The 52381-nt window shown below is 37.4% G+C and overlaps 1 long non-coding RNA gene across 3 annotated transcripts; it reads left to right on the top strand.

The window, feature by feature from the left end:
• The first annotated feature begins 950 nt into the window (after window positions 1–950).
• LOC102155831 lies at window positions 951–37870 on the top strand. Of its 3 annotated transcripts, none has more exons than XR_005378234.1 (6): window positions 951–1097; window positions 7677–7825; window positions 8058–8185; window positions 8438–8523; window positions 9901–10014; window positions 37388–37870. It is a non-coding gene; the product is annotated as an uncharacterized LOC102155831 (long non-coding RNA). The 3 variants fall into 3 exon arrangements; XR_005378233.1 differs by lacking the exon at window positions 37388–37870 and adding an exon at window positions 2329–2393 and having other exon boundaries at window positions 9901–10211; XR_005378232.1 differs by lacking the exon at window positions 37388–37870 and having other exon boundaries at window positions 9901–10211.
• Window positions 37871–52381: the final 14511 nt, after the last annotated feature.

Here is a 52381-nt window from a genome sequence, read left to right as displayed (position 1 = left end):
GGCAATATTAAAGAGAACCTGATAGACTGATCATCCATTCTGACATAGCTCTTGGGAACCTCAGAAGAGTCCTGGGCAGAAGCGCTGGTACAAAGAGAGGTAAAGGGAACCTCCAGTACATTCATTGGCCCCAATGGAGAATTTTCTGGTGGGTCTCTACTTTTTTGTACCCTGTCACGTCAAGAATTTTTTCATCCTGCTGGGAAAGTTTTCTAGCCCTGAGAGAGGACTTTGGAATCTTTAACTCAGATTTCCCAACAGTTACTTCATTCTTTAAAGCTGACTCACATTTTATTTAAACACCTTCTTTAGTTTTAGGCTAAGCAATAATATCCATGAAATCACAGTTTTCACTTCTAACGCACACTACAGTAAGTATATATGTGACTTAAAATTTTAAAAGAATCTTCATCCATGCCTTACTTTGAAACATCTTGTGCACCCCTAGTGGTGCACGGGGCCACATTTTGGGATAGTGGCTTTAGAAGCTGAGGGGAGCAAGGGGTATCTACCCACAGGGGGTGGTGAGAAGGGGGCATCTGCATAGAACAACGGATGTTCTCTCAGCACCAGCCCCCCGGGCGGCCTCCATCTTGGTTTAGGCGCTGCCATCTGCTCTGAGAGAGCAGCCTTTTGTGAAAAGCTGTGGGAGGATCAGCCTGGCTGATTGGCTGGAGCTGTGCCCAGAGTGCCCAGATGTACATGTGCCCCAAAAGAGGGGGCACAGCTGGGGTTCACTGCCTCCCTTGAGGTTTGGTTTTCTGGTGAAGCTCAACCCTGCCTCCCACTTTCCTGCGGTGCATTCTGCTCGAGTTGGCGGTGAGGGAGAAGGCCCACTGCGGCACTGTGAGCTCCCTTACCGCCGTCTGCCTGCCATTTGCTGCCACTGGGGACATGAGATTGCTTCCATGGAAACAGAACCATGGATTGTTTTTCCAGAAAACGTCTCAATCTAATTTGTGTGGAGCTGCACTGTGTGTGTGCGCGCGCACGTGTGTGTGGAGTGTTTTAGTCACAGAAGAGGGGTGAGAAGAGGAAGGGAGCATTTACATAGAACCCCCAATTTTCCTTGAATCCCAGGGAGTTAATTATTTCAGGTGAGTGTTGGAAGTCATGGAGACTGCGTCTAATTAAGGTGTGGTGTTAGGAAGACCTCACCATTATATTTGACTAGGGTACTCAGAAATTTTTGAATTCTGTTTGGTCTAGACAGTTCTTCTCAGGAGGTCTCCCTCAAAAGAGGGAGGCCCACAAGGGAGGCAAAGTAAGGCAATGGAACAGTATTTCTACTTAGCAGTTTCCTCTAAGCCCTAGTGCTGGACTTCAGTAATTGGGCTGAATCTCCTCTACAGGTCCTTTTTTTGAGATCAGGCAGGGCAACACTGCCTCAAAAATGAGAGTTTTTTGACCCCTGTTTTTCTTTCAACCTTCAAATAGGAGTCTTGGATTTTATGCAATGGAACAACAGGCCAGACTCCCAGCAAAAAAGAAGCCAAAGAGAGTTGGTACCTCAGTGATGAGAATGAAGTTGGCCTATGCTGCCCTCCTGAAGCCCCAACTGGTGATAGATAGATAGATAGATAGATAGATAGATAGATAGATAGAGGGTGGGGGGGGGAAGGAGACAGAGAATGAGAGAGAGAATCCAATGGGGAGAGAAAATAGAGGTGAGAGCTACTCAAAGCAGCTCAGACATTCTTACCAGTCTGGCTTAAAGGAAGGAAGTGAGAGAAGAGAAAAGTTGCAAGAGCCTTGAACCTGGAACACCTCATACCTGCTGCACTGATATTAAGATATCAATGCAGCAGGTGTGATTGATACTACACTGCTGCATTGATATTAAGATACAGCATTTATGTACCTTGTGAACTTTTGTTCCATTAGATGCTCCACCCTGTAGAATGGTGGTCCAATAGATTGTTCTAAAATTTAAACAGTTGAGATGAGAATTTCTCCTTCTTGGAAATAGATTGTCTTGCTTCCTCCAGAGAGAAGAGAGAGGTCTGAATCAGCCTAGCTCTTGAACTTCTACCATAAAGAGGTTTAGCTTCTGCCTAATGTCTCTTTCTTCTTTCCTCTTATGACAATGACTTTGGGTTTCACCAGTATGTCAAGATTAATAATGGTTCATCTCGGTACTAATAAAAATAACTCCAGTTAGCTAGTATGAGATGCCTGAAACCTTCCCCAAAGCCCTTGTTCTACATTTAGGAGAATAGCACCAGCACACAACTGTGCTCCAAAGTAGTTATAGTTGGGTGATTGTCTTAGTCTACAGTTCTATGTCATCTATTGAGAGACTGGAATTGGACACCATGTTTTCTGCAGATGGCTGAGCTCTTAGCAATGTGCCAAGCCAGTGGATATGCCTTCAGGAGCTTGACCCCAAGCAAGTAAGCAAATAATTGTTGAATGACCAAGTAGTTACATTTCCTTGCTATGTTGTGGGATTAGAACTCCTTTAGGAGTGAAAAAGATTTGAACAACAACTTTACAGTGGCCACTTTTAAAATTCTGGATTATCACAAAATCTTCAAGGAAAAAGAAATCATGTGGGGTCTTCATACCATCCGACAGATGGAGTCTACTGTCTCATTCTGTATGTTAGTTCCAGCTGCCCTCTTCACTTGAAATATCTTTCTTCCTCTTCACCCTTCAAATCATGTTGGTTGTTTTTTTTCAAGACCCGCTCAACATCAACTTGTGTGTGTCTTCCTGTCCACTGAAACTGAAGTCCTGATCTCTCTCTCTCTCTCTCTCTCTCTCTCTATTCGTATTGATATAGCTCTTCACTATCTGTTTAGCACTTGGCACTTGCCAGATTATGTCACCTTTTCTTTGTGAATTTTGCTTCCCTGACTTGATTATAAATCAGAACTGTGCCTTGTAATTCTCTAGATCTTTCTTCATGTATTAGAAGAGTGTTTGACATACCGTGAGGCCCAATGTATATTTTGGAATTGAAAATCAGTCCTGGGAAATTTCCTTCCAAGTAAAATGAAGTTAATGCTAAAATCTGTGTCAATGGTACTATGAGGACTAGAAGAGATGCTGTCATAAAGCATCTAGACCCAGGCACATACTAGCTCCTCAATAAACGTTATTCCTTTTCCTATCCTTCTGGGCAAGATGTCCAGCTTTGATTTATTAATAACTCGTATGTAAGCCATTTGTTAATACTCAGGAAATAAAAAGTGGTGTTCCTTTCCTAATCTTACTGTGGTTTTGGGGAAAATCAAAAGATCTGTGTTTTGTTTTATAATCTCTATACGTTGAATTTCCTGTCTTTCCAGAGCTGCAGTTCTTTATACTCTATTTTTTGCCTTCCCCGCCTCCCAATGCCACATGGCATGCATTTACTTTGAAAATGAAGCACATTTCAATTTTGTTTCAAGAATTTCAGCATACCCCTGCCCATCTCTGGAGATCTGTGGGATGGCTCCTAGCCCCAGATTGCAGGTACCACTGCGTAGCATCCATCAGCCATCATTCAATCCTGGCTGCCTGCTTATATTGCTTCTGTGCTCCCCATTGGCACTGCCCGCCTGGCACTCACCCAATCCGGTCTGACACTTGCTGCTGAGGATGGGGAGGGGACCCAGGCAGGCTTCCAGTTCTTTCATGAGCTGGGTGCTGCCTGCAACCGGCAAACTGTGAAGCCCTGTTCTAAGGCTTCAGAGGTCCCCAGCATGGTGGAGTGGGGCACTGAGCCATGGGAAGTGTATAAGCAGAGAGCACAGTGGAAAGTAAATTAGCTCTTGGCATTGAGTCCTGCTGATATAAGCTCTTGATTTTTTTTTCACCTCTCAAGTACCACTTAAGTCCCTGTGCTTGCTTCCTCACAAACAATGGAGCTGAATGTTCATTTATTTGCTTGGAAAGGGTTGGGCTTTTCCCCCTTCTCAGTTCCGAAGGCTTGAAGTGCTCAGCTGTCCTCTTTCCAGAAGCTTGCACCCACTTGGCTTCAGTGTCTTTTGCGCTTAATTGCAAATTATTGATTTAAAGGGAATACTTTTTAGCTCTTGCAAGATTCAGTTGCTCCTGGGTTGGACTCCCCAGCAGGACACTCTAGGGACTCCAGCTGGGAGGGGAGGGGAGGACCAAGGATATTAGGATTTTTTTCTGGGTGGGAGACCACACTCTTCCACTCGTAGACTTATTGGATGCCAGAGCTGAGACCTATTTTACTGAGAAGAAACTGAGGTCCAGAGATTGATAAAGCTTTTATACCCAGAGAGAGTGGAACTTGCAATTCCACTGATTAATCTTCACCGAAAACCTCAAGAGGTGGGGATCTTGTTCTAAGGCAGAATTGACTCAGCAGATCTGGGGTGATGCCCATGATTTTACATTTCTAACAAGTAGCTCCCAGGATATGCTGATGCTGCCTGTACCAGATCATACTTTGAGAAGCAAGGATCTAAACTATAGCATGGGCTCCTAACTTTGTCAGCACTTTGCAATTATGTGTGAGTTTTAAGAATTACTGATGTTTGGGGTCCTATCCCCAGGAATTCTGATTTAGTTGCGGAATGCCCTGGACAATGAGTGTTTTTAAAGCTTCCTAGGTGGCTTCTGTCCAACACAATAGTTTCCTTAGAGAATATCTTTCAGCTGAACTCCCCAAGCCTTCCAAAATTTTGTGCAAATACGCATCATCTGTATAGAGATGCCCTCGTACATGCATGTGTGCATGTACTTCATAACTTCAGAAATGTTGGAACCAAAAGAATAAAATAATAATTACAAGAATATAATATATTTTTCCTGAGCGCCTACTCTGTACTTTATATGCATTACTTCATTCATGTATCACTAAAACTCTACAAAAATGTGAACCTCTAATCCCAGAAAGGCCAGCCAGCATTCCCATTCTTCCATCAAGTTTGGCAGAGTTGTGACCACTCTATTCATAAGGCATCTCAGACTTAAAGAACATCAGTCCCATGTGTCATATGGGGTCATTGCCAACCCAGGCTGGGTGAGGAGGTGCGGGGTTCATTTTATGACTTGCAAAGGTGGGGCTTCCGGGGAGCGGCAGGGGCAGGAGCTGGCCACATTCAGAGGAAGCAGCTGTGGAAATAGAAAGCCGGAAAGCAGCAGCAAGCTAGCCCTGGATGATTTCATTGATCTGATTGGTGGGTATGAATTTCAGAGTCACAATCTCAGTTGTGCAAAACAGATTCTTTGTCTCTGAAATTGAATTGAATTTAGCTCTTAAGCTCTCTCTGGTGTCCATAGCAAAAAAATACCTAATTATTTTAAGAGAGATGCAGATCTTTCCACATTTTTTTCCCTCAGTGTCTTTGGTGTAAATACTCAGTTGATCTGGGCTCCATTTCTCCTTTCCTTCTACAAAGTGGGTTGGGTCATGGGTAGGTGGGCTTATTGTCTAGGCATCGTGTGTGTGTGTGTGTGTGTGTGTGTGCACCTCTGTGACTCGGTCCTGTCTTATGTCCCTTGCAGTCGCTCCCTTCCCACCCTTTACAGGTCCCCGCAAGTGTCTCTGCATCATCTTTCTCTCATCTGTGAGGTTGTATAAGACCTCCTTTGCCACTCCAAAACAAATATGCATTTAGGTAAAATTTCCCATGTGCCAGGCTCCATTTTAAGTGCTTTATATATGTGAACTTAGTTCTGATGAAAAGAGTATGTACATCACCCTCATTTTACTGCTGAGGACACTGACACATAGGGAGGTTAAGTAACTTTCCTAAGGTTACATGATGGAGTCATGATTCAGTGTCACTTGTCTCTAGAACCCACACTCTTACGAATCTTACTAATTGGAATCCTGAATGTCCAGGAGGACTATAGCACTGGTGAAGGAATTCGATTGGATGATTTTGTAATACTTCTCAACTCTGACTCTGTCTCCTAACACTGTATGGACCAATAACACCGTGGATAAATCTTCTACTCTGTGTGTGTGTTACAGACACTGTACAGTTGACCTTTGAACAACACAGGCTTGAACTGCATCTGTCCACTTACACGTGGATTTTGTGTAGTACAGTACTGTAAATGTATTTTCCTTAGGATTTTCTTAATAACATTTTCTTCTAATTCATTTTATTGTAAGTATATAGCATATAATATGTATAACATATAAAATATGTGTTAATTGACTGTTTATCTTATCAATAAGGCTTCTTGTCAAAAGTTGGCTATTAGTAACTACATTTTTGGGGACTCAAAAGTTATATGCAAATTTTTGACTGGAGGAGTTTGGTGCCCATTCACCTCCCTACTTGTTCAAGAGTCAACTGTACTTCCTTGTTTCTTGTGCTGTTGGAGCCATCGATCTGTTCACATTTGTGTCATATGCCTGTCTTCCCCTTCTTACATCTTCTACGAGAACAGAATATTGCATTCCCCTGTATAGAGTTTCAATGTCTTAAGGAACTGGAATGGCATTGAGTTAGCCCAAAGACTAAGTTTTCCTGATGGAAGGAAAGGGAGAGGAGAGAAATAGAAGGGACACGACAGGCTACACAGAAGACAATTCAAGTTCAGTGTTTCCCTTTAATTTGATTCATATTAACCTCCTGATCTGTAGTACTTTGGAAGAACATCACCAAAAGAGAGATTTTCAATTTCTCCAGTATAGCAATGGCTAATGATCCCAGAGACAAACTACCACCTTGTGTCTTGCTCTTTCCCTTTCAATTTCCCAAAGTGAGTATGAGGGTCTCTGGACCCCGCCAGTCCTGAGCGATGGAGCGATTCATTTTACATAGGATTTCGTCTCTACAGTCCCTCCCTGCCATAATTAACACCTCGGGGAGGGAATTTAAAATCAAGTGCTTCTTTTTCAATTACCACTTAGAAAACTGTGTAATAAAACACCACGGCAAGTCTGCTTGCTCTTTTTGAAAGTCTAATTAATTCATTTGCGGAGGTTGCATCTTGCCTGGCACTGTGTCACTTGCTCATTTAAAAAGGTGCTAAGGCTTGGAATCTGTGGGTCACCACTTGAACAAATCCATTTTCATGTCCCGTTTTTGGAGGCTGACAGAAGAGCAGTAGAAACTGAGACAGACAAGGGATAATAAGAATGTCCTATGACCCAACAAGAGAGCTTACTTTGGGCTTCTCAAAGAATTAATCACCAATCTCACCCTGTATCCTAGGAAGCAGGAGGCCTGGGTCTAGGCCTGGTTCAGCCACTAAAGGGCAGCATGACCTCCAGCAGGCACCACCCTTTGGTTTTTTAGCCTGTTTCATCCCCCCCGCCCCCCGAATCTCTCCCCCAGCTCTATTGTTTTAAGCAGATGTATCTCTGGCTATCACTTTGCTTACTAAATGCACTATTATCTTTCACTGATTAACCTGAAACCAATCGGATTCATTGCATTTCATTTATAATATGCTTGCTGGACAAATTTTTGGTGAAAAGACTTGAAGAGACAGAGATTCAAAGAAGTCAATTGGTTCACCGATTTTTGATCTCTCTCCCTCTCCTCAAGATAGTTTGTGCGTATCGACAGAACTCTAGCTACATGTTATCTGGGTGGGTTTCCTTGATAGGTTCCATTTCTCAAACTTGATCCTCATATTGCAATAAGAAACAAATGTACATTTAAGGGAATTGTTTAATTTCCTATAATATTATCTCATTAAAGTTTCCCTACATTACCAATCAAGTGCTTCTAAATATTTCTTTTCTACTTAAGGGTACAGGATACTGTGGCCACCTGCTGAGGCTTATTGAGCTGGCTTTCTGGGTCCCTGGAGTGGGCACATGGCATGAGAGTCCACATGTGAAGAAGAGAAACCAGAGACCTGAGTGACTCCATCTGAGCTGGAGAGAGCACAGATGAAGGTGAGTTTGGAGGCCAGCAAGAGGGAGTAAAGGTGAGACAAACTGCCATGGGCCCAGGTAGGCAAGGAGAGTAACCAGAAGTGAAGAGCAGGGCTCTGAGGATGAGGGAAAGTGTAAGATTGAACAACATAATTAAGAGGAGCACAAGAGTGTCCTCATTTACAAGTGGCCAAACTGCTGTTGAACAGATGAGTTCTGTATCAAAACTTTTACTTGTTTTTAATTGCTCTAGGCACACAAAGTATGGCTCCAGACACCTTCCCGTCAATATCTTCTGTCTGTCCCTTGAGAAGAGCAATTGATCTGAGGCTTTCAGTGTCTAAGTTACATCATAAGAGGACTTGAGGCAAAGCTTACGTGGTAATGTCTTCTTGGGGAAGGGGGTAGTGGGTGTGGGACACTAGAGTTTCAAGGGTGAGGGAAACAGGAAAGTTGGGAAAAGAAGGAAAGAAACCAACCGGTTACATAGTCATGTGGCCATCTTGGGACAGGCTATCCCGAACACTGTACCTGGGAACCTTTCGTTAGAGGCAGGAAGGGAGAAAAATTTACCTGCTGAGTCATAGTTTCATCTTGTCTCTTGTTGGTGAAAGTTTACGCTCCACATTTCAGGATTTTGTTACTTGGCCCCACTGAGTTAATGCTGGAGAAGTGGATCCCGTGCTCCGTAGTATGGAACTTTGGCTGAATCTCCAAAGGTGAGAGGAACCAGAGTCTGCATAGGTCGAGACACATTGAACCTGGGCACTGGAGCTTCTGTGGCTTCTGTCACACAGGCATGATGGAAACTCTGCTAGAGCCCACCACCTACATAGGGGAGGACGAGGCAGCCAATGGTACCATGTGGCTGAGACAACCAGTGATACCATGTGTCAAGGACTGGAGGATGGAAGAGGCTAAGTGAATATAGTGAGGTAGTAAATTAGGTCCTATGCTCTTATGCATAAGGAGTTTTAGGACTATAATGATAGGCTGGCTGGGGAGAGAAGAAATGTGGCTTTGACTAAGAGAACTGACCTGATATTAGAGATGGCTCTAGAGATATCCCCTTCTCCCAAATGACAATGGTCAAGGGACATTGGAATTCAAGGTACTGACTGGTCACTATGTCATCCGTGGGGTCTTTTAGACCCTCTACTGACACTAGTCTGACTCCCTGCCAAGTAGCTGGGAGTGGGCTGGGCCCAGTGAATCCCATTTTGCTTGAAGCAATATCCAAGCAGGGGCTTTAGCCCTCTCTTGGAGGATATTACAAATAGGTTTGCAACCCAGTTCCACATTCTATCTGCTATTAGGAATGTTGGGATCCTGGCCAGCTTGGTATTTACTGTCTTAGGAACTGAGTGGGCTGAACTGATTACTAACTAGGAGTGAACCAAGTTACCTTGGCCGAGAAAGTGGTAAGGCACTCTCCCACCACCACTACCACCACCCAAGAGGGTAGAAAGTTGGAATGCTACTAAGATTGGGTTATCTCAAAATTAAATTTGAGCAAGATTATTGGGGAAAGGAACATTAGTAGGAGGAATTTAAGCTTTACTAGGTCAAATGGTACCCCCTTCACTCTCCACCTCCTATCTTTGGTCATCTTTGTCTTGGAATCATCTTTGCTCTACAAGTCATGAGATGTAGATAGATCTTGGAATCATCTTTGCTCTACAAATCATGAAATGTAGATAGAAATGTGACTATTTCAGAAAATGTTTCAGCTGCTGTCTCACTGAGTTATATGGGTCATCCACATTTGTTTCTAGAGAGAATGGGGTCAAGTAAGAGGCTCTAGTACAGTCAAGAAGTCCTTGGCACATCATGTGGCCTAAGTCACTTCACAAGGGCTAGGGCTCTGTGTTGGAGTTTAAAGCTAACTCTCCAGTCAAAAGTGTTTATTTGTCTGGCTGTATTCTTCGTTCAGGTATCTTTTGACCATTTCAAAGTGCTAAGAGTGATAACAGAACAGGTTTTGGGTGTTCAAAATCATGAGTCCTAACCAAATATCCTCTTCTCACAACATGACTTATGCATATGTAAGAATTATATTCTAAACTACTAAGACACGATTTTTAATCCTCTCTAAGTCTTCCCTCAGCCTCTCTACCATTAAAAAGACATCATTAAGTAGAATGGACTGCAGAAAACAGACTCAAATTCCTGGCCTTTGTCATGCAAAATAGAACTTTTCATTGTAAGAGGTAAGTTTTTTTAGAGTGATAAAGAGTTTTATGTCTAAACAGGCTAAAATCCCAAGATTTAGCATACCATTTATCTATAACAGGATTTTTTTCAAACTTTTTGGTTTCAGGATTCCTTTACACTCTTAAAAATTATTGAGAACCAGGGCTCCTGGGTGGCTGAGTTGGTTAAGTGCCTGACTTCAGCTCAGGTCATGATCTCGGGGTGGGGGGGGGGGTGTCCTGGCATCAAGTCCCAGTCCCGTATTGGGCTCCTTGCTCAGCAGGGAGTTTGCTTCTGCCACTTGCCCTACTTGTGCTCTCTCTTTCTCTCTTCCTCTCTCTCTGTGTTAAATAAGTAAATAAAATCTTTAAAAAAATTATTGAGGATCCCACAGATCTTTTTTTGCAGGGGTGGTGGTGGTGGATAGGTTATATATACCGATATTTGCTTTATTAGAAATGAAAACTGATATATTTTTTTAAGAATTGCAAAAGAAGATGATAAAATCTACTTTCTTCTTCTTGAATTTATACATAAGCCTAAAGACAATTTTAGATTTTCAAAATAATGATTTATTGAACAATAATGAAATTGTAGAGGCAGAGGTTATAGCAGATATAAGTGAAGATAGCTTGTAGAAAATTGTAGAAGTTCAGTAGAATCCCTGAGAAAAAAAGAGAGTTAATCTGGGAAAACATACATGTTCATACCCTAAAAGAACAACCCTGGAAAATTCTGGAAAGCTTAAGAATATAAAAACATATATATCTTTAGCTATCAGAGCCTTGACATCATATGTCATGTGGTTTCTGGAAGAATCTATTGTACACTCCTAAGAATGAGTGTGAAAAATGCAAATATTATCTTTGCATTATTATAAAAATAGTTTTGACTTTGCCTACCTCCTGAGAGAGTCTCAGGAACCCCAGAGATCCTCAGGCTGCACTTTAAGAACAGCTGATTTATACAAAGGGTGAACATATGTAGGATAGTCCCAGCTTATGCTTGTTTTCCCTGTTAATATGGTTTTTACAAATACTTAACTCTTAAAAGTTTAGATAAAATGCTATATGGACAGTGTCTACAAGCAAATAGAGTATTTGTTTAGGCAGTTTTCCTTTGGAGATGTTTAAGAATTTTCTAGAGAACAATTGAATGCAGACTGAATCCCTGATGTGTCTTCTAGGAAGACAAAGCCAGTGGCCTAACTCTGGGTTGAGCTCCTTTAGGGTGGAAGAGAGATGATGAAAATGCACATTGTCCAATGGGTACAGAGTTTCATTTTGGGAAGATGATCAAGTTCTGGAGGTGGATGGTGGTGGTGGTTGCACAACAATGTGAACATTCTTGATGTCACTCAAAATGGCTAAAATGGTAAATTTTATATTTCGTATATTTTACCAAAATAAAAAATGTGCATAAGTTTGGGAGTGTTGCTCAGGAAGACTGTCAACCTTATAAAGAAGCCCTGAATATGCCCAGAAGAGAACAATGGATCTGAGATGGACAGAGGATGAGTGTGGGCCTCTTAGTATCCTTGAGAGAATCTTGTCTGTGTGCAGACATGGTTTGTATCAATCAAGTCTTGCTGGAAATACTGACCTCAGCTAAGTGTGGCGGGTTTAGGGGCTGTCCCTGAAAGACCAAGTGGAAGGAAGTCTATCTCTATAGAAGCTCAAGGAGAACAGAGGGCTGCCTATCCCAGATAAGCCTCTCACTCAGTGTCCTCCATGTACACTCTGATCACCTAGAGTTGGCCCCTGAACGAAGGGAAAGAGCAGACTCTTAAACTGGCTGACAAAACCCTGAACTGACCAGGGAAATGCTACACAATCAAAATACAACACAAAGCACATATGGACATTTTACATTTTCTAATAGTTATAAATAAAGTAAAATGAAACAAGAGAAATTAATTTTAATAATATATTTTATTTATCCCAATATATCTAAAATATCATTTCAACCTATAATCAATATTAAAAAATGATTAATGAGATATTTTACATTCTTAATTGTACTGTCTTATAGAAGTCCAGTATTATTTATTTATGGCACATCTTAATTGGCACTAGCATATTTCAAGAGCTCATTAGCCACATGAGGCTAGTGACTGATGTACCAGACAATGCAGAGTAGAATTTAAGTGAGAATACCAAGCCCAAAAAGAAACTACCAAAATGACCAGATTGACCTGGAAATTATTAGATTATGTTTTTATTCAATTAAGGGGAAGTGGAAGTGTTGTGTATTTTTGCTAAGAGTGGAAGCATTCAATTGTCAGTGTGATATGTTGTAACTTTCCCATCACCCACATGGTGAGTGTGGAAGCATACTCCTCTATCAGAATGAGACCCTGAATGATTAGGATGAGTGCAGCCACCTGACTCCCTATATTAGATAGGTAATAGAGCAAGAAATAAACTCTTATATTTAGGAGATGTTTATTGTTATAGCAAAATTTAACTTATCCTAACTGATACATGCAATTATATACTATATTGGCTAATTAAACTTCTAAATATGTTTGTAGTAAAAGTTCATTCTTCTGTTTTAAGTATTTCCAGGATTTCTAGCTAAAGGAGACGGGAAATATGCCACTCATTAATATCCTGTGAACCTACTTAGCTGGGAATATTAATGAAGAATTGCATGAAGGGAGATATTGAACAAACAAGTAGAAAAGCTGTAATTTTTTAAAGTCAGTTTCAAAACCAAATTTTATCCAGCAGTGCCTATTGAAAGATACAGGCAGGAAAACAAAATTTTAATCCTGCAAAAGCAACGTTGATAAGTTATTTCTACTTCAAACACTAATCATGACCTATTAGAGAAAAATAATCCTGGCATTGGTCAGACCTTTTCTCTACAGAGTTTCAAACATTTACCACTTATTTGGAAACTGATGCTTTAAACAAAAGAAATTCTAGAATCATGGATGAACTGAATATTCCTCCCATTCTTAAATAAATGGAAATAATAAAGCCCAATTTTTACTAACTTCCTCAGACTTTGCACTTGTCAGTGCAAGTATGAAACAAATATGAACTCATGTATATTTATTTAAAGTATTTTGTAACTATATATAGAACTTCAGACTGCAAGGACTTGTCATTCTGAAACACAATTAGAATTTTTCATAATGAGTACTAAAAAAAATCTCTCAATTTCTAAACCTTCCTTTCTCAGGTCAAACTTTTAAATTATCTAACTCATTTTCTTTGAAACTCCCTTTGCACTTCTTTTAGGGCATGGAATTACCTTCAATTCTTTCTCAGTATTCAGATAGATACAAAGAAATTAGTGGACCTGAAAATTTTACTTTCTCTACACTGATTATCATGTTCCAGTTGTCACAGGAGTAAATTCAATTTATTATTTCTCAAATACACACTGTATACATCATATTGTGCTTGGTGCTATGAACAAATAATGGAAATGGAAGATATATTACCTACCTTGAAGAAACGTACAGCCTTGCTGAGGATACAGATAGGAAATGGCCAAATGACTAATAACATAGTAGAAGAATTAAGGGACTGAGGGAACGCTGGGGACAGGATGGTATAGAAATAGAGCACTGGCTGGAAGCCTGGGGACTTGAATTTTAGCTCTCATTATGAGTATGTAATAATTGTACATCTGTATGAAATAGGGTGCTTCATAAAGCGTTTTCACACATTATCTCATTTCACAACAACACTGAGAAGTCAATATCATTATGATCCTCATATGACAAAGGAGAGGACATTGATGTTCTGAATGTTTTGTGGTTACCTACACTAAAACTCATTAAAAGACAGATATACTCCTCAGACTTTCACCTCCAAGCCTGCCTCTCTTTCTGTTTCACACAGAAAGAAACAGAAAGGCTGTATGACCTTAGATAAGCCACTAGACTTACCTGGATCTCACAATATAGTCTATTAATTGAGAGGTTTGGCCTACGTCAGCATTTTCCAATCTAGGTTACAGGGAAAACATTAGTCAGTGACAAACATATTTAGAAAATGCCAAGTTAAAGTTTAACAGTGTCTTAGTTAAAAAATAATTATTATTTTCTCAAATGTATACTAATGTATTTATTTTAGAAATAGATTTTAATAGAATGTATTTTTATATAATGTTTTTATTATTAAAATTATTGATTTCTTAATTATAATAACTTTATAAAGACCTCTTGAAGATTTTAGGTGCTACTGAACATTATGAATAACTAAGAGAGATTATACCACACATACAGGGGTTCTGACCACATTTTTTACCACTTACTTTTGTGGTGGGAGGGCACAAAGCATGTAAAAGATTGGGGTATCCTCCCTTTAGGAGATGCTGAGCTAAATTATTTTTAAGGTTGTTGGATATCTCAAATTCTAAGAGTTCATGTTAGTAAGTGGTGTTTGATGTTTGATGTTGGAGAAGTACTGTCAGAGGGTGGAATTGTTGGATGGAGTTTCCTAGAAGATGGATAGGTGTGTGCAGAATGGGAGGCCAGACAAGAAGACATTCCAGGTAGAAAAACCAACATAACCAGCATTGGAGATGTCTGTCCACAGAAAAAAGTGCTCATTGATGAGTGGGAGAGCAGTAGGAGACTGGACCACTGGGTTGAGATCTTGAATGCTAAATATATATTGGACATTATGGTAAATCCTCAACTTTCTTTCCCTATTGGATAATAGCAAAACTCCTAGGGAACCAGACTCTCAGCTCAAAGGGTGTGTCTTGGCAGAGGGACAGTCTCCATTCATTTACAGGTGATGGGTTCAAGAATCAGTACGTGACCCAATTTAGGCTGAAGAATATTATTATTTCCCATAATGCTGTCCTTGTCTGTGATCCCACTGATTTCCCTGACCTCACAGATGTCAGGTTTGGTCATGAGGCTCACTTTGATCTAGGAAAGAGAGCCCAGGTGTGGTTCTGGTAACATCCCATATAAGGGCTGCCCATTCAGTCTGGATCCTGGAATGAAGACTATAGGAAGCAGAACTACAGCCAACCTTTACTGAATGTGTTTAATGTGCTAGAAATAAACACTTGTTGTAAGCCACAGCAAGTTTAACTTGCTAAAGAAATGAAATGAAAGGTCTACTGGATATTTTTGGGAAAGTTTTTCTTTACTCTTAAAAAAAGCTACAGGGAGTAAATCTACTGGGAGTTATCAAGGGTATATGTAGCCCAACGCCACCACGAGGCAACATAAATGATAGAGGCCAGGCATGGCATGAAACCAATGTTGGAGAGATGCAAAGAAACTAGATCCTTAACATCTTGAACCATTGGATCCTTGTTCTGAACTCCAGATTTCTTTGTTTAGACCAGTACAAGTTGAGTTTCACTTGCAAGTGAAAGCATCTTACCTGATTGATAAAACTAACAGTGACACATGATCCTGGGGGTAGCAAGCCATTGAAGGATTTTGAGAGGGCAGTGATGAGATAAAGGCAATTCATGAAAAAGACTCATTTGGCATTTGTGAAAAAAAAAAAAAGTTCAAAATGGATTGGAAGAGAGAAGACAAAGCAAGAAAACCAGTTTTAGGAAAATTACAATAATCCAGAGGTAGTAGGGAGTCAGGATGAGGGAATATAATGAACACATGAGAAGCGAGAGGTATTTTGAAGAATTGACAGGACTCTGCCTGAAGGAGAAGCAGGTCTCAAATGCTTCCAAGTTTGCAGGACTATGAGTATGGTGAAGTCTCTGATGGAATATGGAAGAGGAGACAATGGAGATGATGATAGTTTGTTTTGGGACATAATGACTTTGAGGTGAAAGCAGGAAAATAATGTAGTTAAATATACTTGTGCAGAATCAAATAACTATGTGCCAGACACTAAAGATATTGGGAAGAATAAGACCCAGCCCATTCCTGTGGGATCCCCACTGCCCAGAAGGGAAGTAGTGGCAAACAAAGGAATTGCAGATGAAAATTGCAAGGTTTAGAAGTAGCACAGAGGTAGAAGATCCAAGGGAGACATTTACTTATGCTCTTACAGATATCGAGTGGAAGCTTGTGAGAAGTCAGAACTATCAGAACAGATGTAGGTATCTTTTGTAGAAAGGCAGTAGTCAAAGCCATGTAGAGGATGAATCATCAAGGCCATCAAGAGACAGGGAAATTCAGCGTAGAACAAGAAGGCGGATTTGGGTTGGTGACCTGTGAGTGCACTTACTGACTAAATAAACTTGGGCTAGGTGTTTGGTGACGTGAAGCTTTGGTTTCCTTCTCTATGAAGAGGAATAAGAGTGGCTACCTCCTTGATTTGTTGTGAAAATTAAACGATATAACTCATGTGACGTGCTTTGCACTATACCTAGAACCTGATAAATCCTCATAAAACGTTGCCTTTATTATCTTCATTATCATCATTACTACTAGTAATATTTATTGCTACATGACAAACTACCTCAACACAACCATTCACTCTGTCACAAATCTGCAATTTGGTCAGAAGTCTGCTGACTCTTCTCTGTTCCATTCAGTGTTACCTGGAATGGTTGAAATGGGGCTGGGAGACCTATTTCCAAGATGGCATACTTCCATGACTGGCAAATTGGTGCTGGATTTGGTTGGGTGCTCAGCTGGGGGCCTCAATTCCTTATGCAACTGCCTCCAGAATGCTGTTTTGTCTCCATCACGGCATGATGGCTGAATACTCTGGAGACAGGAAGTGGAAGCTGCCAAATTCTTAAGGCCAAGACCCAGAAACGAGCCCTGTATTTATTGTTTTTGCTGTATTCTTTGATTAAGCAGGAATGAGCCCACTCAGATCCAAGGGGAGAAGACATAGACCCCACCTCTCAGTAAGGAGGATTGTGGCTTTCATCTACCATGTAATAGAATCAAAAGGGCAACTGAGGAAAGCCTGCTATTGGGAAGCAGAGTTGAAGAAGTTTCAAGAAGTTCAAGAAGTTTCATATTCCTTTGAAAAAAAGTGTTTGAGGCATTAAAAAGCTAAGCTTTTATAACATATTTAAAAGGAATTGTGCTATAACATTCTATTATTAAAGCTCGGAATTAATCAAAAGTTGAAACAGATGACTATCTTTTAAGCATAACAAAAGAGCTAAGAGGTCTGAAGGAAAACTTCAAATTATAGTACCAGAGAATGCTAGATCTGAAAGGACCTTAGAGACCCTCTAAGCAGGCCTTTGTTATGTGTGGGTTGCAGAACACACTCTGGGGAGAAAGATGTATTACAGACCTCACAGCTGGGGTATGGGTGATGTTTTCAGCTGGGCATTTGTGTAGACTCAGACACATAGTCACACGCGTTAGCATAGCATTGCTTCTCACGTTATCATTTCATGCTTGTTTTGGAGTGAGGGGGAATAAGTGAGAAGTATTTCCTCAAATGAAGACGTCAACCACAGTTTAATTCATCCAAACATATTAGCCTGAAATGTCACTTTGCTTCTATTCCTCACCAAATACTCCTTTGTGTGAAACACTGTATTTCAAAAATGGCTTGTTGGTCTGATGAAGAGTAGGCTTTTAGAGCTGGTTTGTCAAATTCTCAGGATTTTGCAGCCAAATGATATGTAATTCTGTCCTATTGCTCAGATCTGGCTGTCTAGTCCAGTGAGAAAATGAAGTTGGAATTTTCGTGGGCTATCTAGAGAGCACTAGGTGGAAGGAACCAAGGTTCTGATCCAAAACTTAGCCCCTTACCAGCTCTGGGTCTTTGGCACAGTTGCTTTACTTCTGGACACCTCTGCCCTCTTCAGCAAGGCAAGCAAGCACTCTTCTGTGAAAGGTTCTTCTCCGTACTTTGGTCAGGGATCGATCCTGTGGTAGAGGTTGCTGGGAGAAGTGAAGAATCCCAACAGATCCTCTTACTGAAAGACCCACTAGTCACAAGGGAAGCACGTTTATTGAAACACAAGCTGCCAAGGGTCCTTGAATTTCCATAAAGCTTTTCTGAGGACAGTATATGAGAAATAAGTTCCTTGATTTTAACTGTGCCACGATAAAGTCTAATATATCAACATTCATATAATGAGAGGCATCCACACGTCTCCTCAGGCAGTTGAGGGCCTTTGTTTGTTATTTTTCAAATAATATTGTGCTGCTGACTCATGTTTGCCTTGCACCCTGCTGTGACCCCTCCATATTCAGGGCCCTAATCACGGTCCTCATTATTATTAATAATCAGTGCCTATGAAATTATACTACACTCTGGCTTGTTATCAAGTCCTGAAAGTATGCAAATAGATTAATCAACAAGCTCCCTTGCTTCAAACCTTGAATGGAACTTGAAGTATGGTGGAAGTATTTGCCCTGGCTCTCGCTTGTCTCCTCCAATCAAGCCTGAGGTGTGTTTTCCTCCTAACTTTTAATTGCATGACCTCTGAGAACCTAATTTCCAGAAAACCCATTTATTATTTTAATGCTCATTTGGCATTATTATTTTCCCAAAGCAATCTTTTTGTCTCTGAATCTCTTAGGAGAGTTAAGAAGCAAGCCAAGAAAAGCTTCATTTTCTCTTCCTGGCCCTCAAAGGAAGCAGAAATGAAACATTTAAAATCTTAGTTTCTAGCTGGGGATGGGAGGAGGGAGCAAGAAAGGAAGGGGTGCGGGGTGGGGGGGGGGGAGGGAGGGAGAGAGATTGGAAGGCACTTGCGTTGGTCCCAGATGGAAAGCAATCCAGCAAATTGCCTTTAAACAGCAGTGTCCCTGCAAATAGGGCACTCTAGCTGTTTCGTGTCACTTGAAAGCATCTTGTTGATATTTTTATAGATTTTATGATACATTCTAAAGCATGCGTCAAACAGCCACTTGGAGTTCTGGCAGTAATGAACATTGTTATACTCACAGTCTGAGTAGTCTTTACTTCAAAGGGAGGCGTTGGTCTGATCTTTCATCTTCTCAGCTGTTGCTTACCAGCTTCCTTCAGATACTGTTTGAACTAAAAACCCCACATTTCCTGGTTTGAGTGAGCAATTCCCCTGACACTTCTAATCCTCTCACTTGGAAGCTACTAAACTGTGATTGAATGATGCCATTAACAAGAAGGAGGTAAATACATTTAAACATGCAGACTTAGACTTTACTCAAATAATAACTGGCTTATATCTTCTTTGTTTACAATAAGTCTTGTTTGTTTACTGAAACAGGGAGCTTAAGGAGGGAGAAAATTAAACAAGGAGTGAATGAATGAATGAATGAATGCATATCATAAGTGGTGGTTGAATTTTGTTATTAAATATCCTTCTCACACTACTCTATGTGGAAAGATAAGAAGAGGAAAGAAAAGTAGACATTCCATTCTTTGGAGATGGTGAACTGGATTTTTCACAAGGTAAGTAACTTTTATCTCTGGTCAACCTTATTTTTGGTTACTTTCTGCTAAGAACCATTTACTTAAGCCAAGTCATTTTGCTTACTGATCCCTGAACAATACTAATTTCAGTACAACACTGGGAGTAACAATACTCCCACCACTGAAAGTTGTTTTTACTGTGTGCCTATTTAAAGTTAAATATAAATTAATTTGGGTTAATACAACTGGAAATTTTGTGCCTCAGTTGTACCAGCCACATTGTGAGTACCTAGCGTAAGCTAGTGGCTACTGCACTGGACTTAATGCAGATATGGAATATTCCATCTCAGAGAGTTCTATGGATATTGCTGATCCAGAGACTTCTTAAGTGCTCCTTATTTTTCCCTAATTATGATTAGATGTATTAGCCATCATCTTTGGTTCAGACACATGCATGCATGGCCCATACATTTATTTGTTTGTTTGTTGTTTGTTTTAATTCTGTAATAAATATCCAAAAACCATAAGTTGAAATTAAAGCCAGGACCTTAAAAATAACCTATAAATAATCACGTGTTCTCCCCCTGCCCACATATCATTCTGCTGTCTCCTCCCACCTGACATTACCATCATTATGATTCCTATGTTGATTCATGCCCTTGCTTGTCTTTTGTGTATTTCAAAGATTTCCTTTTTAGATATTCATAACATTTTTTGTGTGTATGTGTGTGTGTGTGTGTGTGTGTATGTGTGTAATTTTTGGATATTTTTTTTACTATATAATATGCTACATGTAATATTGGAAGACTTTTAAAATTTATCATGATATTATTGCATATTGCAGTAGTTCATTTTTCTGACATGTAACATGCTATTTACTGTGTAAGTATATCACAGCTCTTTTATTTACTCTTTTGTTGATGGGTTTTTGGATTACTTCAGGCTTTTGCTGTTGTGAACAGTGCTCCTATGAACATTCTTATACATATTTACTATTGAAAATGTGCAAGAGTTTCTCTTGGGTATATAACAAAGAGTAGAGCCATTGGTCATAATATATATGAAAGACTTTAAGAGACAGTGGCAAGCTGTTTTTGCAAATTTACTCCCACAGCAGTGTAAAAGATATCCTGTGTTCACATCCTTTATAGCACTTGGAATTGTAATTTTTAAATGAGTCTAAAGTGATATCCCATCATGGTCTTGATTTCCTAGTCTGCTGATGGTGTTAGACATATCTTCAAGTGTTTAATGGTTATATGGCCTTCCCATTTTTAAATGCCTGTTCACGTCTTTTGCCCATTTTTATGTTGGATTGTTTGTGCTTTTTAGTAGTTCTCTATATGGTGTTGATACAAATCCTTTTTCAGTTGTGCGCATAGTAATATATTCTCCCAGTTTTCAACTTGTTACTCACATTAGCTATGACATTTTTAGGTGAACAAAAGTGTTCTTAATTTTAATACAGTTAAATATATCAGTCTTTACCTTTATAGCCCCTTTTTGATATGTTGTCTAAAAATATTTTTTTCACTTCAAGATTTAAAAGGTTTTCTTTTATTTTTTTTACTAAGAGTTTTAAAGTTTTGTCTTTTCATTTATGTCCTTGGTTCACTTGGATTGATATTTGGCCATTAAGTGACATAGAATTTCATTTGTATCATTTTCTACATTGATGACTCTTTATTTCTAGTTCCATTTATTGAATAATCCTTAGTTTTCTTCACTGATCAGACATTCCACTTTTGTCCTAATCCAAAGTTCCACATACTCATGGATCTAGTGATGGTTTTTCTAATGTTCAATTTGTCTATCTCTGTATCAATACATACTGTTTTAATTACCATGGTTTTATAATCATTCCTGATATCTACTTAGGACATGTGCCCTCTCCATATACTTCTCCTTTAGAAGTGTCCTGAATATTTGTGGCTTTCTACTTTTTATTATATATTGTATATAATATTATCAAATTCTAAAAGCAAACAAAGACCTGGGCTTTTAATTGGAATTCATTGTATCTGTAATTCAATTTGGGAAAAGTCATTTTTATAAGAATACGTTTTATCTCTCCATTTATAAGCTTCCTATAACATTTCTCAACTTGCATATATTTTGTTAATGTTATTCCTTGATTCTTAATTTCTCTGAGACTATTATAAATGCTACTTTCTCTTTCTGTTTTCTAGTTATTTGCCACTGTTGTCTAGAAATGCAACTAATTTTTGAATATATGTAAATATATATAAATAAATATGTGTATTTACCAGGCAGCTTTAAGCTCTTCTGTTACTTTAAATAAATTTTCAGTAAATTATTTCAGATTTTCTTTGTAAATGATCACATAATCTATAAATAGTGACATTTTACTTCCTCCTTACAATCCTTGTCACTCTAATTGCTCTTTTGAGTCTTATTACATTGGCTAAGATTACCTATTTAATATTGTTAGAAGTGAGATCAAATTGCTCTTGCTTTTAAAGAAAATAATCAAATTGTGTTTTCAAATTGAGGATAATGTTTGCTTTAGGACATTACAAAAAAATAGCTCTCCTCATCAGGTTAAAGAAGTTCCCTTCTATTTCTCATTTACTAAGAGTTTTTATTATTTATCAATATTACATTTCAACAAATACTTTTTCAGCCTATATCATATGATGATATGATTTTTCTTTTTAAATTTACTAATGTAGTGAATTACATTTAAGGATCTTCTGTTATTAAAACTCTTCTGCTTTAGTGGGATAAATTCTACTTGATTATTATGATAATCTTTTATATACACTGTTGAATTAATTTGCAAATATCTTGCTTAGGATTTTTGAACCTGCATTATTCACTTATTTTCACAAGTGAAATAAGCCAGTAATGTTCCTTTCACAGAATGTATTAATCTAGTTTTGGAATAAGGGTTATGTTGTCCTCATACAATAATATGGGAAATGTTTTCCCTTATTATGCTTTAACTGCTAGAATGAATTTGTGTTAAATTGGGATGATCAATTCCTTGAAAGTTTTGTAGAACTTATCTATAAAATCACCTGAGCCTACTGCTTTTAGGGTGGGGATTTTATTTATTTATTTGTTTGTTAGTTTATTTATTTATTTATTTATTTATTTATTTATTTTTAGAGAGGAGAAAGAGAGTGCAAACAAGGAGGGGCAGAAAGAGAGGGAGAGAATCTTAAGCAGCACAGAACCCTATGCAGAGCTTGAGCTTGATCTCACACCCTGAGAACATGACCTGAGCTGAAACTAAGAATTGAACGCTTAACCAACTGGGCCATGGAGGCACCCCTATGGTGGGGATTTTTAAACCATCATTTACATTTCTTTAACAAATACAGAATTTTCAAGTTTTTAAATTTTTTTTTGAGTCAATTCTGATATGTTAGATTTTTATGTGTATTTGTTGATTTTATATAAGTTTCAAACTGTCAGCACATAGTTATTTATAGTTTTCTTACTATATGTGGTTATGTAAGATTTTTCCAATTGATAAAATTATTTATTTATATTCTGTTCCTTATTCTCTTGAAAAGTTTTGCTAAAGATTTTCCCAGTGTTTTTAACTGCAAAGGATAAGATTTTGGTTTTCTTGACTCTCCTTGTTTTTTGTTATTGATGTCTATTTCATTCGTTTCTACTATTATTTTATTTATCACTTTCTTAGAGTTTATTCTATTGTTCATTTATGTAACTTATGAAGATGGGCATTTAGGTCATTAATTTTGGAGCTTTCTTCATTTCCAGTGAAATTATCTAAGGTGCTACAACCCTCTTGAAGCAACGCTTTTGATGAATTCCTTTCTTGTTGCAGTTTAATCATCTAACTTTCTTCAAGCCTCATGTCAGATTTTACTTCTTTTGTTCTGCTTCACTCTCCTGCTGATGCTAGTCCACAGCCATGGGTTTGGTTTTACAATTCTATATTATAATTAGATAGAATAGATACAGACTCAGGATAAACTCCAGCTCTGCCACCTTACAGCTATTTGACTTTAATCATAACCATATATATATATTTTTTTTCATCTTAAAAATGGAAAAGACAAAAGCTAACTTTTCAGGTGTTTATGGAATTTAAATATGAGTTAACCTATGTGAAACTATCTGGTATCAGTTTCTGGCATATAGTAAATTAATTAACTTTTTCCCTCCCTCCTACCCTTCCTTCCTTCCTTCCTTCCTTCCTTCCTTCCTTCCGTCTCCTTCCTTCTGAGGTGTATAAGATTACAGCGTTAATTTTTCTTCTGATATACATTGAACATCATTTCTACATAAATGTTGCAAAATGTAGAGGAAACAGACTTGGTTAGTTGTCTTCTCTTTTGGTCTTTATTTTTCTCATGTGGATATTCCCCAATCCATTTCCCCCTTAATGGAGAAAATGAGAGCATAGTAGCAGCTGAGTGTTCTGTCCCTACCCACCCCCCTGATCCTTAATAAGTGTTACGAATTTCTTAGTCTTGACTGTGGAGACTTTGTTTGGCTAAATAGTAACCTCCTCGACCAAATCCTCAAACTGCTGAATCTGGATTCCTGATAGGTTAACTCATTTACTTAAGAAGACTTTCCTGTTGAAGGATCACATTTACCATTTTAACTTTATTTTAAGCTCAAAGTTGTTGATTTCCTCTATTAGAACTACCTCTTTCCAAATTGTGTTAAGTCAATGAGAAGAGGTGGTCCTGATCTTTATGTATTAATGTCTTAATATTCTAACATCTCTCTGGAGGAGCTGCCATTGATAGGGGCAATCCATAACCTCCCATAGTGGTGCAATGATTATCTCATGAATTTGCTAGGTGTCAGCAAATATGGGCTATATACTTCACAGTTCCAAATGAAGAAATTTCTTTGATCCTGCTTATTTTTTAACCATATACCCCTCCATGAAGTTCCAATGCCTGACTCTCCTGGTACAAAAAGTATGAGGTTAGACAACTAGAATTAAATATGGATTCATTTATCAGTGGAGAATAACCAAATTAATAATTTAGCAAGGATCAGACAAGATACACCCATCATCATCCACAGGTACTTCTACATCCTCTTGTTCTACTTGCAACATAAGTGGTCAATCAGGAGGCCTTAACACAATTGGAATTGAAATGACACGTCTCTCTAAAGCATTGTGTATTTATACTATGTCAGAAATATCTCCCACAAACTCTGGTGGTGTTTCTTTACCAGTGAAACACATTCAGCTCTTGATGTAAAGTATTAACACCCAAGAATCTTCCACATATTTTTAAAAATCCTAACATTCTACCTATGAAATTTTCAAAAGTTCTAGTAACAATTTGCTGGTGTTCAACAGATACACCAACAAAATGAACCTGAAATTAGACTTGACCTTCCTGGGCAAGCCTTTATTTGCTCATAGAGTTCAAAAATGAGTTGGTATACTCAGTGCCTCAACATATGCTTCATTACAAGTCACAAAGTCACTCTTGTAAAGATGGAGATGGGATGGGGTTCATAAACAAGGCAAGACTGAAAATGTTCAAGTATAATACCTACAGAAATTAAAGCATCAGATCCTGCCCAAATAATGAGCCATACAACTAACTTCAGTAATGACCTAGAGAGGTGCCTGGGTGGCTCAGTTGGTTAAGCCTTTGACTCTTGATCTCACCTCAGGCCTTGATCTCAAGGTCTTGATCTCAGGGTTGTGAGTTCAAGCCCTGCATTAGGCTCCATTAGTGTGAAGCCTGTTTAAAAAATTTTAAAAACGACCTAGTAAATGTTCCTAGTGGAGCAGGATAGCATTCCCCCACCAGTTGCAGCCTAAAAGTACCCACCCTCAGTTCCAAGACCTTTAGAAATATCTTTGTCTTTCTTTCTGTTCACTGATTCTAAATAATGCCAGTTGGGGTTTTGAATTTTCAGGATCTGCTCCATCACACCTTACACCAAAGATTCTTGTACAGAAGTGATTACCAAGATGAGTGAAATTGCCTCATTGCTAGTATTACTACCTAGTCACCATTTTAACCTAACACCTCGGTTTGTGGGGATGTTGTGCTTCCTTCAGTTATTAAGGACAGTCAGAGATCTTGTAAGGAAAGATTGAGCTTTGGGTAAGCTCAATATTCCCTTTTATTCTTTTATTTTTCCAATAACTATGTAACCAAATTCCTAGACTAAATTATATCCATGTGAATACCTTGCTCAGCTTCCATCTTCCTGATTGTAGCCTGATGGACTAAATAGCTTCTTCAAAACCTCTTAAAATTTCTCACTATATTACAGTGTACGGGTATAGCATAATCCATGTAATCAGTGGGGTTAATGAATCCAGCATAGATTATTTACTTCACTTACCATAAAATTATTAATTTAATAACTAGACATTTACACATATCTTCAATGATATTGCTTTTAAAAAAGATTTTATTTGATGGAGAGACTACAAGCAGGGGGAGCAGCAGGCAGATGGAAAGGGAGCAGCAGGCTCCTCATTGAGCAAGGAGCCTGATGATGTGGGACTCAATCTCAGGACCCTGAGATCATGACTTGAACCGAAGGCAGACATTTAAATGACTAAGCCACCCAGACGCCCCTCTTCAATGATATTCTTAAAGCAAATTCCAGTGGGGGAATTATTGATTCAAAGGTTAAAGTTTTTATTAAGTATTGTAAAATTATCCTCTAAAAAGGCAGCATAAATACATAATTTCACTAATAAGGTTTGAAAGTTCCATTTTTCTCTATATGCTTACTAATCCTAGGTATTTTATTAAAAAACAAACAAAAACTATTTCAATGTGAATATCCAAAAGATTGTGTTTTGATGAATTGTCTTTGAAAAAACAGACACATAGATCAGTGGAACAGAATAGAGAACCCAGAAATGAGCACTCAACTCTATGATCAACTGGAAAGACTATCAACTGGAAAAAGGACAATCTCTTCAATAAGTGATGTTGGGAAAATTGATCAACCACGTGCAGAAGAATGAAACTAGATCATTCTCTTACACCATACACAAAGATAAACTCAAAATGCTTGAAAGATCTAAATGTGAGACAAGAATCCATCAAAATCCTAGAGGAGAACATAGGCAGCAACCTTCTTTGACCTTGGCTACGGCAACTTCTTGCAAGATACATCTGTGAAGGCCAGGGAAACAGAAGCGAAAATGAACTATTGGGTCTTAGTTAAGATAAGGTTTCTGCACAGAGAAAGAAACTGTCCACAAAACTAAAAGACAACCTGCAGAATGGGAGAAGATATTTGCAAATGACCTATCAGAAAAGGGCTAGTATCTAAGATCTATAAAGAACTTATCAAACTCAACACCCAAGAAACAAAGAATCCAATCATGAAGTGGGCAGAAGAAATGAACATAAATTTCTCCAAAGAAGACATACACATGGCCAACAGCACATGAGAAAATGCTCTGCATCACTTGCCATCAGATAAATACAAATCAAAACGACAATGAGATACCACCTAACACCAGTGAGAATGGTAAAAATTAACAACTCAGAAAACAACAAATGTTGCAGAGGCTGTGGAGCAAGGGGAACCCTCTTGCACTGTTGGTGGAAATGCAAACTGGTGCAGCCACTCTGAAAAACAGTATGGAGGTTCCTCAAGAAGTTAAAAATAGAACTACCCTACAACCCAGCAATTGCACTGCTGGGTATTTACCCCGAAGATACTGATGTAGTGAAATGATGGGACACCTGCACCCCAATGTTCATAACAGCAATGTCCACAATAGCCAAACTGTGGAAGGAGCCACAATGCCCTTTGACAGATGAATGGGAAAAGAAGATGTGATATATACACATGTGATGTGATATATATATATATATATCATATATATATATCATATATATATGATATATACAATGGAATATTGCTCAGCTATCAGAAAAGACGAATACCCACCATTTGCTTCGATGTGGATGGAACTGGAGGGCATTATGCTGAGTGAAATAAGTCAATTGGAGAAGGACAATCTCATATGGTTTCACTCATACGTGAAATATAAGAAAGAGTGAAAGGTATTATAAGGGAAAGGAGTGGAACTGAGTGGGAAAAATTAGAGAGGAACACATACCATGAGAGATTCTTGACTCTGGGAAACAAACAAAAGGTTGAGGAAGAGGAAGTGGGGGTGGAGATGGGGTAACTGGTTGATGGGCACCCAGGAAGCCACTTGATGGGGTGAGCACTGGGTGTTATACCGTATGTTGGAAAATTGAATTTAAATTTAAAAAATGAAACAAAAGAAAATGTGTGACTTTGCACACACATAACATTTCCCCATAGGAGTCTTACAAAAGGCCTTTCTTTTAAACGGAATTGTCCCCTTAAAATTTGTTTGTGTAGCTACTTTACATTTCTTCTTAATTCTATTCCTTAATATTTTATGATTCTCTTCCTATTCTGGATGGAATTTATTTTTCTTTAATAAAAAGTTCGGGATCCGAACTTTGGTGGCTCAGCGGTTTAGCACCTGCCTTCGGCCTAGGGCATGATCCTGGAGTCCCGAGATCGAGTCCCACATCAGGCTCCCGGTGCATGGAGCCTGCTTCTCCCTCCGCCTGTGTCTCTGCCTCTCTCTCTCTCTCTCTGTGACTATCATAAATAAATAAAAATTAAAAAAAAATAAAAATGAACAGTCTAGGGCCACTTGGCTGGCTTGGTTGATAGAACAGGTGGCTCTTGATCTCAGGGTTGTGAGTTTGAGCCCCACATTGGGTGTAGAGATTACTTAAAAATAAAATCTTTACAAAAAATAAACTATACTCTCTATGCATTTTGAAGGCACACATGTGTAACTACCATCACAGTCAAGATACAAGAACAGTTCAAAGAAGCCCCCAAATTACTTTGTGACTTAGAGTCAACTTCCCAGTCTTTGGCAACCACAGATCTGTTTTCTATCACTACAGTTCTGCCTTTATTAAATGTCATATAAGTGTAATTGTATGGTAAGTAGATTTTTGATCGTGAGGCTTCTTTCAGATTCATCCATGTTGTTGGTTGTATCATCATTAGTTCTTACCTTTTTATTGGAGAGTAGAATTCCAGTGTTTGGATACACTATAGCTATTTTTATCCAGCTGAAGGGCATTTGGGTTGTTTTCCATTTCCTCTCAATTTGTTGCTTGTCTTTTCATTGCCTCAAGAGTGCCTTTCAAAGAATAAAAGTGTTAATTTCTATGAAGTCCAGTTTATCAATATTTAATTCTTGGACTGTGCTTTTGGTGTCATAGCTAATGAATCTTTGCCTAACTCAAAATCACAAAGATTTTTCTCCTGTATTTTGTTCTAGAAGTTTTATAGTTTGATGTTTTACATTTAAGAATGTTAGTTTTTGAAGTTAATGTTTGTGTATGATATAAATTATGAGTTGAGGTTCATTTTCTACTTACAGTTTTCTAATTCCACCATCTTTTGCTAAAAAGAGGATCCTTTCTTCATTGGCTTGTCTTTTCAACTTTGTTAAAAATCAACTATACATGTGTGTTGGAGGGTGACTATTTCAGGATTCTATTCTGTTCTATTTACATGTTTGAGCTTTTTTTTTCACTAATAACACACTGTGCTAAATTTTGCAGCTTTATAGTAATTCTTGAAAACCAATAGTTTGAGTCTTCAAACTTTTTTTTTTTTTTCAAAATGATTTTGGCTATTTTAGTTTCTTTTCCTCACTAATTTTAGCTTGTCAACTTTGAAAAACATCTTTCTGGAATTTTAACTAAGATTGCATTGTCTACAGATTAATTTGAAAGAACTAACATGTTAACAATGTTGAGACTTTCAATCCATGAACAATGGCATGTGTCTTTATTAATTTAGGTCTTTGTTTATTTCTTTCATCAGTTCAAGAGTAAAACATTTATTAATGTTGTTCAAATCTTCTTTCTCCTTACTGTTTCCTATCAAGTTGTTCTTTCAGTTACTGATAGAGCAAAGTAGAAGTCTCCAACACTTATGGATTTGCCTATTTTTTTCCTTTCAGTCCTACAAGTTTTGGTTTCAAGTATTATGAAGCTCTGTTTTGATGCATACACAATTATAATTGCATATTGATGAATTTACTCCTTTATCTTTATGCAATGTCTTCTTTATTCTAGATAATATTCCTTGTTATAAAGTCTACTTTGTCTAAAATTATTATTGTTAGCATGTTTTAAAATAGAATTTTGTAATATAATTTTTTCTTTCCTTTAATGTCTGTATATTTAAAGGGTATTTCTTGTAGAAACCATATAGTTGGATCTTACTTTTTAAAAAGATGCAATTTGACAATCTCTATGTTTTAATTGATGTGATCAGGCTGTTTAAATTTAATGTAAATATTTATATGTTTGGATTAAAATCTAGGACCTTTCTAATTGTTTCCCCCTATAGACAGCCAATTTTCTTTTGAGCAATTAAAAATAAGAAAATGTCTTTTATATTTTACTGTTATTTTACTTATTTCTGGAGACAGACTTTTCTTTGTTCAGAAAAAAAGTTTTTATTTTACTTTCTTTTTTGTTGTTTTCCTTTAATATTTTATTTTAGGATGGGTCTTTTCATGACTATTCTTGCAATTTTTGTTCGTTTGAATAAGTCTTTATTTGTCTTTATTTCTCTTGTATTTATTTCTCTTGTATTTATGAAGATATTTCCACTGGCTATAGAATTCTGGGTTGACAGGTTTTAATTTCTTGCAGCACTTTAAATATGTTTTTCCATTGTTTACTGGCTTGCATATTTTCTGACAAGAAGTTTGCTGTAATTCTTACCTTTGTGTAAGTATGTAATGTCTTTTTTCACAGCTGTTATAATTTTCTCTTTAAATTTGTTTACAGCAATTTGAATATAATCTGTCTTTAGAGAATGAGGGGGAATTTTTTCTGAGTTTCTTGGTCTGTGATAGATATCACTTATTATTCTTGAATGATTCTTGCCCATTGTCTTTTAAATATTTTTTTCCTGCCAATTCTTCTGGAATCAAAAATCCAAATTTTTTGATGTTGTCCCAATAGTTATTTGATCACCTCTTCTGAGCCCCCCCCCACCAACTTTTCTTCTTTTCAATTGTATTTTTCTTCTATATTTCAGCTTGGGTAATTTCTACTAACCTATATTCAACGTCACTTATTCATTTCTCATCTGTATTGAGTCAGCTAATGAATTTATCAAAGGCATCGTTCATCTCTATTACTCTGTGTGTGTAAATTTGTTTTATTTCTAGCACTTACATTTGACTCTTATATTTGCATCTTCCAGCTGCAATTCCCTATCTGTTCATTTACGTTGTTCCTCTTTTCCATGGGAATCTTTAACATATTAATTATAGTTATTTTTAATTCCTTATCTGATAGTTTTGACAACTGGTCATATTTGAATCTGATTCTATTGATTGCTTTATGTCTCTTTAAGGTCGTTTTTCATGTTTGGAACAGTAAAGTCTGAGACAAAGAGTATTTGTGTCTGGAAATAAGCATAATCTTCTAGATTTTTAGTGGTGGGTCTGTGCCATTTTAAACAAACTGAGCTAGTTCTTCATTTTGTCATTGTTAACTTCAGTGCATCAAAGCTTTACATTCTTCTAGTATTGCTTTATGTTCAGGATGGAAGCTGGTTTGTCAGAGTTTTTTTTTTTTTTTTTTTCTCAGTGTCTCTGTTGTACCCTTATCCTCAAACTTTCTTTGTGTGCCTGTGCCTCAGGAAAACAAAACAAAACAAAAACAAAAAAAAACTTTCTCCTTTCTTCTTGCATTTGTATTAGTTTCTTAGGACTGTGAAAATAATAAAATATCAAGCTGTATGGCTTAAAACTATGGAAATTTATTTTCTCACAGTTTCAGAGGCTAGAAATGTGAGATCATTTTGTCAGCAGTTTTAGTTCCTTCTTAGTGCTTTGAAGGATGATCTGTCCTATGCATATCTCTTAATTTCTGATGGCTTACTGGCAATCCTTGGTATTTGCTGGCTTATAGATACAAAACTCCAGCCACTGCTTCCATTTTCACATGGTGTTCTCTATGTTTCTTTCTGTGTCCATATTATCTTCCTCTTAGAAGGATACCAGTCATAGATTAAGGTCCCACCCTACCCCAAAATGACTTCATCTTATCTAATAATAATATATAATACTGTTACTAGTATTATCATATCATATCAGTGCAATATAATACTACATTACCATATAGTACCGTATAATATGCACTATACTATACTAATTTAATACCAGTACTAATGGCTAAAACATCTTAACATAATAAGAGGTTACATCTGCAGTAACCTTATTTCCAAACAGTACTGGTGGGTTAAGGTTTAAAGATATCTTTTGGGGGGACATAATTCAACTCATAACACCAAGGGTATTCTGCTCTTACTAGTTATTTGGTATTTTCTAACCTGGTTTGGGGTGGGATGTGCATTTTTCTGAACAAACCTCTGTCTTATAGAGAGGTCCTGTGATCTTGAGTGTCAGAGATCAAGCTTTCTCAGTGATCAGTGCCCTTCTCCAGTGGTAGGAGACCTCTTAGGGTCTCCTGCCCCATCCCAGGGATGGAGGGCTTTTCTTTTACTTTTCTCTCAGTACAGTGGGTTTTTAGTTGGGTTCTCAAAGTAACATGGTATGCTACCCAACCTCTAAACACTTAAGGCATTTGTTCTTTGGAAAAAAGTGTCCAGAAAGGGACATCTGCCTTTTCTGTAATGTACCCACTATCCTCCTCCAGTTATAAATCAATGAAGGAGGCTTTCTCCAATCTCCTACCCTGCCTGCAATCTTTTGCATATAAGCCCTGAGGTAATATAAGGAGAAAAATATGGTACTCAAGCAGACTTCTCTTTTATCTAAAGCACATGGTAGTGTAGCCTTTCTTGATATTCTACACTCAGACTTTAGCAATTCATTAAAAAATTTGAGCTGAATTTCTTCTTATCCTATTATATGGTGATACTGGATTTTCCCTGTGTTCTACCAAAGGTGAACCAGTAGTCATGACCTTTTCTCCTTAAAAGTGTTTGTATTTCCTTCAACTTTAGGCTGGTTGGTTGCTCTGTGACCTCACCAGTCTGATGGCTTCAAGAAAAGTTGCAATTTTGGGCATTATCCTGTTTTTTTTTTCCTCTCTCTTGGTTTTAGAGTTTTAAATGCCACACTTTCAAAAAAGAACACAGGCCAAGTTTCAACAAACATGAAAAAAGTCTTTACCATGAAAAAGAGATCAATGAACAAAGACAAAAAAAAGGAACTCAGAGGGTAAGACAATATAGGAACCAGAAGAAAACTTCAGAACAAAATAAAAGCAATATCCTTAACAAAAGATTATAAGTTGCATCCACAGAATGGAAATATATGTATGTGTGTGTGTGTGTGTGTGTGTGTGTATGCTTGTTATGAATATATATATATATAAAATATATAAAAAATATATAAATATATATATATAAAACATTTAGAAAAAAACATAACTCTTGATCATAAACATATTAAAAAATGATAGTGGAAAAATAACATTGGTAAAAAGGTAGGAAGGTAATTAATAGTAAGGAAATCTCCCAAAAAGATATAAAAAAGATAGAAAATGAAAAACAGAAGATGTTGGATAATCAATATAAGGTGTCCAATATTTGATTAATAAAAGTATCAGAAAGAGAGAAAAAGGAACATATAAGAGAAGAACTTGGGAAGATGGCAGAGTAAGAGGACCCTGAGCTGACCCCATCCCATCTGTTCAACTAGATATTGTCTACATCTAAGTCAATAAACCAGAGAGAGATCCAAAGCCTTGCAGAACAAATTCCATAACTAAATATAGAAAAGAAGTTGCAGCTGAAAAGTTGGGAAGGTTGGAAAGGCAGAGGGAGGCTGTCCACAGGAGGGAAGGAGCTGTATGTGTGGAAAGAGCAGAGAAATGGGCCCTTGCATTAGGGAGCTCACAGAGGAAGACTAATCCCTACAAAATTTGGCTTTAAAAACCAGAGGGAGTGAATTCTGTGTTTATAAAATCAGTGGTACTTGGAGCCTGGAGCTTGAATAGTGTACTACCCCAGCACTGGGCAAGCCAGGAGGGTGAGTGGTAGCTCAACCATCACCCTTAAAGAGACTGCAGCATGCTTGGAGAGGCAACATAAAAGTGTCAGTTTACACAACACCTGGGGTAAATAGGAGACATAACTATTCATATGATTTGGGAACCCGTTGGAGGACTTCTCTGAAAATGAGGGAGCTGACAGGTGCCATTTCCTTCCCCATTCCCCATCATAAACACAGAGCTACCTGTAGGAGGTGGACTGCATTGATACCCGCTACCTAACCCACTAGTGGTGAGCCATGCCCATAAGTTCTACTGAGGACTAGTTGACTCTAAGTCTGCTAGCCTTGGCCCTGGGCTCAAGGCAAATTTTGTTAAAGCTGTGCATACACCCCAACCAGATACCAGGTGCATAGCTGGAATCATGTGCTAGGCCCAGCCTTGCTCAGCGTCATGCTCCTGGAAGCCACATCTTACAGCTCCTAGCTCCTGCAGAGCTTTGAGGGATCTGGCATAGGACTAGTGGCACAGTGCAAGTTTTGCTCATATTGCCACCCATTCCCAAGTTCCCAGAAGAAGAAGAGAGAGCAAAGGGATCAGAAAATTTATTTGAAGGAATAATAGCTGAAAACTTCCTTAATCTGGGGAAGGAAATATATCCAGTTCCAGGAGGCATAGAGGATCCCCAATCAAAGCAGATCCACACCAAGACATGTTGCAATTAAATTTGCAAAATATAGTGATAAAGAAAAAAAATTTAAAAGCAAGACAAAAGAAGTAAATAACTTACAAGGGAGATTTTTCAGCAGAAACTTTCCAAGCCAGAAGGGAGTGGCATGATAAATTCAAAGTGCTGAATGAAAAAAAATCTACAGCCAAGAATACTCCATCTAGCAAGGCTATCATTCAGACTAGAAGGAAAGATAAAGAGTTTCCCAGACAAACACTAAAGGAGTTCATGACCATTAAAACCAACTCTGCAAGAACTATTAAAAGGGACTTTTTGAGTAGAAAAGAGAGACTAAAAGTGACAGTATAGAGGAAGGAAACACAAAAGGAGTAAAAATGAATATTTCTTTAAGCAATCAAAGAACTCACACAAAAAGATATAAAATATAACAACATATAACTAAATATGGGAAGGAAGGGAGAAAAGAATGCATTCAACTTTAAATGACCATTAACTTAATATAGACCACTATATACAGAAGAGGTTATATAAAAACTTAATGGTAGCCATATATCAAAAACCACTAATAAATATGCAAAAAATATAGAGAAAATAATTCAAATAGATTACTAAAGAAAATCATCAAACCATGAAAGAAAGGATCACAGAAGATCTTCAGAAACAACCCCCCCCAAAAAAAGAAACAACCCCAAATGATAAATAAAATGGTAATAAATACATATCAATAATTACTTTGAGTGTAAATAGATTAAGTGCTCCAACCAAAAGACAGAATAGGGAATCCCTGGATGGCTCAGTGGTTTAGTGCCTGCCTTCAGCCCAGGGCGTGGTCCTGGAGACCCGGGATCAAGTTCGGCATGGGGCTCCCCTCCCTGCATGGAGCCTGCTTCTCTCTCTGCCTGTGTCTCTGCCTCTCTCTCTCTGTCTCTTATGAATAAATAAATAAAATATTTTTTAAAAAAAGAATAGATAAAAACAAGACCAATCTACATGTTGTCTACAAGAGACCTATTTAAGACCTAAAAATACCTGCAGATTGAAATGAGAAGATGAAGAAACATCTATCATGCAAATGGATGTCCAAAGAAAGCCAGAGTAGCAATTCTTATATGCAATAAAATAGACCATTAAACAAAGACTGTAACAAGATACAAAAAAGGACACTATATAATAATAAAGGTATAACAACTGTGAATTTTTATGAACTACATGGGAGCACCCAGATACATAAAACAATTAATAATAAGCCTAAAGGAATTAATCAAAATAATACAATAATAGTAGAGGACTTTAACACCTCACTTACATCAGTGAACAGATCATCTAAGGAGAATATCAACAAAGAAACAATAGCATTGAGTGACACACGGTAACAGATGGACTTAACATATATTCAGAACATTCTATCCTAGAATAGCAGAATACACATTCTTTTAAATGCACACAGAACATTCTCCAGAATAGATCACATATTAGCCCACAAAATAAGCCCCATTAAATTCATGGAGGTTAAATAACATGCTACTAAACAATGACTCGGTCAGCCAGGAAATAGAAGAAGAAATAAAAAAAGTACACAGAAACAAATGAAAATGAAAACACAACAGTCCAAAACCTCTGGGATGCAACAAAAGCAGTTCTAAGAGGAAAATTTATAGCAATACAGGCCTATCTCAAGAAGCATTGTTATGTATAAGAGATAAAATTAGTTAAGGCATGGAAAGCACTTAGTGCATGGAAAACAGAAAGCAACTAATAAATGCTGGCTACTGTTATGTTTCAGCAGTAGCACTGTTGTAGTCTACTTAGTACAGCTTTATATTGTATTAATACATGCTGGAGGAATTAGGTCTCATTTCTCTTCTAATTTTCCCCCTAAATTTTATGAGGGTTTTTTCTTCTAAATAAATTCAAGAATCATTTTATCTTCTTCACACAAAATACATTTTATCTCTGAATTTGTTCAAGTCTTTTGTCCATGCACAGAGACTATGGTTTTGATTTCTTTATCAAAGTCTACACACTCCTGATTCAGTTCATTCCTAGGTATCATGAGTATATCTCTACATCTTCATCTCTCTTTCTCTCGTACTCTTATCCTTTTTTTTTTTTTTAAGATTTTATTTATTCATGAGAGACACAGAGAGATAGACAGAGACACAGGCAGAGGGAGAAGGAGGCTCCATGCAGGGAACCTGCCATGGGACTGGATCCCGGGACTCCAGGATCACGCCCTGGGCCAAAGGCAGGGGCTAAACTGCTGAGCCACCCAGAGATCCCCTTGTACTCTTATTCTTGCTCTGGGTCTTGTTCTATTTTATGCTCTATTGTGCAAGAGATCTTCTTTCCTTACATTTTTGTTATATCTCTTTGTATATGGAAACAATATGGATTTTTGGAATCTTATTTTTTAGCCTGTCACCTTTCTGAACTTTTTTTCAATATTAGTATTTCAGTTGATACTCTTGTGCTTTCCCTATTATACAATTATAGTATCTACAAATTATATTTTCTCTCCTTTTCCAACATATAAGATTAACTTATTTTTTCTTTTTCTTGATTTGCTTTCTCTTTTTATTTTATAATATATATACTTATATTATATGAAAGCTGATCTTCTATTGTTCCTTTGATCTTGTTTTGTGCTTTTGCATTGTCTCCTTTATTTTCTGTCTTTTCACTTATTTTGTTTTGTTTTGTTTTTAGTCTTCCAATGTTGTAGTTTGATGTATATCCCACTTTTATTCAAGTAGTAATAATAATAGCAATGATAACTCTATTACTATTATTATAATAGCCATTTATTAAAAACTTGCATGCACCAGGCAATGTGTTTGGCACTTTACAATTTTCAATAATACTAAAATTATCACTAACAACATCAACAAAATGCTAACAGTTGCTATCAGTATTGTACATTTCCTATATGCTAGACATGTTTTAAACACTTTACATGCACTGATTCCTTTTATTTTGACAAAACTCTGAAATAGTTGCTACTATTATTCTGGCAAAATCCTATGAGGCACATATAATTATCTCCACTTTACAAATAAGAAAATGAGATTTTTGCATATGACACCAGCACCAAACAATAATCTATGGTCTGTCATACTTACTTTTAAGGTCTTCAAAAACATTTTACTGGTTTTATGTTGTTTCTGAATCCTATCAGTGCTCCTCCTCTTCCACATCCTCCTCTTCCATATTTCACATCTGTGGTCACTTTTCTTCTTTCCCCTCTGTCACAGGCAGTTCCATTCTACATTTCTTTCTCTTTTCTGTCTTCAAAGACCTTAGTAAATGTATATTAGAAAGGAAAGAAAAAAGAAAAGAAAAAAAAGGAAAAGTGAGGAAAGAAATCCTTTACAAGACCGTGGTTTCAGGTTATTTCCAGTAACAATCTTCTTTCTTATTCCAGGATCAGACCGCCTTACTCCTGCAAGGGCCCTGGAGGCAGGCAGCAGAGATGACATATACTCAGCATCTCGGGTGTGATGGTTCCTGTGAGGGTGACTCCTTCTGGGTTCAGGTGCCTGAGAGGAGCCACAGATGGTACAGGCCATTACTCACTACCCTAAGGCAGCACAGCCAGTCCCCCATTGTTCAGGATATAACAAAGTACTTAGATCAAGCCAGTGACAAAGCCATTCTCTCTGAGCACTAATTAGCCTCTGAGTAATTTCTAATCTAACTCCAATTTCAACCATATGTATATACAGATGCAGTTTGCTTTACACTTCTTGTCTTCCTTTTCTCATCATTCTTGGATCCTCTTGCCACCCCCTCCCCCATTCCTGCATCTTTTTCATTCTGTTCATCAATTTCCTTTCCTGAGATGTTTTAACATTTAACTTGGGACTTGAAGGTTGACAATGTTTGGGATCCTACGTATTCTCCTACACAACTGTGTGGGGCTCTCAGGAACTGATCACTAAAGTTAGTATAAGTTAAACTCAGAATTCCTTTCTTTCCAGAATGACAATATACAAGTATAGATGTAACTAAAGCAGCCTGCTGATACTGCTATATTATTATTATTATTAATAATTTCTTATATTTTTCTTTATTTTATTTTTAAAATATTTTCTTTAGTTACCTATAAGAAGACCATTGTTACTTTGTTACTTTGCATACTTTTTTTTTTTTAATCAATCAAAGCATACCCTAGGTTCTCAGAGAGGTCTTTCCCCACATTTGTTCCTATTCTTTCAATATCAGAAGACTTTTTGGGTCACAGATTTTTTTTTGGGTGACTGAATTTATCTTTTTATTAGGCATTAGCTAGGACTTATTTGTTGCAGCTTTACTTTGGAAATGTGTGGTTCTTTTTCTCCATTCATGGGTTGATTCATTTTTTCCTTTCCTTTTTTTCCCCTTCATTGTCATGAATCTGTTTTTCAAATTTCATGACACTACTAACATGACATTACTAACCACACCCTCCATTCTCTGTCCAATTGACATGAATTCCAAGAAGACAGTGGCATTCTCCTTTGGTTCTCCTTGCTTCTACATCCATAGTTAATTTATCTTAATTAGGGCCAGCATGGTCACATTAACACTTCCAGGAGACTGCCTGGCACCATGGAAAGTGATGGCTTTGGAAACAGGTAAGCCAAGATTAAAATCTTGGCTCTACATCTTCCTATGTATCTTTGAGAAATTAGTTTACCTAAGCCTTAGCCTCCTGATGTTTACAAATGGAGAGAATCCTATTTTGTAATATTACTGTGAGCATTTAGAGGTCATTATGTAAATTACCTGGCATATGATAGGATGAAAATAACTTTTATTTAGAATCAGTCAGTCAGATGTAGGATTCAGATCCCACTTCAGCGCAGGAAATCAGATTCCTACTTCCCAGGAATTTTTAAAGGGTTGTTTACTTAATCACTTTTTGAGCTTCAATTTCCTTATCTGTAAAATGAGAACAAAATTCCCAATGTTGTAAGATTCTAGGAAGACCATACTATCTGAAAGAGTATAAGACCGTTGCACATACTCTCCAGAAATTTTCCTTCTCTTTTACCTTCTGGATGAAGTCACACTCTGTTGGGCATGTCTGAACTTTACAAGATGCGTTCTTTTTGTTGTTTTTGTTTTGCTGTTTTTACAAAATGAAACCCCCAGTAAGTATTACACTGGTTTCAAGGCTTTACTTTGGCTCAATACATTGCTTGTTTTGACATCTCAGGAAGGCAGCATGCATTTTCTCTTTCTGATCAACAGAAATATGTTTTCATGAAGATATTACTTTTGATTTTCTCTCTTAACAAGTGTGTACAACTTTTAGCCCCAGGGTACCATTTGAATAAAAAGAAAGAAAAGAGAAAGAGAAAACCCACAGTTTACTGAAGTGATAATTTCAGATAGTATGTGTGCTGCTGAAGCAAGCACTATGATAATTTCAGATAGTATGAAAAAGAAAAGAGATGTAGAATATCCCACTTGAGTATCTTGATGAACTCATTTTTCACAGTTAACTGAAAAAAAAACTCATTCATTTTTTTCAAGGATTTGGAAAATGCCAAAGAAGAAGGAACCAATAAAATAGGAGAAATAGTACTCTCACCAGAATACAAACAAAGACTCTTTGCTTCTCACAGGATTGCGAAAAAGACATGCCCTGAAAATGCAGAATGTTTCCCATCCTTTATAATTCCAAAGGAATAGTTCCATCTCTGATGAACTGGAGGATGTAGGCTTTGAAATCTGACATGCCCTAATTTTAATCCAAGCTCTGTCACTTACCATTGGCAATGCATTTAACCTCAGCAAATTTTCATTTCCTTAGGTGGAAATGAAACAAAATGAACAAAATGGAAATGAAACAAAAAATGGACAGCCTAGTTCTTCCCTCATATTGTTTTTAGTAGGTACAAATGACATAATTGAGGCACGCAGAAGCAATTAGCACAATGCCTTGTATAGAATAGATAATAAATGTTAGTGGTCCTTATATTTTTACTATAGGTCTATCCAATAGTGTGAACTTGATAATCATAGATGATTGATACAAGTAAATTATGGGACCTGTTGAAAGAATGTATCAGTGGAATTTATCTCATTTTCATTAGTATAAATCAATTTAAAGAAGCATCTGCTCTTGAGAGACAGAAACAATTGAATTGTTTTTATACTTGGTATAACTTTTTAAATTTTGATGAGAAACATAAGAATCCCACCTGTTTTATGATGATTAATTACATCAGTTTTGATAAATATAAATGCTATCATTTGTTGACTTAGTATGAACAAGGTGCTTGCCTTTAGGGAAGGGAATATATATCTTACAGGTAATAAAACTAAGCTCAAAATGGAGAGATCTCCTCAAGTTTAAACAAGTAATGAGGAGAAGAGTCAGAATTTGAACTTGGGTCCTCTCCATGTTTGACATTTTGTACCATTTGGCGACAGAATAGACCCTTGTACACAAACATGGACATTATTTAGTTCATAATATAACTAAATCCTTGATAATTTTTTTTTAAATCTTATTTTCATATATTTTTTAGGAAAGCATAAACAATCTAGAGGTATGATAATTTCATTTTTGTCCATTTTTGGTGTCTGACTATATTTTATTGAATTTATCTAGATAAGTGACTAGAAAGTCTTACCATTGGTTATATGATATCATCTTACTAGCAAATGAGAGCAGTTTATGGCTGAGGTGGCAATACCACATATTTAATGACAAGTCAGGGAAGTAAAAGATACCTTTCTTTTCTTTTAGAGTTTTGAAACTTTTGGGAGGAATTGAACCAACATTCAAAACGTAGTTACGATGTGACAGGAATTATAGGTAGGGGCATAAAATGCTTTTGCTCATATAATGATCTGAACAATAAGCCAGACAAACATTATCATCTCTATTTTATGATTAAAAAGGAAGGCTTTGAAGTATAGCTAGGTTTTGAGCCCTGGAAAATGTACTTACATTGAGAAGCTCATTCCATAATGATGTTAACAAATGAAGTATTAGAGTTCTTTCCCCTACTTTTCTATTTACCTTGACAAGGAAAGCATTCATCACTTTTCCCAATGGTGCCTTGGCTCATCCCAGGGTCAGGATATCTTTCAACTAATTGACATACAGTTTGAGAAGCATACATGACTGGACCATCTTCAACAGACCCCTCAGTCTATAAACTCAGAAGGGTGGGGTCTAGGAGGACACATGGATGAGGATAATGTAAAATGATGTGATGTTGTGAAAATTTAGATTTGGAAATGATTTTTAATCAAGTTCAGTCAGGGGAGCCTCTCTCCAGGTGTAACCAAGATGTAATCAATAACTGACATTTCTAGCCCTCTTGTCTCCCGTGTGATTTTATTGAACACAAGTTTAATTGATCTGAAAAAGAAACTTACTTGTTTGGAAAGTTGTGTGCACTGCCAGCAAAATAAAATTTCCTCAGTTCTTGCCATGTATGGGGTTTACTTGGATTGTTTTACATGGTAAAACAAACAGAGTAGAAAGTTGTCAGGTCACTAGGCTGCAAAGGCTTGAGAAATAACAACCTATGAAGTCACTTCGACAATGAGAGAAACTGTAAAATGTGGTAAGGATTTCCTGTCATTGGGCTTGTTCATTCCAGAAATTGAATTGGATTGGTTACCATGGAAGAACTCCATTGCAACCATGCCCAAGGGACAAAGTGATACAAAGGTGTCAGACTTATATAAAATGTAACTCCCTTGACATTGTATAGCCCTTGAGGATTCTACCTCAAGGTTGTGGACTGAAAATAATTAGTCAAGGAAAATTTCATTTATTTGTAAATTCAGATTATGCACTTTGCTCCTACATGCCTTAGTTTCCTCACCTATAAAATAAAAATAAGCCCTACACTGCTGGAATGGTGCAAAGACTTCTGGATCTAAGCAACTCAAGGAAATGTAAGTTAGGCTTTCCCATTGATCAAATTCTTCTCTTGTACAGGGAACATCTTGGTGTCCTGAGAAATCTTTTGCAAACTTCACATTTCTCATACGTACAATAAGAAGGTTGAGCTAGATTGTCTAAAAGTCCTTCCCCAAACAACGATGCCAAATACTTGTACTTCCACCAACATCCTTGGAAAAATGCATCCTTGCAATAGCAAAAGATTTCAGAGAGCTGCTTTAGAAGGCAGTGATTTTACAGAAACACATTGAGTTAGAAGACCTGCACTTGAGTCTCACTGGCCACATCCTTGCCATGTGGACTTAGGTAAGGCATTTCACACCCTTACACCTGAATTTCCTCAGCTATGGTATGAGGACAATAATAACCTACAACACAGAAATTTCTTAGGCTGTCTATATGGAAGTACTTTTTACACTATAAAATCCACTGAAATATTTTGACTGTCATATAGTACAGCCCATTCATTATTTTTTCCCTAACAAAGAGCTTTTAAAATTCATATTTAAAAAATGAATGTAGGGGCACCTCAGTGGCTCAGTTGGTTAGGCATCCAATTCTTGATTTTTGGCTTGTGTCATGGTCTCACGGTTGTGAGATTGAGCTCTGCATTGGGCTCCAAGTTCACTGTGGAGTCTACCTGGGATTCTCTCTCTCCCTCTCCCTCTCTCTCTCCCCTCAAAATAAATAAAATCTCTGAAAAAAAATGTAGTTTCTGTTTTTATCAAGATTATGCATGCTCATAATTTTTTTTTCTCATTAAACTTTTGTTTTAATGGGTCTCAAAATTCTGTGACAGATTTTTGGTCAAGTTGTTTCCATTAAAAAGTACTGATTTTAAAAACTAATAACTTAAAAATGCCACACACGCACACACAGAAAAAATGTTCCACTAAACATTCTCCTTTCCTTCTGAAGGTTTTACGATGCATTGTTATCATTAACCAGTCTTTTACTATTAGACTTAAATGGCCAATTGACACAACCAGTTCTGAGACCATTCTTCCATCACTGATTAAGACTGGGGTGGCAGGTATTGGGGATAATACTCATTTAGCCTTCTGAGCTTTCTGGGCAGACTTGGTGACTTTGCCAGCTCCAACTGCCTTCTTGTCCACTGCTTTGATGACACCCACAGCAACCGTCTGTCTCATGTCACGAACAGCAAAACGGCCCAGAGGAGGATAGTCAGAGAAGCTCTCAACACACATAGGTTTGCCAGGAACCATATCAACAATGGCAGCATCCCCAGATTTCAAGAACTTGGGACCATCTTCCAGCTTCTTTCCAGAACGACGATCTATCTTTTCCTTCAGCTCAGCAAACTTGCAAGCAAGGTGAGCTGTGTAACAATCCAGCACAGGTGCATATCCAGCACTGATTTGGCCTGGATGGTTCAGGATAATCACCTGAGCTGTGAAGCCAGCTGCTTCCATTGGTGGGTCATTTTTGCTGTCACCAGCCATGTTGTCACGACGAACATCTTTGACAGATACGTTCTTGACATTGAAGCCCACATTGTCCCCAGGAAGAGCCTCACTCAAAGCTTCATGGTGCATTTCAACAGACTTTACTTCAGTTGTAACATTGACTGGAGCAAAGGTGACCACCATACCAGGCTTAAGAACACCAGTCTCCACTCGACCCACTGGGACAGTACCAATACCACCAATTTTGTAGACGTCTTGGAGAGGCAGACGCAAGGGCTTATCAGTTGGACGAGTTGGTGGCAGAATGCAAACAGGACTTCAAGCAGTGTGGTTCCACTGGAATTCCCATCTTTACAGATGACTTTCCATCCCTTGAACCAAGGCATGTTAGCACTTGGCTCCAGCATGTTGTCACCATTCCAACCAGAAATTGGCACAAATGCTACTGTGTCGGGGTTGTAGCCAATTTTCTTAATGTAGGTGCTGACTTCCTTAACGATTTCCTCGTATGTCTTCTGGCTGTAGGGTGGTTCAGTGGTATCCATTTTGTTAACACCAACAATTAGTTGTTTTACACCCAGTGTGTAAGCCAGAAGGGCATGCTCACGGGTCTGCCCATTCTTGGAGATACCTGCTTCAAATTCACCAACACCAGCAGCAACAATCAGGACAGCACAGTCAGCCTGAGATGTGCCTGTAATCATGTTTTTGATAAAGTCTCTGTGTCCTGGGGCATCAATGATGGTCACATAATACTTGCTGGTCTCGAATTTCCACAGGGAGATATCAATGGTGATACCACATTCACGTTCAGCTTTCAGTTTATCCAAGACCCAGGCATACTTGAAGGAGCCTTTTCCCATCTCAGCAGCCTCCTTCTTAAATTTTTCGATAGTTCTTTTGTCGATCCCACCACATTTGTAGATCAGATGGCCAGTAGTGGTAGACTTGCCCGAATTTACATGTCCAATGACGACAATGTTGATGTGAGTCTTTTCCTTTCCCATTTTGGTTTAGGTTTAGCGGTGGTTTTCATGACACCTGTGTTCTGGCAGCAAACCCGTTGCGAAAAAGCCATGCTCATAATTTAAAGGGTCAATTACCTTTACAGAGTTCATTATGTAACATGTAGTTCCATACCCCTTCCCCCCAGAGTCACTGGTGTTCTGTTCTCCATAGGCAACTATTTTTAACTCTAAGGTTGTATTCTTAAAGTATTAAACTTCTGTGTATCTAAATAATCTGCATTATTAGTGCAAGTACCACTTCTTGATTCTTCAGTTCTAGGCATTATATTGACCTACCAACTGTGGAAAATGAGAATATAGCCAATTTACATCCTCATCACTCTACTACTAGCAAACACATGCATAGTATTCATATTTCCATTTTCCCAATATAAATATATCATAATATCACTTTAGTTAGATCTGTCACCAGTGCTTAGATTAACCTGAATACATAAATGCTATTCACAGCTGAGCCACATAGTGTACTATCTTTTTCTTCCTTTCTTGCATAAGTATTTATTTCTCCCAGATTTGATAATTGGCTTGTTTTCTTTATCTGCTACATTTTCTATGGTCTTATTAATTCAGCTTCCAGTTCTCTCTTGATATGTCTCAATGCATTAAGATTTTTACCATTTTTTTCTTTTTGGAGATATCACTGAAGGAGCCTTCAGATCTTTCATTCTGGGCTTGTTGGTTGCTAAGTCTGCTGCCTGATTCCATCCTGGGATTACTCTTTGTCATCACTCTGGGGATTTATTTTACTTCTCTGATATTGGATTTCATTGTGTGGAATCTTTATTAGTTTATTCCCTTGTTTTAAAAATGGAATACTTCCTCCTGGAGTTTCCTGAAAATATGAGTATTTTGAGAATTTACATCCAAAAACATATTTAGTTTACCCTTAGACTAACTTAATTGTTTAACTAGGTTTGGAAATTAAGTTGAAAATAATTTTTCCTTATAATTTTGATGGTATCACTCTATTATTACTGTTAAAATGTCTGGTGCTGTTTTAATCCTTTGTATACTCAAACATTTTTCTTTTGAAAAACTTATAAGATCATCCCTTTCCCAAGTATTCTTAAATCTCATGGTGATGTCCTGGGGTCTATTTCAATTTATTGTGCTGGTGCTGGGCCATAAACTAGATGGTCTTTATGTTCTCCAGTCCTGAGATTCAGTAAGTCTCTTCTTAGCTATTTTTAACTAAGCCCTTTAATGTTCCTCTTCTGTAACACCATAGATGCACATCTATAATAGCTCTTATCACAGTCTCTTAGTGAACTGTCTATATCCATAGCATATGGCATAATGTGCCTCATGATGGAAATTCAACTGACTTTTGCTGTGTAAGTGAAAACAAAAATTATTTGTGATCTTCTGGCAGGTTGGACAAAGAAACATGTAAATGGATATGAAATATTAATAACAGCTAGAATTGTATTGGTTTTCTAAAAATATTACCTCTACTTGAGATTTTACTATTTGCTATAAATTTTGTAACTTTTTGTAATAAGTGACTTGGTTACCAACCTGGACAATTCTAGAATGCTATCTACAACCACTTGAAACTTGAAAGGAGAGAAATAAAAATAGTTTGAGGTTCCTGAAGTTTCCAAAGACCTTTAAACACCTAATGTTGGTTATACTCAGCATCTTTATAATCAAGTAAAAGGAAATGTTCTGGAGACAGCCCCCACCTTTAACATTTGTGAGTCCCAAGACAAGAATATACCTGGTGGCCCCATATGTATGTGTTTAAATATTTAGAATTCATAACTCAAGCTTTAAAAATGTTAAATAAAATAGTTTCTTGTCTCATACCTTAACAAACATACTTTCAAGACCTGGGAGACCAAAATACATTTAAATTCTGGGATTCTTTGACATCCCAGGTTCTCAGCGCTCAGCTTGTCTCTCTTATATTCTTACTTTCAGTTGCATCTGTCAGATCTTTGAGACCTCAACTGGCATGCGTGTAGACACACTGACACACTAGAGACACACAAACAAGTTCTATTAACATGGTTTACAGACAGTCTCCCTTGGCCAATAGTTGGGAAAACAGTAAGCACACTGGTGGTCCAGTCAATACTTGGGAGGGCAGTCTTGGACAAGAGGCCTATGCAAACCATGAAAGTGGTCTAGGGGCCAAATGGGAAAGGAAACCAAGGGTCCTATGGAGAGAAGTGTAAAGGGTAGGCACAGCTTCCAGGTGGGCATGTTCTCTTGGCCCCATAGACTCCTCAGGAAGAGGGTCAGAATGGGACTCTCTAGATGCAGAGTCAAGGGTAATCTCCTTCAGACTGGGGCTGGATGTAGACTCCCAGAGAATAAAAGAAACCTGGCTGTGATCATTTGGTCAATCGATGGCAAATCTGAGAAGGAAACATAGGTGTTCTGGTCTATTCCTTTGACCTCTCAGTAATCAATTCTATTAACCAACCAGGAAGAAATTGAGTAAGTTCAGTCCTTTTACTTTTACTTTACATTAAAAACAAAACAAAACAATGGAACATGAAACTTCGTGATAGCTTATACTAGTCCAGCCTAGATCATAAATCAGAATTTAAATGTCTCCTGGCTTGAGGTAAGGCCTAAACTGATGTTATCCTCCCCTTTTATGAAGCCTCAGGGGCTCACAAACCCAGATTTAGACTTGGTGGTTTGGATATTAAAAACAGGTTCCTTTCCCTGGATTTTATGTAACCACTTCAAATTCCAGTACAAAAGAAATAATGGCTATGATAGGAAAGCTCATAGGACAAAGAATGCCTACCTTGAGCTCCAGAGAAGACCTTCAATGAGAATTTGGAAACTCAAAATATCATTTTCCTGATGGACTGCCTGATAAATCTGAAAGAAACTAAATTTTAAATTTCAAAATTTTATAGACAATTAATGTCCTTTTTTAAAATTAAAGATTTATTTATCTTATTTGAGAGAGAGAGAGAGCATAAGCAGGAAGGACAGAGGGAGAGGGAGAGAGAATCTCATGCTGACTCCTTACTGAGCACAGAGCCCCAGGCAGGGCTCAGCTCTGGGCTCTATGTCATGACTCTGAGATCATGACTTGAGCCAAAACCAACAGTCAGATGCTTAACTGTGCCACCAAGGTGCTCCTAAATAGTTGGGGTCTTGAAAAAAATGTAGGGTCCTTCCCCCTGCCTCTTTTCCCCCCAATCTTCTCCAATATTTTAAAAGCACTTCTAATTTCTTTCATTTCTTCTACTCTTTCTGCTAAGGTATAGAAACACAAAAGGAAGACCAACCAAAATAGCCAAGCCTCAGGTGTAATTTTCAAATAGGAATTGCCTTTCCAGTGCATAGTATTTAGTTGTTGCTCAGTATATACTAGTCTTCCTTTCTCTACCTCCACTCTAGTTCCATTCTCCAGCATCAAGATAGCTGAAAAATCAATTGCTAATAGTTTAACATAAGGTAGGATGTTGAGTCCACAAAGTTCTATGTGTAGGGTGAGTGGAAGCAAAGGGAAAGTTGGACAAGATCCTTAGTATAAATCTTGTTTCTATGGTTTTTTTTAGTGATTCAGATCTTGGGTTGGATTTTAGAATCTGGTTCTCCCAGTTGCTGTAGTCTGAACTTGGTATCTTATACTATTTAACTCTTTCTGATCTTAGCTCACACTTCCTTTACCTTTTTGATTCTGCTTTCCCACCTATATTTATCCTATTGTCTTGTTCTTGTACCTGCCTTTTGATAGCCACTGTAGTGGGGCGACCCAAAGGAACACTGCTCAGATTTGTTCCCAGATACTCACCTTTAAATTAGAATAAGGAAATGCTTTCACCTCTCAGTTCACCTTCAGGGGCATCTCATGCCTATCAATTCATATTGCCTCCTTCAGAATTCTCTTCTTTTTGTGAAATTTGACTGTGCCATTATAAGAACTTACTATAAAGCACTTAGGCTTTTTAAAAAAGCAAATACAACAGAGCATACACAGTGCTGTTGGCTTGGGGCTTTGGTGCACTTTCCTTAAGAAACCAAGTGCTTGCTTCAATAGTGCTTCTTTGCTCAATACTTCTTAGGAATTACTTCTTTCTGGGAGATGCCTCAAGAACTAGTTTCTACTGCTACTTCTAAGCAACTAAATTCTTTTGAAAGAAGATAAATAGGGATGCTTGGGTGGCTCAGTGGTTTAGTGTCTGCCTTTGGCTCAGGGCATGATCCCGGAGTCCCAGAATCAAGTCCCATATCAGTCTTCCTGCATGAAGCCTGCTACTCCCTCTGTGTCTCTGCCTCTCTCTCTATGTCTCTCATGAATAAATAAACAAAATCTTAAAAAAAAAGAAGGAAGAAAAATAAACAGTGTTAAGGTGCTTCAGAAAAGAAATTTTAAACTATTGGGTTACCCGGGTGGTTCAGTCAGTTAAGCATCTGCCTTCGGCTCAGGTCATGATCCCAGGGTCCTGAGATTGAGCCCCACATCCAGTTCCCTGCTCAACCATGACACTGCTTCCCCCTTTCCCTCTGCACCTCCCACCCCAGCTCCTGCTCTCTCTGTCTCTTATGCTTTCTCTCAAACAAATAAATAAAATCTCTAATTAATTACATGTTAATTAATATATATTAATATTATTATACATGTATCTCCACACCATATTACCTAGCATGGTATTTTATCCTTTTCACAAAATTTGGCTCTCTAGGACTTTTTAAATTAAAAAAAAAATCTATACACCAGAGTGTAAATTGTGCAGCCACAAATAAAAACATAAAAAGGAATGTTCAGGGTTCTGTTCTGGTTGGCATGCAGAAACATGTGAAAGTCCTTCATTCCTTCCAAAACAGTAAGAAACCAAACAAAACAAAAATCATAGTTTTACTTATTATCATTAAAGAGCTGTGGACACAAAGAAATCTGAAAGAACTAAACGTTAGAGAAATGAGCTCTTCAAAGGACAGCAAGGGACAGAGAATGTTCAGTTGCTGAGATTGGGGTAGCATAGGCAGGAGAGTGAGTCTGTCAAAGAAGACTTACTTGGGCAAGGAGAAACCTACCAAACTTTGGCAGACTGAGATTGATATCATCAGATTTGAAACTGGGGGAACTCTGAATGCAGAAATAATGGTTCACTAAGCATTCACTAATTTTGCTGAATAAACACAGGCAAGAGGAGTAAGCAAGCTCATAAGCTGATATAGCCCACTCTAGGAGAAAGAACTCTCAAGATCTAGCAGTCTCATGTATTCAAAAATCTTGGACTCTCAAAGCCATATGGTTTCAGATCACTGCCTTCAAGTTTCATGATCTCACAATCTTGCTGCTTTGAACTTGGGGTCACAAAGCTTAGTGGTTTTAAAGTCTTATGATCTTCTGGTCTCACTATCCCTCAGTTTTGAGGGATAGCCAGTGTTCAGGGTTTGGTCCCTGGGCCTTCCCAGAGAAAGAAGCCTAAACTTACCTTCAAAGTGCATGTTATTCTGTATGTTAGTAAATTGAACACCAATAAAAAATAAATTAAAAAATAAATAAATAAATAAAATAAAATAAAATGATCACAAAAAAAAAAAACAACACAAAGTGCATGTATACAATGGAATATTACTCAGCCATTAGAAATGACAAATACCCACCATTTGCTTCAACATGGATGGAACTGAAGAGTATTATGCTGAGTGAAATAAGTCAATCGGAGAAGGACAAACATTATATGGTCTCATTCATTTAGGGAATATAAATAATAGTGAAAGGGAATAGAGGGGAAGAGAGAAGAAATGGGCAGGAAATATCAGAAAGGGAGACAGAACATAGAAGACTCCTAACTCTGGGAAATGAACTAGGGGTGGTGGAAGGAGGAGGGCAGGGGGTGGGAGTGACTGGGTGGTGGGCACTGAGGGGGGCACTTGATGGGGTGAGCACTGGGTGTTATTCTGTATGTTGGCAAATTGAACACCAATAAAAAATAAATTTATTATTAAAAAACACAAACTCACACAAAACAAAAACAAACAAAAAAAAAGTGTTTGAAAGCAGAGGCAAATAGAATCTAACAAACACTAAGATCAAACACAATCAATTCAATTTCTGACAGCTCCAACACAAGAAATGAATTAGAGGCAGTGCTGAAAAGCAAAGATCCCTTATGCCCAAATCCCAATGCCTATCTTGCTAGGGGAATAAAATCTACAACTCTGTCCCCAAACAGTTCAACTCTTCATTGGATCATGTTGATTAACTCCTTCCCAAAGTTCCAGATACCCACTTTTTTCTTTCTTCAGTCTCTAGTGTTCTTTGAAACCCAATGTCCAATATACAATAACAAGAAACAGGAAATAAAGCAGGGAAATGCACAGATTAAGAAACAATGTGTGAACAGTAACAAACCTAATAAGCCAGATGTTAGAATTAACAGACAATTTCCTTACAATAGCTATTAAACATTTTAAATATGTTAAGAGTTTAAGTATGTTATACATTTTTCCTCCAGAGTTTATAAATCCAAAAAGATATTGTCGATAAGTGTTCCTTTAAAAAATAAGTTGTATTTTAAAGGATTTAAAATAGGAAAAAAAAGTTTTCTTTAACATTAAAGGAATGTTAAACAACCCACAGAGAAAATTAGAGTAAATGGATGAAGAGATAGAGGAACATATGAAAAGTTTCATAAACAGTAAAAAAAGGCTAAGTAAAAATTCTGGAATTGATAAATAATTTGAAGTGAACATTTTAGGGGCACCTGGCCAGCTCAGTCAGTAGAGCATGCAACTCTTGCTCTTGGGGTTGTGAGTTTGAGCTCCATGTTGTGTGTAGAGATAACTTAAAAATAAAAAATCTTTAAAAAGATTAAAAAGCAATTGAAATGACCATTTTACTGCACGAGGCTAATATTAGATTGGAAAAAATAGAAGAAAGCGACAATGAACTAGAGGAAAAATGAATGAAAATCATCCAAACTAAAGGACATAGAGAAAAAAAGGATAAAATACAAAAAGAATGGAGCCTCAATCATCATAAGATAAAATCGAATAACATACATGTATTTGGAGTCTCATGAGAAGAATAAGAGACTAGGGCAGGAAGATAATCAAAGATTATTGGCCCCAAAATTTCACATTTCAATAAAAATTATAATACACAAATTCTGGAATTTTAGTGACCCCCCCCCCCCCAAGCAGAATAAATGCAAAGAAAATCCCAGAGAAAAAACATGCATTACGTATAGGGAACAAACACAGTTGAATTCTCATGGAAGACAGTGGAATGAAATCTTTAGAGTCCTAAGACCTACAATAAAAGAATACTAAGGGATAAGTTGCAGGCTGCAGTGGAATCACACTAATTGAAAACTTGAATATTTTGCATAAAATTTGAATATTATACCAATTAAAAATTTGAGAGAAAGTTATGGAGTTCACTAGAAATGGTAAATATATGGTTGAATATACAAGACAATTTTTTCCTTTTAAAGTTCTTTAAAAATACAGTTTGCTATTTAAATGAAATATAATAATATGGGGTTTACAACATATGAAAAGGGAAAAATATATTAAAACTATCAAAAATGATGAGAATGTATATTTAAAATATATTAAATTTTACAATATAATTATAAGGGAAATGGAATGGCATTAATTCAAAGTAGACTGTGACAAGTTAAAAATGCATATTATAACCTCTAAGACAACCCCTATTAAAAAATAAAAGAAATATAGTTTACAGGCCAGTAGAAGAGATAGAATAGAATACCAAAATATAGCTGAGTAATCCAAAAGAAGACAGGAAAGGACGAGAAAAGAAACGAAGAACAGAAGGGACATACAAAGCAAATTAGAGCAAATGTAGACATAAGCCTAATTATATTGATAAACACATTAAATGAAACACTCCAATTAAAAGGAAAATAGACTGGTTTTTGTAGACTGGTTAAAAAAGTAAAAAAAGTAAGACCCAACTATATACTGTTTACATAAGAGGCATTTTAAATATAAAGATAGGCTGATGGGGTGCCTGGGTGGCTCAGTAGGTTAAGGGTCTACCCCTGCTCAGTGGGGAGTCTGTTTCTCCCTCTCCCTCTGCTCCTCTGCCCACTTGT

Source organism: Canis lupus, chromosome 25 (assembly GCF_011100685.1).
Source record: "Canis lupus familiaris isolate Mischka breed German Shepherd chromosome 25, alternate assembly UU_Cfam_GSD_1.0, whole genome shotgun sequence".
Lineage (NCBI taxonomy): Eukaryota > Metazoa > Chordata > Mammalia > Carnivora > Canidae > Canis > Canis lupus.
Note: the sequence above shows the minus strand (reverse complement) of the source record. Positions and strands in the feature narration are given on the sequence as shown.